This window comes from Symsagittifera roscoffensis, chromosome 2 (assembly GCF_963678635.1).
Source record: "Symsagittifera roscoffensis chromosome 2, txSymRosc1.1, whole genome shotgun sequence".
Taxonomy (NCBI): domain Eukaryota; kingdom Metazoa; phylum Xenacoelomorpha; order Acoela; family Convolutidae; genus Symsagittifera; species Symsagittifera roscoffensis.
The window spans coordinates 80102999-80175087 of NC_087063.1; the positions used below are offsets into that span (position 1 = coordinate 80102999).

Consider the following 72089-nt stretch of genomic DNA (forward strand, 5'->3'; position numbering starts at 1 on the left):
GACAACGCAGCGGATGATCTGGAAACGATAAATGAATCAAAACTATCGATGAGTTTGTTGCCACAGAAAGAAGTAGTGAGGACTTCAGGCAACAGACAGAACCATTGGCGAAAATTTGGTGCGTGAAGATGGAACATGACACGCATCAGCCCGACGAATTGAATAGTCATTTGAGTGTCATGAAGACGTACTTAAAGGCGAGATACAGATTCTCAGACCTACTAAGAGCACAAAGAAATGACCGCATGACGAGTAAGTTGAAAAGGTGGATCGAAAATGGAACATCAGACAAAGGTGACCTGGAGGAAGACAGTTACCGTATTCTGAGACAGTACTTTATGCAAAAAGAGGGAAGGTTTTATCTGAACAAGGACGGGATCGTGGCTTGTAAGAGAACAGAAGAAGACAAAGTCCTGTACAAATACAACGCGATGGTGTTGCCGCAACTCTATCAGACAGAATTTTTATTCAGGTCGCATGATCAGATGGGCCATCAGGGAAACGACAAAGTTTACCAGAGGATCCTCAAGCACTTTGAGTGTCCTGGGATGACAAAGGCATGCGAGAAGTGGGTAACAGCATGTCTGTCATGCCATTAGGTCAAGGATCCAAGGAAATTGCGATTTCCCTTGCAGTCGATTGAGTCATCTGAATTCAATGAGGGGGTGCAGATTGACCACCTGAAAATATTTATGACAGCCAGTGGCTATAATCAGGTCTTGGTCATGATAGACCACTTCACGAAGTATGCAGAGGCTGTGCCCTGCATAACTGCATCAGCAGAAGAGACGTGCGATCATCTAATCAATACGTGGATAGCAAAACATGGTTGTCCGATGACATTTCAATCAGAGAACGAAACAGTTGTCGTGGGAGAAATTACGAAAGAGCTCATGAGACGTTCACAGGTGGCTCAGGCTCTTTCCACGACATACCAACCCCAGACGAATGGCTTAGTGGAAAAGCAAAATCGGACGTTGGTGTCGATGCTGAGGGTATATTGTTACAGGTACATGGCCGATTGGGAATGATACCTTCCACAGGTAATGGGAGCTTACAGCTGCACGCAATACTCCACCACCGGAATTAGTCCAAACATGTTTACCGGACACGAGAAGTCTTTGCCCTGACTTTCTTTTACCCAGCAAATGCTGACATCCTCAGTAAGACGACTGAGTTTTATGAAAGATTAGAACAGAAACAAGCCAATCAGCGGAAATCAAGGAAAGGTTCTCGTTTCTGAACAAAGAAAGTTATGAGGCCTTTCCCTTGACGAGATAGTTGGATAAATCTGGACATCCGATTCCAGGACACTCTGAGTTACCGGTGAAAAAGGCAGCGGAAATAAAGATCTTATCGAAGAAGGACCCGGTGCCTTTGGATTTGTTGCTACATTTGAACCTGGTCCAACAGGAACTCTCTCGTATGAACATAAACAGCCTCTCATTGCTGGATAAAATGGTGCAGGTAACTCCACAAGTGATGCGGATGCTGGGTGAATTGTTGGAGAGAGAAGTGACTAAAGATGATCCCTAGTGGGCAGCAGCCATGGTATCGCTAACAATAAGTGAGAAAATAAAGATTAAGCCATCAAGACGACAACACAAGGAAAATGAAAGGGATTGTAGGAAAATAGTTCAGCAACTAGTGTCCTCGATACCCCAAAACGTCTTGACAAGTACATCATACAAACGGAAAAAAACAGTTGAAAGGGACATAGAAGAAAACCGTCACGGACATAGAAGAAAACCGATCAGTAAGGCGAAGAGGTTGAACAAAACCTGGGGCAAGAAAGTTTGTCCGGGGAGCAGCTCAATGATGGGAACAGGCGAGTTTATCAACAAGACCCGGGACAAGAAAGTTTGTCCGAGGAGCCAGGTGTAGAGAAAAATGTTCAAGGTGAGGAACAGGACCTGGAGGACAAAATTTTTTGTCTGAGGAGTTCAGATGGATGAGCAGAGCGCAAAAAATTGATCGCGAAGAAGAAACATGCTCAGTGACAGATTCCTCCGCTGAAGATGACTCGAGGAATTCAGGAATTGACGCTTACTCAGACAGGAACTCGAGCACAGGATTGGAATTGTCAGAGCTAGCGATCCACACGTTGGTAGTGGAGACTCGAGCAAGAGACCTGGACAGAGAGGTATATCACGACGCTGACAGTGATCGCTACCTGCTACGTAGAGAAACAGTCTTTGACAACGCAGCGGATGATCTGGAAACGATAAATGAATCGAAACGATCGATGAGTTTGTTGCCACAGAAAGAAGTAGTGAGGACTTCAGGCAACAGACAGAACCATTGGCGAAAATTTGGTGCGTGAAGATGGAACATGACACGCATCAGCCCGACGAATCGAATAGTCATTTGAGTGTCATGAAGACGTACTTGAAGGCGAGATACAGATTCTCAGACCTACTAAGAGCACAAAGAATTGACCGCATGACGAGTAAGTTGAGAAGGTGGATCGAAAATGGAACACCAGACAAAGGTGACCTAGAGGAAGACAGTTACCGTATTCTGAGACAGTACTTTATGCAAAAAGAGGGAAGGTTATATCTGAACAAGGACGGGATCGTGGCTTGTAAGAGAACAGAAGCAGACAAAGTCCTGTACAAATACAACGCGATGGTGTTGCCGCAACTCTATCAGACAGAACTTTTATTCAGGTCGCATGATCAGATGGGCCATCAGGGAAACGACAAAGTATACCAGAGGATCCTCAAGCACTTTGAGTGTCCTGGGATGACGAAGCCATGCGAGAAGTGGGTAACAGCATGTCTGTCATGCCATTAGGTCAAGGATCCAAGGAAATTGCGATTTCCCTTGCAGTCGATTGAGTCATCTGAATTCAACGAGGTGGTGCAGATTGACCACCTGAAAATATTTATGACAGCCAGTGGCTATAATCAGGTCTTGGTCATGATAGACCACTTCACGAAGCATGCAGAGGCCGTGCCCTGCATAACTGCATCAGCAGAAGAGACGTGCGATCATCTAATCAATACGTAGATAGCGAAACATGGTTGTCCGATGACGTTTCAATCAGAGAACGAAACAGCTGTCGTGGGAGAAATTACGAAAGAGCTCATGAGACGTTCACACTGGCTCAGGCTCTTTCCTCGACATACCAACCCCAGACGAATGGCTTAGTGGAAAAGCAAAATCGGACGTTGGTGTCGATGCTGAGGGTATATTGTTGCAGGTACATGGCCGATTGGGACAGATACCTTCCACAGGTAATGGGAGCTTACAACAGCACGCAATACACTACCACCGGAATTAGTCCACACATGATGTTTACCGGACACGAGAAGTCTTTGCCCTTACTTTCTTTTACCCAGAATATGAGGGGTAGAAAACATCACCACAGGTCTACGTAAGGGATGTGATTAGACGTCAACAAGAACTAAACGACTTGTGTAGACGGAACACTCAGCAGGCACAGGCAAGGCAGAGGAAAAGATTCGATGAAAAAGCAGCTGGTGTAAAAGCTTACTCGGTAGGAGACTACGTATGGGTATTTCAAAACGTTATACCACCAAAAGGAACAAAAAAGCCCCTAAAGAAATCGAGCGGACCCTTCATGATTACAGAAGTGCACCAGGAGGGACGTTTTTATAGACTGACAACCGGCCGAGCCGCTCACTGCGAAAACATTAAGCCACACAACCCGTCGACGGAAGACTGGTGTATACCTGCAGACATGGATGAAGGGGATTATCTGATGATAGACCCTGCCTGTGAGGTCAATGAGAAGGGCACCAGGGGAAAGAATGATGGGAATGAGGTCGTTGAGGAAGGATCAAGTGCACCACTGGACCTGGATTGCAACGAGGTGATTGAAGCGGATGAAGAAACCTTACCCTACGCGAAGAGGACTGGCAAGACCTTGAACAGATGGAGGTCCCCAAGAGTTTGGAACCAGATCTTCCGTTTAGGATACAGACTCGACAGAGTGACAGGACAAGACTAACGAAAAAATACAATCCTTTTGGAGATGACTTCGTAGTGGACAGTATAGATCTGAAGAAGATAGTGGAAGAATTGGTGGGTCAAGAAGAAATAACCGTGTCGCAAGACATCGACATAGTCGACGACCGCGACTAGGAGTGGATCGATGACCGGTCTAAAGCCGAGGTAGAATTCGATGACGAGCAACAGCAATCTTACGAACAAGAATTGACAAATCTGCGTGTCTTGGAATGGCTGAACGAAACGACGTTGGACCCGAAGGAGACCAGTGTCACGATTCAAGATGTAGACCGAGAGAGCATGCTATACTTAAAAACCGAAAGGGATTATCCTTCCTGCGCTGCCCAGGAAAGGCAATTATTCATTTCCGCCTCCAACCTCGTTTTAATAACCGGTATGCGATCGTTGGGGACGTCGATGGATATTTTTGTCCCGGGAGTGGGGGTAGGACGTACCCACACTGAAAAATTATTGATAAAAAAATTAAGAATAGCAAGAGAGACAGGTGATCTAGAAGCAGAAACAGGCGAGGACCTAGGGAGAGTATTTGAGTCATATTTTAACTTGCCAAATGAGTACTCAACTAGCATAATATTGGCAGATAGCGATTTTATACTTACAAATAGGACACGTGCGATAGCAATCACAGCGGTCATGAGTTTTAGGACAGCGTTAGCAGCGGATTTTAAGAGAGAATATAAAAACATCGAATTTTTTTGTGAGCAAAGACCAGGAATAGGAGGCGTAGCAGCCTTGCCTCCGCCGGCGACGCAGATGCCGGGAACGTATCTATGCTTCTTGGCGACGAGGGCGACGGGGAAGCAGCATGTCGACCCGGAAAACCTAGTCTTGTCCTTGACGAGACTGAGAGACTTCCTTGTGGAGAGGGAGGTGAAGAAACTCTCGCTTCCAGTATACGACCCGAACCGAGGACGAATGCAACCACGGGAGCTGTATGCACTGATACACGTAACCTTTTCTGATACAAACATACAAGTACACTTACATAAGAAATATAATTTGAGTATAGTCTGAGTTTAGGTTGCATGCAGGAAGGTGTCATACTAAGTGTGTTGTATGTGTTGTGTGTAATATGTTGTGTATTATGTGTTTTGTTATTAAGACCCCGGGTACGAGGGGATTAGTGGCCATGAATAGCCGAATTACGATCTTAGGAAGAGGTCCAAAGTTTGAACTGTCCATTCTTAGGTCGAATTCCAAAATTTTAGTTATAAACTGATTTTAATATATTTTAAGATCAAAAATTTTTATCTGACTGTTTTAAATAAAATTTTTTACGTTTTAGAGTAACGCTGACAAATGTGATATTCGTGACCTCTTTTTTGGATCCTGATTGATCATTTAACCATTCATAAAAATTTTATTGACACAAACTGATAATCAAACCGAATTAAGCGAGATGGACAACTTCGATTTGAACGAATTAATCTTACGAAATAATATTTGATCTAGTGGAGGCATATGTAGGACGGATGATAGATGCGATCTATCGTCGGCTGATGGATCGAGACTTCGCTCTGGAGGACCCAGAGGTAGTCATGTTGCTGGTCGCCTTAATAAACGTCTTAGGACATGATAACCGTGGGGACCGCCCCACGGAAGTCTTATGGATGGCCGCATATGTGGAGAAAGAGGAGTACTAGACTGCCCAAACATGAGGGTAATGAGGTGGAGAAACGGGGCTCTCTCAGGAAGTGACTTGGCGAATGAGCCTCGATTGGGAAGTTCCATGACCTAACAACCAGGTGAGATGCCTCTGCCAACCAAGCCTAGGCCTGCTCTGAGAAGAATGCACTAGGAGATGAACAGTTAGGCTGCCTCGTCTACTTCACAACTGAGAGCAGTTGTGCCACCAAAGAGGGCGAGAGTAGAAGAAGAAGTTCAGACGAACGAACCCAGGCAAGACCTCAACGGAACGATAGAAGAACTGGAGAAGACCAGAAGAGAGCTAGATCAAGTGCCGAAGACTATGCTCACTGTAGAAGAAGACAGGGATATGTGGAAGAAACTATTTGAAGATTGTACCAAGAAACAGGGGCAAGAAATAGAACGCTTGAGGCAGGAATATAAAAAAAGCGATTGGAACGGCTGGCGTTGACGACGGCAGTGGAAAAAAGTGATACATGCAAGGAATGTTTCTCGTGGGCAGTCTCCGATGGAGCTCCTGACGCCTCGCGAACTAAGTCAGACAACGGAGGTGCGACCCCCAAATACGACAGGGAAAGTAACAATCCCGGACGCAAGTGATACCCTAGGTAACCCAGTCGTTGAGCAGACAGCGCGGAAATTGATAGAAACAGCTGGACGATTGGTCGCTAATAGGAATGCGCCAGGTTCTGGGGGACTGCACACTATGGAAGAATAGACGACGCGGGCAGAGTGGAACTCTCCCGAGAAATGACAAAGAAAACGGGAATTGACAGTGTCACGTTACCAGCGAAGACATCTAGAGCCCCTGAGAGGAAAATAAGGGAAATGCCAATGAAGAAAGTGTCACGAGTGTTTGACGTGCAGAAGAGCAACCAGGTGAAGAATAACTTCACAAGAGTTCCGGATGCTGATCCGCGAGCCTGCTCTAATCGGTCGACCTGGAGTCCGGCGATAAACATGATACTGGGTGACAGTTTGGTGAGAGTTCTCCAAAACCTGAGGACATCTTGGATCACCACGGTGATGGCCTTCGGAGATGCGACGATAGCCCAGCTATTTCGAATGGTGGAGCTGATGAACCCAACATAATGATGCTAATAGGGACGAACAATGTATCTAGAGGCTCAGATGAGGAAGAGGCACAATGGGATTCGATGATGGTGTGCCTATTCACTACTCTCTGGCAGAAACTCAAATGCGCGGAACTGACCGTCTGCACCGTACCAATGAGCACAAAAATATTGACATCGACAGGAAGGAGGCATAATGCAGGAGTCATCAGGTGGAACAACATACTGAGAAATCTGGGGAGTCGGAATGCTGGACGGATGATCCTTATAGACATTGAACACGAGCTAAGAGCTATGGATCAGGCCAGACTAACCACAGATTGGATCCAGTTTGATAGCATCGAAGGACAAGCCTGGATGAACCGAGTCTTCCAGGAGCGACTGGATGAAATGGAAGTCGAGCTTTTTGACACGGGAGTGCTAAAGAAAGAAGAAACAACAAACGATTCGGCAATTTCATCCTTAGTGCCCCCTAACCTAGAAAAACGACGTCTGGCAGAAGACCCAGCCGTGACCTACAGGCCCCAAAGCTCTAGCGAGCCAGGGCAATGGACGGATGTACAGGACCGATTGGGAGAAGCGCCAGTAAGAAGAACCATTCATCCAGGGCGAAGGTTAGGACCTGTCAATCCGACTACGGAGACGACAAGCACCTCGAGATCAGAGACTAGATCAGAGACAACGAGTACCAGCCGAGAAGAGCGACGACCACACAGGAGCTCTTTGATGTGGTCGAGGCCCATATCTACTCAATCGCAGGCTTGGACTAGTTGATAGCAGCTGGCATAAACTTCAGCTCCACGACCGCCTCGAGATTTGTTGACTTAGAGGGACTGCCCTCAACAAATACAATGGGTCCAGAAAATGCAAACCCTTTACAGGATGTAAAACACAATCATGATGAAGGAAATTGAGAAGGAAGGCCCGGAAGATTCTTGACAACGAGAGCACCAATAGGCAACACGTGAAAATGTTCAAGCAACTACGAGCACCCCAATGTCACGTAAAAGATGAAGCGTACTCGAAACAAGTGAATCAAGAAGGCGATGTTCCGATATATGGTGGGTATGAAGACGATTAGAAAAGACGAGACCATCTTTGCAGCGTATTATAAAGCAGAAATGAGAAAAGCAAAGATCATGACAGTTGCGAACTCAGACTTCGTACATATTTCCAAGTCTCTGTTTTGGCCTGACATTATAATAATGGCAGCGGTCGCCTCGACCTAATGCAGTCGGTTTAAATGACCATAGGAGTACAAAGACAGACGGAAATGAACCCGATCACAATCGTATTTGGCGGTATAAACGACCATCTACACAGTAGGGGTTTCCTGAGCAGACTCAGAGATCCTACAACGGCAGAAGACGCAGTATGGCCAGCGATAAAGGATATCCCTTAGTCGATGGGTGAAGAAGTGGACACGCTGAAAGAAGGTGCCTTCTCCAAGATAACAACGAGAGCCGTGTTTGCACTGTCTTTGCACGTGGTTGCAGGAATTACCTGTGGTGTGGTCTGACATCTTGAATGCGATGCGAGGATTTAAGAACCATTCAGTACATTCAGAAGTACTGGGGTGGGAACTGTCCAACTTCAGCCGACAACTTCAACTGAAGCCAGGAATTGACGATAACCATCGAGTAATTGTAGCGATGTCTAACGACTTATGGTTCCGAGGAATGGAAAAAAAGAGGAAGGAGAAAAAAAGAAAAAAATTCCAAGGAGACGAGAGCTCACTTGGAAGTGATGGTGCTGAGAACGAAACCAGAGGCTAACAAGTGGCTGCACTTGACTCCTCGAATAGCCGCATTGGGCGCGGACGCTTTCGAGCGAGGCCCAGTGATGATCAGGAACATCCATGCCTACCTGGTGAAAGAGGTAAACCTGGCCAAAACTGCTGAAGAGAAGTCGGCCGAGTTCGTAAACAGAGTGCGCCAAGTTACCTAGAAGTTTTCTGGACTCCGAATGTAAAGGGAGAAGAAATCTTTGACCGGACTGACAGCATGCTGGAAGGGTTAGGAGCCGGATGGACCGCGTCCTTCTTGGCAAAAGTTTACCCATCGCTTTCTCGATACCTGATAAAAGAATTCCTCCAAACAGTCGGAGAAGTATCGATCGTTGAATTACTAGCCCTGTTCTTGACGTTTGGAGCACAAAACTTCGTGAGAGGACCAGCGATACTGCTCACCGAAGGAGTGCAAAATTTGTGACTAGATGGATTTCTAACGTTAATTGCGATAACACACGGAAACTTGGGAGGATTGATGAATCTGACATGCTACTCGGAGCAGATGAGGGAGAACGTGAGGAGATTCGACGTGAAGTGACCCACGGATTCCTGGACTAAGATAAGAGATCTGTGTGATGAGTGAGGACTTGTTATTCGCGAAACTATCATTGCCGGAGATGACCGTGATAAACTTTGATGATCACTTCCGTGACAGGATGGGAGAAGTGAATAGAAGGCACATCGAGGTATTCCCAAAGCTCTGGAATCTAATCTACGATAAACAAACGGTAAAACAAACGGCGAAGTCACAAGAAATCCTCGACTGACCGCAGCATACCACAGATTGAGAGAAGAAACGAAGGGCTGGGGTGACTACAAGAAACTGCCAGAAGACATCCTTGAATTCCCTTTGATCAGAAGGATGTTTCTCGGAGCAGACTCCGTAGTACAAACCCCTAGGTTGAGAGCCTTCGAAACTAATGAAAGGAGGGTAGCGAAATTCTCAGAGATGATGGAGCCGTGCTTCGTGGACAGAAACGCCTGGACGATTCGACGAGGAATGGGCGAAACTGGATCTAGCGCCTATGGTCATGAGAGGCAAGGCTGACTTACCAGAAGCCTCCCTAATCTTGACGAGTATAGAACCATAGTTAACAGTGGGCGGAACAGCACAGACTAGAACGATGCTAGCACCCTTCGGCTGTGAAGAAGTCAAGGTAGTTCATGGAGAGGAGGAAGATCAGTCAGCTGGCAGACTAGCTGTACCGAAATTTCCAGATGGAGCAGGGGAAGAAGAGCAAGGGCCCTCAACTTCAGGAAAAAATACAAGCCGAAACGATAGACAGGAAAAAATACGTCAATCGGAAGAGCCTATGCAACAGGATCCCAATCAGGCCGAGAAAGAGGACGATAAGGCTTCGACAGGAGGATTGTCAAGCCTGGACTTCAATTTCTTCAGCGAATTGAAAGCGGCACGGACACGTTGCAAGCGACGACTGAGCCGGCAGACGAAGGAACTTCCACGCTGAAACCCCCGTCGGTCTTCGTGGAAACGAATCGGAACTTGCCGGAGAGCAGCTCTCCGAGCAATTCTGAAAACACCGAAAAGAGACTCTTAATTGAATCACCAAGGAGAAGAAGAATAGAAGGCACTGCCAGAGTAACTTTCTTGGGAAAGTTGCCCGAAGAAGAGAGGGAAGTGCATCATAGAGACCACGAAAATAGGACAGGAGGCAGAATGGACAGAGTTGCCTTCATAGAAGAGGTCTGGACAGTAGTTCAGAGCTACGGGACCCAGTCTATTTTGAAAATAGGTATCAACAGAACACTAATGCGAAGGGAGAGTGTGAAGTTAGAGTGTGAACAGACCACATCGGGCGAGTGTGAAGGGAGACTGAGCGAGTTACTGATTGACTCGGCCACTGACGAAAGTGAGGCAAACTCTCCTAAAAAGATGACGCCCCAAGAAGACAAGGAAGAAGAAGTATTATATCTGTCAAGAACCCGAAAGGGAATGGTGCGATCAAAGATGGTGATTCACAGGATTAATGAAATGAAAATGAAACTTGGCAGCAAAATGACATTGAGGAAAGCTGGAAAAACAAAGATGGATTCCGAAATCTTGATAAAAACTGTCAACTTACCCAAAAGAAAACGCGTCGAAGAAGCCATGGACATGGGACTGGGTGATGATCGATTGCCTGGCACAGACAGAATGTTGACTGACTTAGCGATGGTGCCACCCATTCTCATGGCAGGACTAAAATCAACCAGTTACAAAACCAAGAGGGGTGACCGCACTCTGACTGAAGCAACGTTAGAAATGGAAATACTCAGCCAATGTGGAGAGAGTAAGCTACATGATTTCAAACCATCTCCCATGAATCATGGAAAGTGAAGCGTCGTAGGACAGCTAGTCCCACTGGAATATAACCGACTGACAGTGTCCGAAACTGTATCGATTGATGAACCCGCCGGTGGATGCATGGAGATGTTGGAATACAGAAACTCGACCAGAGGACACTTAATTGCTCTGAAAAACAAAAGTGCTACGGAGGGTTATCTAGAGACGATGATGCAAGGCACAACCCTGAAACAGAAGGCATAAGGGACTCTGGTATCGTCTGAAATGCACGCGGGAACGATTGAGCAGTTGGTGAGCCTACCATGGAGAGCAGTAGTGTTACGGTACTTCGAAGAAGAAATGAGAACCACTCGGAAGATACACACTCTGATAGCGGTACCCTATGTGAGAACAGAGTTACAGCTGAGGTTCGCTTGGTGCATGACTGGACTGACATGCGGTGAATATGATTCGGAAGAGAGAAAAAGATCGAAGGGAGAAAAGGCGTTCTTAATGACGAGTATGAGAGATCTGATAACCTAAGAAGGAGAAGAAGAAATCATACAGTTACGTATCCGGAATCGTAGGGATGGCGTAAATCATTTCATAAATGAAGACATACGCGATTGCTTCTTTGATTACGAGCAAGCAGTGTTGCTAAGATTCTGGACGTCAAAAATTGCAATGATGAGAAGCGCTGCTAATCAACAAACTAAGCTGGGACTTGTGTTGGAAGAAAAGATGACTGCACCTTCAGTGCAAAAATCTGACAACCGAGTGGAATTTGGATAGGGATTCTCGGACGAACTGCTAAGAACGAGACTAATGGTAGTGTGGGAACTGATGAAACCATCATGGTGTCCGAGTCCTAACGCCAATTCAATAATGCGTGCGACACAAGACGTGCAGAGGGAACTGAATTCAGACTGTAACTTGCGTGACTTGAACATCATTTACATTTTGATGATGACTGCCTCTGAGAGCAACGGAGAAGACAAAGTAGAGTTGCCTGGCTGGGGACCAGAGGACTGGGTAGCTGTCTATCGGAAGTCTGTAGACTGGAGGGTCACATCTGTGGAGGTCTGGATTGCGTGGAGACCCTGGAGAAACCACACAAGCAATTAACGATATTATTTGGTAACATCGTGATGAAAGCAAAAACGGAAACGGAATTGATTTCAGATTGCCATGGAGGAACCAAGGTGAATCTAGTGACTGCACTAGGATACTACAGCTTGTTTGGTTCTTTAGAGTCACTATTGAATCTAAAACAAAAACATGAGATGGTCACAAACATCAGTGTAGAGGTGTTTCCGGGAGTTTTGCAAACCGAGCAAAAGTATATTGAAAAGTGGAGAGAAGCAATCGAGGCGGAATTGAACATCCGGCACAGTGAAATCTATCGTAGACCGACGGGAGCGCGATATTTAGTAGGGTCAACTTTAGCTCCAATGTGCAAGAGCAGATACCCAGTGCATTTCGTAGCGGTGGATGTGAAAAGTACGAGAACGATCGTGGATCAAGCCTTATCAGTAAAAAATGCGTAAGACTAGCGAGAATGTCAGAAAAATTTTACGAATTACTCTGCAAAATATTCTCAGCAGTTCCAGAGAGAACCAAAGAAAAATTAGAATCAATACTGGGAAAGAAGATCATGGGATGCGCCAGTGGGAACTTCGGTGACTTTGAAAGACAGATGCAAAAAGGGTCAACAGTCACAGATTACAATGCAGTAGACGAGAATGATGAAATCCACCAAATGATGATGGAAGTGGAACCGCTACTGGAAGCTTCGGGAATGCGTGATTGGAGGAGCATCATGTCGACACAAAATGAGTTCCCCTGCCATTGCTTGCTACAAACCTGGTGTACAGCGGGCGTAATAATCTGGTGTTGATCTGGGACTGTGGAGAGCTGCTCTCCATGGGTTTACCAGATTCATCACAGCCCATAACGATAGTAATAGTGGGAGTTATGATGGCGATACGATGGCTGAAAGCTCATGTAAAAGAGATTAATAGACAAGAGACGCCTACAAAAGAACAATAGCAGGAATTGGATTGTCAAAAAAATTTAGATCTTTTTGAGACAACGTGCAAAATCTTGAACATTCCGATGGAAGTGAAAAAGATATGGGCCAGAAGATGACTGATGCCATGGTTCAGAGCCAACATGACTGCATGGTTGTACGAGGATGCCAAGAAGCATATGTCGAAGCACAGCAGAGTGTACAGTGCGTTTCAGCTGGACATTGGAGTAGGAGCTTTAAGGCGAGCTTTTTTAACTCATCGGAATGCAGTAACCATCGCAGTGAGGAGGACTTCTAGGACAAGTGAATGTGACGGGACAGAAAGAGAAGAGATGTTGAAGGAAGACTTGGAGAGAAACGTGACGTTGTGCTTCCACAACAGCTTCTGCCGAAACAGAGAAATTAACGTTAATCCTCTACCTTGTTGTAAACAGAGAGTAGAAGAGCAGAAATGTTGGAGGACTGCCTCCAACAGCGTCAGAATAGCTACCAACGTGTTGCAAGACACTGATAGTGAAAGTTTGGAGTCAATGTCGCAGGAGGAGTAGATGGAGTATTGACAAATGGTCGAAAAACAAGATGCAAAAAGAAGAAAAATTAGAAGAATTTAGACGTTTTTGAACTTCTAAACGACGAAAACAAAGAGTTAACAAGGAAAGAAACAAAGAAGCAACGAAAGAGAAGATGTTGTTTAGTGTGTGAGAAAAACTCAAACGAGAAACAAAGCAACTAAGTTTGCAATTGAAACTGAAGAGAACATATTTAGTTGAATTTTGAAGATAAAGAATTTGTTGCATTTATAAATTTACATTATGATTTTAGTTAGTGGCTTTAGAGACACTTACTTTTTATTTAGAGAGGCTTGAGTGGAGAGTATATTAAATACTCCAGCCTGCATGATTGTTTTTAATCAACTAAAATGACTGATCACTTTGTGGTGACATAAAATATTTGGGTAATCTTTTGAAGGGGGAGATTATTTCATTGTTCCTTCTAACCACCGAGTTCTTTAATTTTAATATTTAGGACCAATAACAACTAAATTTCCGAAGGTGAGAAGCATAGTAGGATAATTTTAGTTTGGTGGTTGGCAGGACTATCCGGCGTCTCAACAATTTTTAAACCTAGAAGACAAAGTTTTAAATCAGGACATAGACATTAGAAGTCAGAAAAAATAATTTATCTAAAATTAAATCCTCGAAAGTGCAGAATAGGAAAAGAATTTGCCAGGCTATATTAGTGTAGTATGATGCCATTTGTATTTTGCAGTGAGTCAATATGACGTGGATAAAAGTGATTTCATGCATTTTGTAAATTCTGTTCGATGGCACTGTACCATTTTGATGAAGACTACAGGACTCAATGAGGATATTTACCGGGCTGTCCGGTGAGTATGTGACATTCGACCAGAATGGACGAAATGCAATTTCGTATTCAAACTTTTATCGGAACATCTTAACGAGAGAATTGATAGTTTTCATGGATTAGTGACGTTAATTGAACGATAAGACTAGTCGTGAGGGGATAGTTTTGACAAACATGCTAATTTTTAGAATTTCGGTTTTGACGTGAACGACATATAACTTTTTTATATTTCGCACTAACTGAAACTGCGAAAACAGAACGACAGAAGTCTCAGCGAAAACAACAACAGCGGAAGTCGTGTGAAACTGATCGAGATTGAAGAAAGAATAGGATTGTCAGAAACCATTCTGAGTTGTAACGATTGTGCAGTTACAATCGTTACAAAGCAAATCACTAGAACCAGGAAGTGTGTTGGGACGACGTGTCCAGCCTTCCGGAAAGAAATAAGGACGTTATTTTTCCGGATTCCAGAATCCGGAAGGGTCTCGGGAGATAACTTAAACATTATTTGAACAAAATTTTAGCTTCCTAGAGATGTCCTGAATTATGTAGTAGTAGTAGTAGTAGTAGTAGTAGTAGTAGTAGTAGTAGTAGTAGTAGTAGTAGTAGTAGAACAGGGTTTAGGGTTGTTATCCCATGGGTTTGCACCCAAAATGTAGTTTTAGTGTTAATGAGTTCTGAGTTTTCCATTTGGGTTACAGTTTTTCCACATGGATACATTATTCGCCATGTGCAGCTGTCCATTTCTGAGTATCTTTTGAAGATATTACAATAAATTTCCCCTATGTCAGATTTCTGTATATCAGTTAACTATTTTGAGGTATGTCGAATTATGACATTGAAAAGTGCTGGGCATCTTATGAAGAAGTCTGAGTTGGTTTTCTTAAGGCGAGTTTTTGATATTTGATATTCGTTTCTTATCTTTTGTCTCGTTGAGTTTTTGGTGTTTTTGGCATATTGGTTAATGTCAATTTCGTAGTTATTGCAAACTATAGAAACGAACAGAAGGAGGTCGTGCATTTAAATGTACAGCGACAGCGGTAGCATTCTTAATTTTTGTAGTCTACACTTATATGGGATATGTGAGTTAAGCATCCATTTGGTCGCCGTTCGCTAAACCTTTTCAATTGCTCGGAGGTTTGATTTCGAGTAGTGCAATACTGACGAGCCATAAACTACAATTGGGACTACATATATCGTGTAGGCATTTAGCTTAGAAGTTATAGGACAGTTTTTAGAGAGTTTACGCTTTAGTGAGTAAAAAGCCGATAGCGACTTCTGACAACGCTTAGACGCATTTACATTCCATGAGAGAGTGGGTGTTACTAAAATTCCTAGATCCTTTTGTTCAGTTTCGATTTTTAGGATTTTTCCTTTAATTTGACCTTCCAGCTCGTTTTTGAAATTAACGAGAGTACATTTTCCGGTATTTAGACGCATTTGGTTTTTACTACACCAATTTTCAATTGTCGTAGTGGCATAGTTCTTTTCTGTGTGAGTTGTTGCTATAACCATAAAGTCATCAGCATATCCAAAAGAGTCAACTAGATTCAAGTTATTTGGTAAGTCGTTTATATATAGTATGAAAAAAAAAATGGTCCCAATAGAGAACCTTGAGGGACACCACTTGTTACGTAACATATCTTAGACTTTGCTTTGTTTATTCGCACATACTGTTTTCGAAGAAATAAGTAAGAGGCTAGTAGTTGAATTGCTTTTCCTCCAAAACCATAACACTTCAATTTATGCATTAAATGTTGATGCGGAACGCATTCAAAAGCTCATTCAAAATATAGATAGAGCGCTGTTATATTTTTGGTCGTTTGGTCATCATAATTTAGGTATACTTGATGTAAGTAAGCAACGAGTTGGGTAATTGCAGAAAGTTTTTTTACGAAAACGATATTGAGAGTTATGAAGATGATGTCGCACTCTTTCATAAATGTAGTCAAATAAAGCCTTTTCGAAAATTTTTGAGATGCAGAATAGTAAACTTATCGGTCTGTATCTTTTAATATCGCATTTGTTCGCATCTTTGAAGATTGGGACAACTTTACTTAATTTCCACGTTTCTGGGAATATACCTCTATTCAAAAAAGTTTGAAAAATTAGGAGGACTGATTTTGATACTGTTTTCGCTAAGTTTGTGTAGACAAGATTTCCCAAATTATCTGGACCGGTTGCTTTATTGATACCTAGTTCGAGCATTATTTTTTCATTGCAGTTTTTATTCAGCTCGATGTGGTTGTATTTTGCTTTTTCAAAGATACTTACTTCGGTTATTTGTTCCGCTTTTGTAAATACACATCAGAAGAATTGATTAAACGCATCGCATTTTTCTTTGTCTGTCTCAAGTTCTCTGCCGTCAAGTTTCATTATCGAAGGTAATCTAGGTGCTCTTCTTATGCTTTGCAAATACTTCTGAATTGTACTAAATTTTTCTTGGTGCATAAATCTCTAATTCGTAGTTTTTCAGATCTTTATCAGCAGATTTTTTTTTTCTTCTAATTTTTTTTTCTAGTTTTAGATAGAAGTTCTGGTTTCGGACAGGATTGCTGTTTCCGAAGTAAAACTTCTTTGCGCTCAATAAGGTGGGAGGTTGGGGATGTGATCCAAGGGGGGAGTGTGGCTCTATGTTCTGTTACTCTAGGTATATTTTCTTTCAGAATTCTCCAAAGCCAGGTGTACCATTGATCAAGTAAAAAATCGCAGTTACTAAAGCAAAATGGTGTGAAGGGATTATTGATTATGGATTATTGTTTATCGAATGCATATTTTACTTTGTCATCACTTCTTGTTTCATTCAGTCTTTGGTTCAGACTGATTTCTGTTGTAAAGGCATTGTGATCACTCAGGTTCTTATTTTCTATTGAATACATTTTATAAACATTTTCATCAATGAATGAGTTAATGATTAAGGAGGGGTTGGTGACTAGGAAAACATCTAAGCTTTTTGCTTTTTCCGGTGCCAATATTTGTTCAAAATTGAAATCAATTAAGGTTTCAAGGATTAGATCTTCCTCGGGTTCATCTGATGCCATTGCGTTCCAGTCAATTTTCGAAAAATTTATATCTCCAGTTATCATTATTTTTTCTTAATTCAAGTCTTTTACAGTTGCACTAATTTTGGTTAGAAAATCAACAATAGAAAAGGCTGTTGGTCTATGTGGGCTATCTTTTGGTGGGCAATAAACACAGCAAATGAGAGAGGTTATATTTTCGAAATCAATTATTCTCAATGTAACTTGTTCAATATTTGAGTTTATCGGTACATGTTGATGTTTAGAGTTGTTTCTGATGGCAATTAAGACACCGCCATGTTTCGTCTGGTAATTTTTGGATGGTCGATCACATCTGTATAGTTCGAATTCTGGTATGAAAAGAGTTTCGGATCTTACGTAATCAGTCAGCCATGTTTCAGTTAGGCATAAAATATCATGTTTATTTGAAAGACAGATTGCATTTGCTAAACAAGTTCGCCGTGACATTTCTATTAATTTTCTTACATTAAAAATGAGTATTGTTGATACCAGTTTTTGTTTTTGGGTTAGACAGGCTGAATCGTCATCGGGTTTTACCTCTACCCAGCCGTTTTCAGTTTTTTAAATTAACTTTAGACTTCTTAGTCGCAGTTGTGTGCTCTCGAATTTTCAGGATTGAGTGAGATCACGTCTTGTTTTAAGCATGTTGTTTTCGATTTCCTGTTCATCAGGTGTTAGCTCTTTGCTTATGAATACTTTGTGTTCGTAGCCTTTGACCTTGTATAGAGAAAGAAGGAACCTTCGTTTCTCCCATGGCGCAGAGACTCTTAGAACTAACGGACGATTTTTCTATCCGCGTATTTTCCGAGTGTTCTCAGATGATTTATTGGGCGCTTGACGTCCATCACGTCAAGAAGATGAATCACTTTTTGCATATCTTCGTCTGCTCTGACCTGGCGTCTGTGGCCTCTGACTGGGGTATGCCTCTTATGCGCATGCCATCGTATTCTTTTTGGGATACTTTCCCGTTTTTGGGTGTAGATTTTTTCGCTTCTAGCGCAACTTGTTTTTGTTGCACTTCTGATTTGATTTTAATCATCGCTTACTTGAGTTCCTTGATGCCTTCCTCGATTGTTTGTATTTTTTGAGTGCTTTTATTCGCATGTTTAGTATTAAAAATTGCATCCTTCTGGTTATTTCCCACACATCTGTTACATAACAGAAGAACATTCTTGTTCAGTTGTTTCAATACGTTTATGGCATTTTCTTCCAAGTCTGTACTGTTCGTAGTCATGTGCATACTTTCGCCACATGGCACACAGTTATATACTGCGTCTATTTTGTTAATGGTTTTGAGTATGTTTTGCATCTTTTGTTATTTTCCATTTTAGAACTCATTTATTTGGGGCTGTTCGAATGGGTTTTTTTGGGGATATGTATTGTTGTGATTTACTATCGTGCTACCAGCTGGCAGCGGTATTTAGATGAGAAGTCATCTCTCGCCGTGGAACCCGTTAGGAGTTCCGAGAGCTTGAGATGACTTAAAGATTGAATTGATGACTTAAAGATTGACTTAAAAGTAAAATTGATACCATCCAAATTCGTTTTCAGATTATGAGAAGCTAGGAGTTGAGGGAAAGGGTTGATCCATCTTCGATGGAGATGATGATTTTTATCTACTGAACAAAAACAATAGTAATATAGTAAATAAGTAATGGCCCTGATTTTAGGAGTGATCGCGTGGTCTGGGGATACTGAGACCCAGCCTTGAGCTCACTGTTTTGCATATAATTAAGTTAATCAGAGCGTTCTGATCGAAGCCGGAAACAGTAACGTTTTTTTTGTCGACCCGATGTTAGAAAGACCACCAAAAGAACTGGCTTTGGCAGAGACGGTGAAAAGCATGTGGAGCTGTGATTAGACGCTAGCCAGTCGTTTTTGAACCTATTTTTTTCCGTCGGTATGTACTTCCGGGCGAATGTTACAAAACCCAAAACCAGTTGAAGAACAAGATTTTAAGCCACAACGAATAAAAATAAAAAGATTTTTTTGATTAAAAGTAAATTTTAAACAACGAGTAAAATTTAAAATTTACTTTGTATCAAAAATCTTTTTATTTTTACTCGTTGTGGCTTAAAATCTTGTTCTTTCACTGGTTTTTGGTTTAGCGTATCTTGCAATGCACGGCAGCGTGCCATTACAGCGTGGCGTTACTTGCATCAGTTTCCTGGACGTTGAGTTGTCTCGATAAGATGCTGTCTTCCATGAATGCCGATTATTTTGAGTTATTCAAATGTTTTGTCATTTAAGGTTCTCACTTCTGATTACAATAAAATTATTGTGTTTCGTAAGCTATCGGCTTTTGATTTTTACTTATTTCGCATATATGAATTGTTCTTATTTCTATCTCTCTCAGGTTACTTGTGTAGTATATCCCCATTATTGTTGATTTTTATCTGTTAGCCAAGTTTTGATTGACAAATCTGGTTTTGTTTTGGTTTCCCTGTATTTGGTAAAAAAAAGAATAGTCTTGTTTTAAGATAACGATTCTTTTTAGTGCTTCTCTTTTTCCCCGGGATTATGACACCTGCGAGGTGGGGTATTCACAAGTACCAAAATGATAAATCAGTTCCATTTGTACCATCAATTGCGTTAGTACCAAAATTATTCAATTTGCCTAAGACTATTAAGCCGACTACTTTAAGCTCTTGGTTTAAGGTCGCCGGTGGGCGCGCGTCGCCGCTTCGCGGCGATAACCGGCTCTAATTTTCGTATAGAGTCCTACCCTCTGTTGGCAAGCTCGCAACACGTTGGCGCGAATGCGGCGGTCACTATTCTGCTGTTTAGTTTTCTTCTGTTTGAACAGTAGAAAATTAATGTAATAATTCGTTGGCTCATAATTCGACCAATTAGAAATCGAGTTGAATAATTTTGGTACAAATGGGACCGATTTTTCATTTTGGTACAAATGACCGTTGGTACAGATGGGACGTCACCACCTGCGAAAGCAAGTGTCTTGTAATAGGGATTTAAACTTCGTTTTTCCCGTGAACAACTTCTCTGACATCTCAAAATGATTTTGAAATTACGTAATTGATTAACCTTAGCAACAGCGAGACTGCTTCCCACTTGGCAATCACGGTTTTCTGAATAAGCTAAGTCCGGGTTTCAAGTCCCGTTCAGACCTTGTTTTTTTTAGTATGTATGAAATTATAAGGTTTGCGGGAAAATTTGGATTGTCGGCCTTTGTTTTGTCTGCTTATGTAATGTCGACTTAGTTGGCAAAGTGTGGATTATTTTTGAGTGGCCAGCAAGTGTCGTATATTCAAGTTTTTCTTCTCTTTTTTTCTTTTTACTTATTATTTTTTTTTGATATAATCAGAAGGTCGTAAGTATCATTTTAACCGAGGCTTCAGTCAGGAGTCCCTTCATCACATCATCCAGTCAAACTCTTCGGAATTTTCTAGATAAGGAAATGATAATGATAAAAAGGAGATGATTAAGGTTGATGTGTTTAAAATTAAACTCGATACGGGTTACGTTTCTTCAATAAGAACACGCAACTCGTTTTCAGATGGTTTTTTTTTTCAGCTGGTTTTTGGGCGTATTACATTCAAGTGTTTCGGGCGTTTACTGTAAATAAAAAAATTGATAGCACTGACTTCGGATACATTTCTATTAAATTCGCTATTTTTCACTACTATGTTTCTATTTGTTTTTGCTTAAAAGCTTCATTCGGCCTTAATGTTTTTGGCTTATGTTTTATCGTCTTAGTATCTTAGTTTGTGTCGTTTCAAGAGCAAAGAATGATTGGTTAAAAAAATTAGTTGGTTTGTTTGCAAAAGCTTAAAGTTTTAAAACTTAATTACTCGTTTTTGTCATGATTTTTGGTAACATTTTTTGTCAACATTTTTTAACTGAAATTTTTGATAATTTTCGATTTAATGAGCGGCTTATAGCGGCAGTTTTTGGTTCAATGAGCGTATTGTCGGCTTCGTGCCTGCTCGTTGAAAAAGTAGACTTATTTAGTGCTGTTTGGCGTGCTTCTTGACTATTTTCCTCTTTTTTTTTCAATTTCCAAATAGAATTTTGTGTTTTCCGTCTCATTTTCGTTTAGCCAGCTTGCAATGCTGTGCTTATCTTGTATCGCAAATGAGGCGAAGCTTTGCTTCTCCGTGTTGTTTGTTTCTGTGTTGAGAAATTTAATAGCTTGTAGTATCTCCCCTTTATTGGTGACTGGTGTTCAGAAAATGGACTGGCATAGCGTAGTTTTGAAGAAACTAAACGGAGGAGGTCGGGGTTTGCATACAATTCTTATAATTTTTCAAAGCCTATTTATTGTTCCGACCTTTTAAAATGGGGAGAGGAACTTTGTAATCGGGTGTGTTTTAGTTTTTTTTGTTTTCTACGCAAAATCAGGTTCCAGAAATAATCATCGGAATAGGTCGAGTGATATATCATATTAAGCCCTTTCAATCGTGATTCGAAATTTTAAATTTTTTTCTCAGTGTCGAGAAAAACCGGTTCGAGGTTTTTAATTTTGGTCTAGTTTCGAGCTAAAAAGGTGATGGTATGTTGGCTTAGAACAGTTTATTTAGGCTTAATTTAAGCCGTGAAACTTAGTGTTACTCAAGTAAAGGTAATTTTTGGAGTTTCTTAGCGCAATTTTGGAAATCAGAAATTTGAAAGTTCAAAAAAATTTGGAAACAAATTCGAAAAAAATTTGAATTTTTTTTCGGAAATTTTTTTTTTTAAATTTTTTTGTTTTTCTAGTAATTTTTTTCAAAAACTGTTTTCCTATTGACCTATTTTAATATGGCTCTCAAATAGCCTAAGTTCTATTTTTTTTCGTTCAGATCTTTTAGAAGAAGAAGAAGGAACACTTCAATTACTGCATGAAAGTCTAAGCATCAATGCAGTAAAGTGTAATAGAGATTAGTTCAAATAGAATAGTATATAGTGAAATTAAATAGACAAATAATTAAAGCCCGAAAAAATTACTGCTGGAATAAAACATCAGATTAAGACTTAACAAGTATTTTAGAAATGTGCAAAAGTTGAAATGAATTCTATCTTAAAAACATCGATAAAATAAACTGGTTTTTAAAAAAAAAACGGAACTCACGCCATATATTTATGTGGGTACAAACTGGATTAGATTGAATTTCACTAGTGTTGAACTCATTCATTTTTTTCTTAAACGTTGAAGTAAAAGTTGGGCATCTTGCTGAAGAGCATAGGATAATAATTTTAACAGCTTTGAAATTATGTTTTGTGCGTCTGCATGTTGATATAATTGAAACCATGGAAGAACGGATAGAGTTTGGCAAAACTTCACTTTTCGGTAATTATTTTTATTGAATGCATGTTCTTTTCACATTTTCTGTTTGTCAAATAAGTGAAGCAAAATGATGTTTTGTAGGTCGTATCAGAGCAAAATTCATTTCCGTGCGGTTAAAATCAATTAGATAATCAATATTGGTTTTTGCCGAAGCACTGGCTCGTGTTTCATCACTTGGACAAAAAAACCTCCAATCCATATGAAATGATGATGGATTCCAACTTTCTCTCTTATTTGTTCAATTATTTTATTTTATAATCAACCATTAAAAGTATTTAGTTAGAGACAGAAAGTTCATTATCAATGTTCCAAGTAAGATGTTCAAGAAACTCAATAAAATTCGCTCTGCCTTAGTTATAACATAAGTTTATTAACATTCTTTCCTTACTGGCACGGTTAAAATTTGATTTGCATTCAATCCACAGACGCATATTTTTCGATATTAAACAAGTTTAAATCGTCTATCAATTTTGGGGACAATTTAACTGGTATATAATAAAATGTCACCACTTTTTTCCATCACCGTCATATTTCTGTCATATCTAAACATAACATGTGTATGAGGTTCAAGATTCCATAAGTTGACATCATCTTCTTTCTTAATCCACGCTTCTGAAATCCCCAAAACGTTTTTTTTTCACCTATGTAGCACAAAATTTTCCGACCAGTCGTGCACAGTAACCGGTTCTTAAGCCACGCTTCTGAAATCCCCTAAACTGTTTTTTTTCACCTATCTAGCACAAAATTTTCCGACCAGTCGTGCACATTAATCGGCTATCCTATTTTGTGTTTTCTTGCTTTTCAAAGCTCCCTCTGGCCATTTTTTGGTTGTTGTTGCGAAGTGCACCATTTGCTCTGAGTGAAGTTATAAGTATTAGGTATATGTGCTATGTTGTGAGTGTAATCTGGGAGTGTAGGATTGCTTGATTTCAGTTGCATGATAGTACTAGAACTCGACACGATAGCTTCAAAAGTGGCGTTTGACTTATATGATTGCCATCGGATGGCAAGCTTGTCAAATCCCAAAATGATTTCAAATATGGGATCTGAAAATGTTAACACAGACTTCGCAAACAGTCTTCAGTTTCACAACATTTTACATCCGCACTTAAATTCAAATACAATTGCGGCACCTAACTCACTTCGAAACCACATTCAAGTTCCGTATTCAAATCAGAGCAACATTAAACAAGAGGCGCATGGACAAAATCATGCACAAGCAGATCCTTACCAGAAAAACTTTTCAGCCGAAAAAGAGCTTTCCTATACCTGCGATAAAGTAATGACTTCTGAGATAATGCTCAATTTCTTACAGCACAAGACTTATAACAGTGTTTCTGTGAATGCTCCACGAGTTGCTCAGAAATCTTACGGAAGTGAAAAGCGGTTTCTTTGTCCGCCCCCTGCTATAGTGTATGACCTAAAGGAGTACTCGAGGATTCGAAACAAAGAAAGAACTGACTCTGAAAACACAGAAGAGCAATCAGATGGCAATAAAATTTTAGGAGCAGTATTCATAAAGCAGTTACCTCAAAATACGATACCAGTTCAATCTACTTCTCTGGCTGATGGGCAGACTCTTAAGAACCTGTATGTCTCAGATTCAGACCATGTGAAAGATTTCAAAGTGCAGTTAAAATTGGTCTATAACCAAATACACGATCTTGGATCATACTTCAGTACCGATATAAAAGTCATTTCGAAGCCATCAAAAAAGAAACAAACTCAAAAGTCTAATGATCTATGCATTGAATCTGGATCTAAAATAGCACTTTTCAACAGATTAAGATCGCAGAATGTGAACACACGATACTTGGTGGCTGACCAGCAACAAATGAACGTGAAAGCGAGTTCCAAAATGTGGGGAATTTTCTATATTCATCTGGTAGATGATGAAGAAGACGAGGGCGATGAATTCTGCAGTCTACCGGGCAATATCCAGTACGGATCTCACGTCAAGCTAGTGTGTGCTGAAAACGGAATGGCGCTTCCCAGATTGGTGATCCGCAAAGTTGATAAACAAAGCGCGTTTTTGGATTGCGTAGAAGTTGTATCACAGCTACACAAGTGTGCATTTAGTTTTGCTACTAATTTCTACCTCAGTTTAAGTCATGATCAGATAATAAGAAGCGAAGCTACCAAAACGGGCGATCAGTATATTGACCTGCTTACAGACAATGCAATTTGGACAATCATAAGTGCAGATTCGAACGAAGTTCGGTTCCACGAAGCCTTAGGACCAACGCCGTATCCGATTTCTCCTGCGCCTCAGATTCATGATTGGGAGATTGCCAGATGTGGCCTTGCTAATGACGACGATGACAGTTATAGACTGATTCTGAAAGGCGAAAGCTTTCATCACCAGATGTCAATTTGGTTCAACTCTGTGCCTTCTAGAAGTGTCTTGGTTTCGGCGAATCATATCGAGTGCATCATCCCTCCGATATCAGACTTCACATCCAATAATAACTTTGTGGACGGCAAATATCTAACGGTAGAGATTTTCATAGTGAGAAATGATGGCGTGATTTTTCACACCGGAAAAAGTTTCACGTACAATCCGTCGGACCATTGCTACGCAGACGGAGTTCTTCACCCTTTGCCTTTCAAGACTTTCGACAACGATGACTGAACTCAAAACTAGTATTTAGAAACTTAATACTTTAAATTGCAATCTATTTATTTTGCTATCACTCGAAGCTACTTTCAAAACAAATGGATTATTTTCAATATGTGTCATTTTGCAGATTACGTATCAAATGGCTTAATTTCAAAATTGCATAAAAAATGAAGATGCTTCCAAATGGCGTAAATTTTATGCATTAAATGCAAGTATAAGTTTTTTGAAAGAAACTTTGTTACTAAGATCTTAAAAAGGCTGTAATTGTCAATTCAGTTGTTGACTGAAAAATAATCTGACAAATGGCTTTCAGAATTCAACTTTAAATTATATTTTCTGTGTTGAAAAGTTTCTTGTGATCAATTTTTCTAGCAAAAATGCCAGCCAATATTTATTTGTATACAGTTCCAGACTCTGTTTCAAGTTTTCTATCTATTATTGCCATTTGGGAAAAATTTCATGTTAGGCCATCTTTGGGAGTTATGCCATCTGTGAAGCCACTTTGTTTGTATGAGATCTATATTGCAGTTACTGTTTTAATCGACTGCTAAGGAAAAAATGAAAAGACTTTTTTGCTTATACTGATTTCATATGAAGTTTATCATAAGATGAGTCATTGTTCTCCGTCGCATCTTCGCTACATCAATTGATTTCCGAGTTAGTTCAGATTCAAAGTTTCTTCTATAATTATTCTTTGAGATCTAGACTATGGCTAGCCCTCGAAATCTTTAATATTTAAATTCGTAGGTTAACGCATCAGATATTTTATACATTTCGTAGTTTGATGTCTTAATTTATTGCAAATCTATTTGAGCAATTGATTTGATCGACTTAAAGCTACAACGCCTTTGAGTTTCATTGAAGTATCCTTCGTTGCATTGATTTGTGACCTTAATATTTGCAGAGATAAATTTAGCCTTTCAGTATTTCTTTTCACGAACTTCAATGGGGGCCCCGTCTTTGTATATGGTAATGTTTCCCACCTCAAATACCCAAATTGTTTATTCAGTTTAGTACCTGAAAGTTACTGAGAAAATGAGATCAAATGTGTGATTGTTTAACTATGTTTCTACAAAATTTAAATCCGGAAAAGTTTGATCTACGAAAAAAAATATCATGCGTTTAGAAATTCAGAAAGTTTTTCAGCAAAACTCAGAAAATATCAATTTATTTAAAATTAATAAATGATATTATCATATTGCTCTTCTGGTGTTGCTATCAAAATTAAATTATCAAGAATTTTTTTGGTGAAAAAAAGCGGTATACAGCATTGAAATAACCTTAACCGTTGAAATGAGCAAGTCTACTGCGACCTCTGATCACATTCTACGACCTTAAAATTTGCTGTCAGAATGGTCGAATTGTTGTGTAAATTGGCTTCTGGCTCATTATTTTCATTCTAACACTGCTACGCTTTTGCACATGTATTTGACGAATGTATTCACAAAAAACAAAGAAAGGAAAATCATTGAGCGTTTTCCGACCTGTAAAAGACAGAAACTTTGTCTTCTTTTTTACTTTTTTCCTCGCCAAATCAGGTACATCCGGGTATTTGAAACGACTTAAAGTTATTTCGACTCCAAAAAGACTTTTCAATGTGGAGAAAAATCTGTGGTATGTTATGCCTAATTACACTAGCCAGCGTAGTGTATTAGTTCGATCCTTCTTTCAGCCAACAAGCTAATTCGTGAATAAAAATGTGCTCGGCTGTTTTTCCTAACCCCCCCCCCCCCCACCTCCCACGAGCATCAATTTTATGGTGTATTGATTGGTTAATTGGTCTTATAAGGTTAATTAATGGTCTTATTAATCTGTCTGTGTGTCACTTTGAATAGCAATCGAATTTTGTTCACATCAGTTTGTACTGGGGAATTTTGCAGGTGGGGAAAAGAAGACCCAATTGCTCATTTGTGGGCACTATCGAGTCTGGTAAAAGGTCCATAAAATAACTTTTTTTTTGGTAAAAGGTCGGTCCCCGTCTACACGGTACTATTTTTAGCTTGCCAATTGTTTTCAGAGGCTAAAATGGCTGAATCGAATTGTATGACGTGTGAACAAACTCTTCCGAACATAAAACTGTATCGTTGCCAGACTTGTACAGAAAAACAAGACGAAGCTTCTAACCTCGAATTTCTCTGTGAAGGGTGCTTATTTCCTCACATTCGAAAAGAACATTTGGTACTAGATTCAAAAGGAGACGAACCACTGATTTGTTCCAAACACAATATGATATGCTTAGAGTTTTGCAAAGATTGTGATACTCCGTTTTGTTGCAAATGTTTTGGAAATCACGTCAACCACGAAGTTCAATGCTTGGACACAAAACTTTCGGATATCAAAAAAAAGATGTTCGAATTACTAACAGATTTAGAGATGAAGGAGAAGCCTCTGAGAAGTAAACAGAAAGCTTTATCGGAAACTGTCTGCAAGAATGACGCAGATGCAAAATTGGTGTGCGATTTTATTCGAAGTGAGTGTAAAAAATTGGAAGAAGGTCTTGTGATGGATGTGGAAAAGCATGCAAAGGTGAAAGTTGAGCATGAAAAAACTGTTTTCAAATCGTGTGAAGAAATATGTAACATGCAGGCGTGCATACGGAATGCGCTGAGTCAATCGAATCCGAAACTTATCCAAAATTACCCATCTGCTTACAACAAGATCAAAATGTACGAGCTTGATTATAATAACACTATGCTGGTTGAAGAGCAAGCTATTTCTTTTCCTCTACAAGAGATGTTAAGTCTGAAATTTGAGGAGCTAAGAAAAAGCGTGAAAAATGTGATGAGAACTGTTCAAAAAAATGAAACAGATGATATTGTTGTGGCAATGAACGGTTTTGTTTATCGTGTTTGCAGTACTGATTCTGGTGAAATTGAAGTTTCTAGTTTCATGGCAAGCGAGCAATCTAAACGCGTAAAAGGGCAAAAAAATTCTGTCCACTTTAAAACTCACCGCACATTTAAGACGAGCCAAAATGGTACTTTGACTAACATTTTTCCGATAGAAGACAATTTGGTTGTACTCTTCAGTGACGAAACAGCAAAACTTTTCTGTAGTGATTCTTCTCTGGTAAGCCCTGTTAGATACCCAGATTGCAAACATTTTCTATGGCCATACTCGAATGATGAGCTGGAGACTATAATAGACTGGTGCTTTTGGAATCCTCAAAAAAATCGAGTTTGCTTTTCGCACGAAGAAGACTTGGGTTTCAACTGCACAGAGATGCCAAAAGTTCGTATGAGCAGTAGTTGCTGGTATATTTTGTGCTTCATTGAGGAGACTGAAAAACGGGTTGTTCACGTGGACTTGGATGAAGACTCAATAATCGAAATCGGACAAGAAGTGCACAAGTTGCCTTCCATTGATTCTATTTCGTGTCCTGGTTTCAATGAGATTATGTTTTGGTCAGTTTTCTCGAAATCGTTATCTATGTTACGGAGGGAGCAGGGCGAAACCGTGTTTTATCTGCTCCGCCAAGTTTCTTGGCATAATGAATTGGATTTATTTAAATGCTCATGGTCACTCCCAGTGGAAGGTAAACGCAAGATCGAATACTCTTTTTTGCCCGCAATTAAAGAACTGAATGGAGAAAATAAACTAACCGAGCAGAAGTATGTTTTTGCTGCCTGGGATCAATATAGACCGGGTCTTCAAAAACTGATTGATGAAACGACTCAGCCTCCTAATACTAAACCTTAAAATATGGTTCTGCTCTGAGCTCACGCTGCTATAGTGATATGAGTTGCTTTTTTTTACGTACAAAAATTCTATATATGGTTGATGTACTTAAATTCAAGCTTTCAGATGACATTTTTATCAGTTGTATCAGTTTCGATGCCCAGTGAATTATGCACAAAGGGACTAAATTTCTGAGCTCAAAATCTTTTATTTAAATTAAAAGAGTGAGCTTCTACGTTTTGAACTAAGTGAAATCATCATTTGAACTGTGATTACAGAATTGTAGCAAAAGAAAAAATCCTTGTTGTCCTTCTTTCACAAATGTTTCGATCGCTTCTGTTTGAAGTGTGTCAAACGTCAAACGTGTTTTCGTGATTTCAGTTTCTAATGAGGAAAACATTGATCGCGGTTGGAATTTAAATACTTCCAATTTTTCGGAGAATAGGAAATATGAAACTTTTTCTTCTCTAGTATAACCCATATCAAGTGTTTTTGTATCGCAAATGGCGCAATGCTGCGTGTAGCCTCTGTTTACAATGTTGAAAATTACTTTAAAAGTCCGTGCTGCGGTAGCTACGACTTTTCAAAAAGCTTCTGAAATTAATGAACGCCTTTTTCTAATTTTCCTGGAGTTACACGTAATTGCGATTGAAGAGTTTTAGCTGAAACTTGTTTTTTTTTGGTTTATTGAACAGTCTCTGCTCAAAAAATGTATGCTTCTCATTTTGCTAGCCAGTCATAAAAAGACATGTGCAAGAATATCTTTAGAATCCTTGAGCGGGAAATATTGTTAGAATCCTTGACAAAAGGCTATCCTATGTCGTGAGAGTCTTTGAACAGAGGTCGGTCATGGTCAAACACTTGAGCATTCGTGATATAGAGGTTTATAGATGGGACTTGAAATGCCGAGAATAATTTATCTGAGATGCAATAAGTTTGTTCGAGTTTTTTGGTGTCCATTTTTTTTGGACTGCTGTATTTTCGTGTTTTTTTTATATCTGTTAAATTAAGTCAAATGTCAATTCGGAAGTTTCAGGGCAGTCATTTTTTGCGCATGGTTCGCATTTTTTCTTTTGTAAACCTATTCATTTTTTGGCTTCTTGCTATAACTTGTTAAGGTTTGTTGGTTTTTGCGGCTCATTTTCAACCTTTTGTCTGACCACCAGAACTTCTAAGTTTTCGATTTTTGCCTCAGTATAACCCGTTTTAGTTATTCAAATTTATTAACAATACAGCTCAACATTTTGATTTTACGTTTTGTTCTTGTAAAGATGTCAAAAATGAATATAACCTAAAAATTTTGCGACTTTATGGTTCCCGTTTCTTCTTTTTTGGATATTTTCCGGTTGGTTTTTTTCCTAATTGAGAGGTTTTAATTCTCAGTCAAGTGGACGATAAGTTTTTAATTTGAATTTTTTTTTGTTTTATCTCAATTTGTGGCTTCATTGTTTCGTCCGAAAGTCTGTCGGTTGATTTTGCTTTTTCAATTCTTCCTTTCTGCTGAGAAGTTAACTGTAATTTATGACGAATGCAGATTGATTTTTCAAAAAAAATCTATATCTTTTTCAGCTGGCGTTTCACTTGGCACATTTTTATGAAGTCCCTATGTTAAAACGCCAATTTATATTGTTACATTGAAAATGTTTTCTGAAGTCAACGTTTTCAAATATTGTTTACGTTTGCTGAAGTACTTCCTTTTCCATGTGAACAACTGAACGAAAATTTCCAAGGTAATTCACCCAGACATGCAACGTCTACCGTTTTTAGCACACATCTGCTTGAGCGCGTATGCTTTAACTCATGTAACTTCATGCAAAGTTTATGCTAAGTTTTTCGTTTATGCAGTGTTTCTCGTTTTTCGTTTTTAAAATAGCCAGAAAAGCAGCCCCATGTTGGCGTACTGACAGATTGTTCCATGGGTTGCGAATCTGGTTTGCGAATCAGATTTATCAAACAACGCTTCACAAAATTAGATTCATTATAATTTCACAAACGTTGAAATTTTCGACACTAGGGTGGGCTGATTGAAGTTTTTCTAGAGGTTTCAGATGTGGCCTTCAATCACGACTGCGTGAATGTTTTTAGTTTGTGAGATATTTCGTTTTTTTGTTTTAAAAAAACTTAGATTGAAAAAATAATCACTTAGTTTTTAAACATATGGTGTTATGTTATCAGGCCATTCCCGGAGATCGCAACTATGGCCTCTAATCGTGGCTGCTCAAAATTTTTTGGTATCCGAGCTGTAACGATTTTAATGCTTTTCGAAAACTTCCATTGATTTTTTAAAAATAAAGTTCCATTTGATTTACATTAATGCAGTATCAAATTCTCTATCAAATTTTTGATGGCAGAAAATATTATACGTACGGGACCAATGAAAATGGTAAGCTAAGGTGAATAACTCAAACAAGAATATACTATTGATTACAAAAAATAAACTATTCAATTGTCACGTTCGACAATCTGTTTGAAGCACTGTAGATGCGAATCACACGCAAGGTTACTTTATGCAGTTAGATTTGCAAAGTAAGGTTTTCTGTAGGATTTAAAATATATTTTTACTCTTCATTTTGGTTTTTTTGGGATTTCAAAGTTTGAAGTGCTTCAATTTTGTTGTTGCTTAATCGCTTGTTTGGTGACGAATTGAATAGTTTTTCTACTAGAGTTTTCGCTCAAGTTTAGCATACTCCGAGTTTTATGTTAGATTTGGAACCGTTTTTGTTTTTACACTTCAAATTTCTGATGAAATGTTTGGCTCAGATATTTTTTGAGCATGACTTCATTGTAAATTGCCATTTCATTCAGTTATTTCAATCGCAGCAAATCAACTCTTAATTTGTTTATTGCCTTTTTCTGCTTTTCTATTTGTTTTTATTGTTCAAGTTTTTTTTGGCTTACATGGTTTCAGCTGATGTTATATCCGTGTACTTGCTTCATAATGCGTTTTGGAAAGGTCAATTTTCAATATTTTCAGCGCTCAAATTTTTTTCGACTTAACGGACAACCCAATCACTTTATGCTAAGTTGATTTTCTTTTCAGTATTTATTTAACAATGGTAATTGTGTTTCTCTGCCTCCTTCCTCAAGTTGAACCGCAATCCAAACAAAAGTAAAAAAATTTATTCGATTTTTTTTTAAATTTGTTTTTGATTCAGTGGTTTTTGTCCTACTTTTTTCGGCTAGCTGCCTTGCTATTTTTGTTTTTTGTTGAAAGTGGCGCGAAGATCCTCTTCGCCTCAGTGGATTTCTGAGTTTTTTCTTAAATCATAAATAATTTTATTATGGCAGTGATGTGAGTTCCTTCTTCTCCACAAGTTTTAAATCTCTAATGTTCATGGCAATGACAAGTCGCTGTACTAGCGAAGAAATTACGTTGATACGATAGTCTAATTAGCAAAACAAAATGAGTATTTGAAGCTGATTTTTTTTTGTTTCCGCGATGATAACTGACCGAGTAATTAATAATCCACAAAAAAACTTGAATGATTTTTAGGGTCCGAATTGGATATTAGTTTTTTGAACTTTCCCTAATTGGGTTAGTTTTTTTAAAAAAGGAGGGGTCAACCTTAAATTTTTTCTTGCAAATCAAAGAGATGAATTTTTTCTTAAAATTCAAAAACATTTAAACACACTTCGATTTCCTTGTTCAAGGATGTTTTTCAACTTTCTGCTCATGGGTTTTTGAGTTTCCTTAGTGCATGGATTTTTTTTCCGATTTTCTGTTAACTATTTTCTTTGGCTGCACTTGCGATATCAAATGTCTTGCAATAGGGGAGCAGAAATTTTCCTTAAAAATTGTACAAATTTTGTAATAAATTGAGTGTTGTTTGTCATGCAATCGCTCACTGTATTACATCTGCCCAATTAGAAGTTATGGTGAAGCACCGAGGCGGAAGTGGTTCGGTTATCTAGTTTCATCCACATCTCTACCTTCTCTACACACTTTGCCGATTGTTATTTTTTCTACTTGTTTTAATTTAGAATATCGAGCTGTTTGCCTTTGCTATCGGCAAAGTTTTTAAGCTAATTCACTGGCACTATTAGGATAAAAAGATGTCGTTAAAACTTCTGCAATTAGATTTTTTGTCCGCAGAATTCGTTAGTTCGCTTTATTCGCATGTCATATTCCTGCTTGATTTTTTTTTGCGCGTTTACCATAGAGGTCACGCGCATGAGAAGGCAAAGGTCGTATTTCAGTCCGGTCAGAAACCTACTTTTTTGGAAATGGAAAATTTATCAGTTGAAAATTTCAGTCAACGATCTTAAAATCGAGTCTGCTTATTTTATGTCCGATTAAATTCCACAGCATGGATTTTTCTTCTATATGAAATTGTAATTACGGGTAAATGAGTTCCAATAACTTTTGCCCGAAGTCTTTTGAAAAGTCTTGAGAATTATCTGTAAAAATATCGTTTGAAATTTTTGTTTCTTGCTTTTCGTTTAAAATTTAGCCCCAGAAGTCAATGATTAGACCAAAATGTCTTGAACTCTTTGAATTTATGTTTTTTTTTCTGATTACAGAGTTTTGACAAAAGATCTCATTTTTTTCCTGGCACAAATGTTTCCATGGTTTGTTTTTTACCTTGCGATAAGTAAGTGTTTTGCAACTGGGTACTAGACTTTTTTTCGTTAATAACTTTGGTCACGATGTACATTACGAAGCAAGTTCGAAATGATAAATTTACACAAAAGCATCTTGTGTTTTGCCTACGTAGGTCTATAGCTTGCTATTTTTTTGAATGATTTTTTTTACTAAAAACGATTCGGCTGTTTTTCAGCTTATTAAGTGTCGGCTTTAACTCTGGTGGCTTATTTATTCAATGTTTTTTTTTTGTTTCCCGTGAATTTTTGATATTGATTCAACTCTGACAAGATATGTTTAAAATTTTCAACTCACTTCATCGATCTTCTTTGAAAAAGGTTAGAAAAAATTGGACAATTTTTTTCCGATTTTATTGAATTTTCACTAAAACTTTGTTCGGATATTTTTCTCGATACCTCTTTAGTGGCCTGCTGTTCTTATAATTTTTTTGGCGAAGGATACTGAAGTCCTGAGTTTATTTGCAGTTTTCTTGGTATAATTTTCAATCAGTTTTTTTTTTGGTGGTTTCTAGCCTGTATCATTTTGGAGAACGATAATTTTTCTAAGGAAGTGACTCGTTTTTATGAGGCCTTTAGTGCTATCAGATCACTAATTAACTTTTCATTTTTCGCGCATAATTTTCAAGTTACTTAGTTCAAAATAACAATTTTTTTTCGCTGTTTGTTTCTAGTACACTTTATGTTTTCCTCATGTTGTGTGTAGTATTTTTTTCCTTCGTTGCAATCCAATTGTAAGCAAGTTAGTGCAATTTAGATGTGTTGTTTTAATATCTATCAAAACTTTTTGAAAGCGAAAAAAAATTAATTAGACTACAGTTTTTTGCCAGCATTTTTCTTTTTGATATATATATTTTTTCATCTTAGTTTGTTTGCACTTAGTTCAGATCAACTTTTCGTCTTGATTTCTAGTGATGTCTTGGATATTTGGTTGCTATTCGACTCAAATTCATGGCACATCGAATTGTTGACAAAAAATTCAAAGTTTCTCAACTTTTTATGCTTTCAAAAATCCCACGTTTGGTTTTTTGCCCATTTATCCCTATTTTGTCTGCATGGTTACCGCTTGGTAATTTTTCATGCTATTTTAATGGTCGCGGTTGTTTTTTGTCATCGGTTTTCATCAAAATGAGTTTCAGTTTGAGACAAACATGAAATTTCGGGTGTTTTTTGGCGTGTTTCAGTTTTTTTTATGATTCGGTGGCTTTCTGTATCGCAAAAGGTGCGAAACTCAGCTAAAAACTTCGCCTCTATGTTGAAGCTCAACTTCACTTTTGATTTTGTTGTTGATTTTGTAAAAGAGTGTTAATGATTTCAGAGTATACTAAAGAATTGGCTTAGTGAGGTTTTTGTTGAACTAATAAAACGTTTTGAAATTTTATCTTTTCTGCCAAAATTACACATAGGTTTTGTTTTGTATTACAAAACGTACGAAATACACTTAAAATTGCTTTTACGAATCCGCGCTGCGTTTTTTGAATTTTCATAAAGCAGAAAACTTCATAAAGTTTTTTTTTTCTAATAGTCCTTCTTCACCTTATTGAGCTTTAAAGTTTAGATAGAAATTTCTTTTTATAATGGATAATGTACGGGAGATTTTTTGGCCCAAATTTTTGAAAATTTTTTTCTCATTCTACTACTGGCAGTCAAAAAGCAACTACTGAGACTGTGTGTTAAGCAAAAGCGTTGCAAAGGGCTATCTTTCATTCACAATCCTTGATCAGAAGTTAATCATAATCGAATAATTGCGCGTTCGAGGCTACCGCAGTGCAAAACCATTCGTGCTAAAGTGGTAGGGGGTTTTGAGAAACTGATTATGCTTTTTTTCTCAAGAAAGGTTTCAATTTTGATGCTATAATATTGTTTTAGTCTTTATGATGCTAAAACTGTTGGGATTACTTTAAATTTTTTGAGAACTTGCTCATTTCGGCTGTGACTATAAGCTATGTAACTTTTTGCTTTATGTTTTTACTGGAATAGACCTATCTGGGGGAAATGAAATTGATCAAATTCAGTAAAAAAAAAGTGAAAATAAAAAATTTATAACCTATTTTTTAAAGTCTAAGGGTTTTGCTTTGGTTTGGCCCATTTTAATTTTTCAAAGTCTACTATCAACACAGCTTAGTAATTTGTATGCAAGATTTGGTCTTGCATAAATAACAGATTTTTTAAAGAAATATCAGCAGAGAGTTCCCGCATTTTGTTTATGGCTTAATGGCGATCGTTTAATAAAAGTCGATGATCGTAGTTCAGACTCTTTTATAATAGGTCGTGATGATTTTTTTTCCAGTTTTTTGTTTCAGGAAAAGTCTATTCAGGCTCAAATGTACTTTTTCGCGGTTGGCTTTTCATTTATTTCTAAATTCAAATCATTTCCTTTGTTCAAATGAAGGCAAACCCCACGATCAAACAGCGAAAGTGTAAAGGTCAGGAAAAAACATGATCGACTTCAAAATTGATCAGAAATGGAATTTATTAATCAGATTTCCCAGCGCATAATTTTCAAGTTACTTAGTTCAAAATAACAATTTTTTTTCGCTGTTTGTTTCTAGTACACTTTGTTTTCCTCATGTTGTGTGTAGTATTTTTTTCCTTCGTTGCAATCCAATTGTAAGCAAGTTAGTGCAATTTAGATGTGTTGTTTTAATATCTATCAAAACTTTTTGAAAGCGAAAAAAAATTAAATAGACTACAGTTTTTTGCCAGCATTTTTCTTTTTGATATATATATTTTTTTCATCTTAGTTTGTTTGCACTTAGTTCAGATCAACTTTTCGTCTTGATTTCTAGTGATGTCCTGGATATTTGGTAGCTATTCGACTCAAATTCATGGCACATCAAATTGCTGACAAAAAATTCAAAGTTTCTCAACTTTTTATGCTTTCAAAAATCCCACGTTTGGTTTTTTGCCCATTTATCCCTATTTTGTCTGCATGGTTACCGCTTGGTAATTTTTCATGCTATTTTAATGGTCGCGGTTGTTTTTTGTCGTCGGTTTTCATCAAAATGAGTTTCAGTTTGAGACAAACATGAAATTTCGGGTGTTTTTTGGCGTGTTTCAGTTTTTTATGATTCGGTGGCTTTCTGTATCGCAAAAGGTGCGAAACTCAGCTAAAAACTTCGCCTCTATGTTGAAGCTCAACTTCACTTTTGATTTTGTTGTTGATTTTGTAAAAGAGTGTTAATGATTTCAGAGTATACTAAAGAATTGGCTTAGTGAGGTTTTTGTTGAACTAATAAAACGTTTTGAAATTTTATCTTTTCTGCCAAAATTACACATAGGTTTTGTTTTGTATTACAAAACGTACGAAATACACTTAAAATTGCTTTTACGAATCCGCGCTGCGTTTTTTGAATTTTCATAAAGCAGAAAACTTCATAAAGTTTTTTTTTCTAATAGTCCTTCTTCACCTTATTGAGCTTTAAAGTTTAGATAGAAATTTCTTTTTATAATGGATAATGTACGGGAGATTTTTTGGCCCAAATTTTTGAAAATTTTTTTCTCATTCTACTACTGGCAGTCAAAAAGCAACTACTGAGACTGTGTGTTAAGCAAAAGCGTTGCAAAGGGCTATCTTTCATTCACAATCCTTGATCAGAAGTTAATCATAATCGAATAATTGCGCGTTCGAGGCTACCGCAGTGCAAAACCATTCGTGCTAAAGTGGAAGGGGATTTTGAGAAACTGATTATGCTTTTTTTCTCAAGAAAGGTTTCAGTTTTGATGCTATAATATTGTTTTAGTCTTTATGATGCTAAAACTGTTGGGATTACTTTAAATTTTTTGAGAACTTGCTCATTTCGGCTGTGACTATAAGCTATGTAACTTTTTGCTTTATGTTTTTACTGGAATAGACCTATCTGGGGGAAATGAAATTGATCAAATTCAGTAAAAAAAAATGAAAATAAAAAATTTATAACCTATTTTTTAAAGTCTAAGGGTTTTGCTTTGGTTTGGCCCATTTTAATTTTTCAAAGTCTACTATCAACACAGCTTAGTAATTTGTATGCAAGATTTGTTCTTGCATAAATAACAGATTTTTTAAAGAAATATCAGCAGAGAGTTCCCGCATTTTGTTTATGGCTTAATGGCGTTCGTTTAATAAAAGTCGATGATCGTAGTTCAGACTCTATTATAATAGGTCGTGATGATTTTTTTCCAGTTTTTTGTTTCAGGAAAAGTCTATTCAGGCTCAAATGTACTTTTTCGCGGTTGGCTTTTCATTTATTTCTAAGTTCAAATCATTTCCTTTGTTCAAATGAAGGCAAACCCCACGATCAAACAGCGAAAGTGTAAAGGTCAGGAAAAAACATGATCGACTTCAAAATTGATCAGAAATGGAATTTATTAATCAGATTTCCCAGCATAGAAAAATTTTATTTATTGATCCAGTTTTCTCAAATTGGGTTGAATATTATAAAAAAAATGCCAATCGTAAATTGATCTGAAAATTCAAAAAGCCTTGAAATTTGAAAAGTTTTCAAAAAAAAGTGTTTTTTTTTTGTTTATTTGCATTCCTTGACTCTTTTCCAACTGTCTGTGGCTGTATTTTTTCGTCTCTTCTACCGTTTGATTTTTCTGTGAATATTGTCTTTAAATCATTTGAGTGGTTTCTTCGTAGTTCAGATTGTTCCGATAACCTTAAAGAATGCCAGTAAATGTCAAGTTTGGTATCAATGAAACCATTTTCTGCCATTATTCGGATTCTAAAAGTTTTAACTACAAATTTTTATAGCAGTCTGTGACCTCGTCATTTTCTTTACTACAATTTTAACCATTGTTACCACTCATTATAGCGTTGTCTCTTTCAATGGAGTCAATCCTAGAAAAAAAGAGGAATTTGGACAAGAAAATTTAGTTTTTTTTTTCGTTGTTTTTTAAGAAATTTTCTAAGTTTTTAAATGTTTTTTAATTTAGTCTCTTATTTCGGCGTGGTCGGAACATTCTGTGCTACTTGCTACTTGCTCAGTAATCATTATTTTTGTCAATTTTATTTATGGTGGCTGCTTAAAGTTTCATGTGAGTCTCAAATCATGAACAATTCTGTTCTGCGGTTTTTTTGGAAAGGATATTCTGATTAGAAATGAAATACAAGAAACAAATTTGAATAAAATTTATCCAATTTACTGCAAATTGAGAGAGGACAGACAAAGGGCTTCAAAAATGCCCACTATGAGTATGCCCTTCAAAAGATAAACGCGTTAATGGTAAACGTGTTTATCTTTTCAAGGGCATACTCATAGTGGGCATTTTTGACGCCCTTTGTCTGTCCTCTCTAAATTTGCAGTAAATTCAATATATTTTATTCAAATTTGTTTCTTGAATTGTATTGAAACGTAATTGATTTTGATTACAGATTTAGAGGAATAAATTTTTCTTCTTCTTAAATACGAAAAATTATAACCGATTATAGATGTGCTATTTGCATAGCAAACACTAGTTAGCAAGACAAGATTTGGATTCTTGGTCTACCAAAAGAACCATCTCGTTCTCAGAGCCTTTCTTTATGACGTGCTTAAGTTTTCAACGTAGTCATCAACATTAACCGGTTCGCACCTACATGGTTAGACATTTTGAGGATTTATGATAAATGTGCGGTTGGTTTTAACTCATTCATTAAAATGATTATGTATAAATGGGATATTACAGATATTATTGAATTGGATCTTGAATCTTTAACTCATTCTTTCAAATTTTTCAACTGTTTAAAAATGATTATGGAAAATGGGATATTAGAGAAAGTCTAGAAATGAATCATGATTTGGAAGTAGATCGTATCGAAGTGGAAGTAATTAGTGTAGAAGTGAATCATGATTTTCAGACACTGCGTTTACACCGTCATATAGCGCGATTTAGCGGTTTTTTTTGCTATTTTTTTGAAGTAATCACTTTCTCAAATCTTGTTGGCTTTCGAGGTGTGTTTTGTTTTTATTTTTTATTTTCAACAACTCAAATAAAGAACTAATAAAACTTGAAATTAACTCTCAACCATATGGAGAGGTGCTATAGGGTTGCAATTCTGCCCTTTAAATATTGACTGCTCAAATTGTTTTGATTTTCGATATGGCGTTTGAAAACTTAGATTGGAAAAAAAGCAGCCAAACTTGAATTTTTCAACACTATAGTGGGGCGCTGTCAAAGTACACTCAGAGGTTGCAAATCTGGCGTCCAAGTATGACTGCTCAAATTTTTTCCAAAAAACTTAGATAGAAAAAACTAACCAAACTTGAAATTCTAAACCTCATAGTGGGGCGCTGTCATTACTCATAAGATGCAAATCTGACGTCCAAGTATGACTGCTCAAATCTTTCTGGTTTTCGAGATATCGCATTTTTTTGTATTAAAAAAAATTCAAAAAGCTTAAATTTATAAAAATTAAACGATTTTGAAATTGTCAACCTTATAGTAGGGTGCTGTCAGGGTAGACTCAAGGGTTGCAGTTTCTCCAAATTTGACTGCGCAAACTTTTTAAGTTTCCGAGATGTGGCTTTTCTTAAAATAACAGAATTTTATTTTAAAAATATTGCAAAAATATTTTAAAACATTGTCTTTTTTTCAATTAATTTTTCATATATTTGATGAAAACAGTTTTTTGGAGGTATGGCCGTTTTGTGAAAAATATCCAAAAAATTGACTTCAGAAATAGTTCAGTTAATGAAATAGAAGACCCTGATAGATGGACTCAGTTCACATTTACGGTTGCATCAATTTTTGTTGTTTTTGTATAATTTTTAGGAAGTTATATTTACGTTTTATAATCTATTTGAAGCGCCGTAGGTCTGAGTCAAGTGCTAGTGCTATTATATTTGAAGTAATCACTTCTACTCTTTCATTCAGTCGCGTTTTTGGAATGAATTGAGATAGCATAAAGTGAATCATGATTTCTGGCACTGCGGTGACACCGTCATGCAGCGCGTTTCAGCGGCTCAATGCTATTTTATTTGATGTAATCACCTTTTAATCTTTCATCCAGTCGCGTTTTTTGGCATAAACTGAGACAAAAAGCTTGAAGATGGCTAATTTTAATTATCGTCAAAGTACCAATGACGGCGACCGCTCACTCATGCTTACTTTATTGGCCCAATGGTTACCCGAAATTTGTTCGAACTGGCGTCATTTTTATTTGTATCCGCTAAAAAATGAGCTGAATCAGCAATCAACTGTTAATGGCTGTTGCATCACGCCATCTCCGACTGTTGCTGACGTAACACCTCGCAGTATAAATAGACAAAACTTTCGAACATTTGCCACTTCAAATTAATTGTTCGACTTGAAACTGCTCTGAAATCTCATAAGTCTGCGACAAAAAAAAAACAGAAAACGTACCAAAATGAGCAAAAGCTCTATTTTTCGGAAACTTCTGAAAATATTTCTGATTCAGAGTTTGCTGTGGCTCGTGAAGGGAGAGAAATTTGTCTTTCCATTTGGCAATGGAACTTCGGATACAGATTTGCTTTCGGCTGAAAATGACTGGGAATGGACCTATGAGGGTATGGGACAGGGTATGGGACCTGGATATTGGCATACCGGTGACAATGGCAATTTGTTCTGCTCTTTTGATTTGAAATTAAGTAGGGAGATACGGTTCGGTTCCCAGACTTACGACACGATTTTCGCATGCGCTTCCGGATACATATACTTCGGACCACGGTATCCCGACCCGTTCTTCCCGCACGCAACCTCATCCGACTTGAACGAAAAGGCACGAATGATTCCTTTCATGCACGAAGTACGAATGGACTGGGACGAAAACCGCTACGACAACCATTTGTTTTTCCGAGAGCTGAGTAGTGGAGATCTGCAAATCATGGCGGGAATTGTAACGGAACACGCTGATCTCAAAAAGAGATTTGAGCCGGACTGGGGTTTCGTTGTCACCTGGGACGAAATTGAAGACCAATGCAACAGTTTTGCTGGTGCCAGGAATAGTTTCCAGGCCGCAGTTGCGTGTGATGGAGCCAAAACGGATAAAAACGTCGAGGACGATGATTGCTACGTGATGTATGACTTCTACAGGACTGAAGATGTTGATAGGAGTGAATGCAACTGGGGCATGTTTTGGTTTGCAGATGGAGAGAACTTCGCGCGAAGTGGCTTCAAAGATGGGCAGAGTAAGTATTGTGTTTGATTGGACATTTGCAGCCAAACGTGTAGCAACAACAAATTTATCGAAAGGTTCAATTTAATTTGGCTATTTAGTTTAAATAATTAACTATATGTTTCTTTTCAGATGTTCTGCTGGAACTTCCGCTCTCAGGAACAATTGAAGTGCGAAACCTGTTTGCGATTTCAAACATCGATGTCCCGGGAGTCTGGCTGTTCAAGATTGGTCAGAATGGCAGGGATCCCGCGGTGTCCTCAGTGAACCCTTTCGACATCGCCAACCTCTTGATCCGAGAAGTTTGTCACGGGGAGGTGTCGCCGAAAAGGATTTCGAATCGAGGCAATGGTACCTTTGTGACGATACCTTCTTGCAGCTTGCCGGCGCACGACAAAGTCGAGCTGATTTTCAGAGGAACGTTTGAGAAGGTAATGAATGCCACGTATGTGGGGGAATCAGTCACGTCGAAGTTTCCAACAGGGTGGGAAGTTAATGAACAGATCCAGGTGTTCTTAAGAGTGGACGACAAGACTCTACTGGGTTCCAAAACTCTGTTTCTCTACTCTCCGATACAAACTTTGAGGGCGAATGACAGTTTGAGAGTTTCTGCCAGCCCGAGTGGCTCTTCAATTGTGGTCAACCTGCAAATTGACAGCTCTTTCAGCGAAGACACAGACTTGATGATTGTTCGGACATCTGATGCAGGTTAAATTTTTCATTAATCATTAAAATTTTTCCTCAGAATTAGTTAAATAATAATTGTTTAATTTCTTATTTCTGGGTCATATCTGAGGTTTTCTGTTGAATGGGGTGTCCTTTAGGAGAGAGTGGGTTTGAACTTGAGACTCAGTCAACTGTTTGGCCATCGGGATCTACAACTCTGGGCCATACCATCAACAGCGCCGGAATCTTCACTTTCTTCACACTGGTTTCCCAAAATGGAACTAGTTAGTTAACTCATTGCTATTTTGTCAATTAATTTGTGCACATTTTTTTGTATGATAAATTTGTTCCTTATGTTCTTTTTTGTTTCGGAAAAAACTACTGTAGAATAGACTCATCTGTTACAGCTGTGTATAATTCACTCATCGTAGCTGGGTCATCATCTCAAAGCTGTTCTGAATGGGACCAGGAACAATCAGCCCGAGATGTGTCACGATGTCTGGTGGATGTCGGACGATGGTACGGATGTCCCCAGCGAACTTGGTCTTGGTGGCGTCTGGGAAACTGGACTGACGCCGACTTCGCCCACGAGGAAGTGCGACTGGGTATCTCCGGTTGGCAATACGACATCTGCTGTAACGATCGTAACCCGTCAGTCCGCGACTACCTGGATGCCATTGGGTACTGCAGCAACCTCACTTGCGAGTTCAACCCGGGCGCGAACCTTTGCATCAGATCACCAAAAGTGTCATGCTATGACGGCGTGTCGAGAGACCTTCATTCGGTCTCAAACCAATGCTGTTACAACTCTACCGGAGACTTGATTCTTCCGGGAGAAAGTGGAGCCGGAAGTCTGGACTACCAGGTCAACTCAATTCCAAACATGGCCAGTCATTTGTGGTCTGAACTTGACCCATATGAGAAATGCTGTATAGATACTAACAACTGTGATTTGTACTATAAACACAGACCAACTGTCATCGGTTCTTACTGGCCTCGGAACATTCTGATCGGTCGGGGAGATCCGGACATCCAAACTGTGGATGGTCTAAGCTACCCCTTCATGGGTCTAGGTGTTTTCACTATGTTGAAGAGTGACCTCAGAGTTCCGACTACTTTTCAAGTCAGTACTCGGCGGGTCGGAAACGGAACAGTTTTTTCGGGCTTCGTTATTACCCACAATGATAATAAACTCGAGTGCGCAATTTATGAAAATGCGACGTTCGAATCGGCCGTTAATGGCGAGAAACTGGATTTCGGGGATGTTGTGAAGGAATACACGTTGAGTAACATTTCAGTGAAGGAAAGCGATGACTTGAAAACGTTCACCTTTGAGTTTGTTCAAACCGGTTTGGTAGTCAGGGTGGTGATAAGTCAAGATTTCCTGAATCTGATGATCTCTGTTCCTCCAACTTTCAAGCACAAAATCAATGGGCTCATGGGATACTATGACGGTAACACGACTAATGACTTCACTGCTGCAAGTTAGTCGTCGGAAATAAGTTTTTTCCTAATATCTGGATGGAGTTTCAAGTTGTTTTGATTTGAAAAATATATATATCTCGATAGAGCTTAAGTTAATTATAGTTTTTTCCAATGAATTGATTGGTTATTGTAAAGGTCCTCAAAACAACTTAAATAATGATGATTTTTTAAAAGATCTTAAATCCATTATAGTAATTTTGCCAGCGCCAAATTAGAAGTGTTTTGTTTTGCTCAGATGGAACAGTGTATGCGAACGACACCGACCACGCCACTCTGCACTATGGGTTTGGGGAGTCTTACAGAGTGGCGAAGGACGACTGGCTGTTCGCGTCACCGGAAATAATCGGAATGGTAGAGTCGGACATCGCAAACGGAGAGCCATTCACCCCAGTGTACGAGGCCACGTTCGAAAGCGAAGAGCAACGGCAGGCTGTCATGGAGGTCCGCAGTTGTTAAGATTGATTTAAAAACTGGTTTTGTATTTTAATTCATTTGAACTTCAAAAGAGTTTCGAGTGCATATCAATTTTATGGATTTTGTATCATGATATGTAGCTTCCCTATTTATGCAATTCAATTCGACCGGTGTGTTTGTGTGCAAAAGCGTCTTTTAAGAGTACAAACTACTGTAAATCGTTTTAGTTTGAAGAATCTGAGCTCGATTGTAATTTTTTTCTTGAAACATTTAATTTTTCAGGCGTGCAAGAACGACAATGCGTGTATTCTGGACGTGGCGCTGACAGGCAACATGAGTTTCGCTGTCGTGTTCGCCGAACTGGAGTCGGAAATTGAGGAGGCGTCGCAAGCGAGCGAACTGTTCCGAGAGAGCGAACCCGAATGGGCGAATTGGGAGGAGGAGGCGCTGGAGGAGTGGGGGCACTCGGGTGGGGAGAAAATAGTGGGCAAATTGTCAATGGTCATCATGGCATTATTTGCAACCCTTTGCTTGGCCATTCATTGAATGCACGGCACTACATGACTGCATTAGAAGCGAAATTAATAAAAATCATCGATTGAGCTGGATGGAATTGAACTCATAATAAGTGATTGAGACAATTTGACTGTAATATCGTGAATCTTTGCCACAGTTGAATACTTAAGAAACAAAGGTGTCAATATCAGTTGTTTTTCGATGAATCTATCAAACATTATTACTCAAAGTGTTTTTGCAGTATATACTTTCAAAAGGTAAATATTCATAATTTGTATATAGTAAAAATAAAAAGCTTAGTTGCAACATTGATCTTATCAGCTTGAGTTAAACAGCTAAGTCAGATACAAATCATAGACAAGGTCTTTGTTCCGAACTTTGTAGAAAGAGTGAAATATTTGTGCTCGTTGTGGTTTTTTCTTCAGACATCAGTCGACAAATTTTTTAACTAGCTAATTTTGAACGGAATTGTTCAAATTTTTTTATCTGAAAGGCAATGACTCCCTGAATTCTATTTTAAAAAGGCATTTCCCATGTGATCATAAAGCTGCGGGAGTTGGGAAGTTAAAGCTCTATATAAATCACGCCAATAATGTCAGCGGTGATGTAATCCGGCTCATAAATAATTCCACATTTAGCTGAAACAAGCTATTTGGACTTGTTATTTCGCTCCTAGACGATAATTACATTGCTTGTTGATTTCAATTAGTTTGTTGGCGTGCATTGAAAAACATTCTGAAAACAAGTTCTTTTGTTTTTAGCACTCTCAAAGAGTAGGAAAGTAACTATGGCGTAGGGTAAGAATTTCAAGCCAATTCTGACTTCCTCAAGAAAATTTTTTGTCGGGTCAAGTGTGCTATCATATTAAAGCCCTTTTTGACGTGAATTCAAATCTAAGTAAATCGAAAAATTCCACTTGGTGTCAAGAAAAACTTTGTCAAGATATGAAAGTCTGATTATTGTCGGTTTTCAGACTGATACTGTCGAAAAATAATACGAGGCTGGTCTGAACCCAACAAGAATTTTAACATAATTTTTTAACTAAAATTTTGATGTCAGTTTAGCAAAATTGTTTCCCTTTTTGCAGTTTATTAAATCAAATGCATTCGCTCTTTAAAAAAGTAATAAAAAAATTTATTTTGACGTGAATTCGAATCTAAGTAAACGAAAAATTCCACTTGGTGTCAAGAAAAACTTTGTCAAGATATGAAAGTCTGATTATTGTCGATTTTCAGATTGATTGTCGAAAAATAATACGAGGCTGGTCTGAGCTCAACAAGAATTTTGACATATTTTTTTAACTAAAATTTTGATGTCAGTTTAGCAAAATTGTTTCACTTTTTTGCAGTTTATTAAATCAAATGCATTCGCTCTTTAAAAAAATATTTAAAAAATTATTTTAATTTTGAATTCATTTTTGATCCAGAATTTAATAATTGAATTGTTTTCATCTTGTTTTTTTTTCTCAAGTCAGAGTCGTCGAAATCTTGCGATAATCGACCATCAATCGGCTATCCATGCCTTTTTTGAAAGTTTCTGTAATTTTGAAGTGTTTAAAATTTTATAAAAAATATTCCTAAGTTTTTAGAGCTGTAAAGGGGTCGCCTTCATACAAGAAGTTTTGTTTGGGTTATATGTGAAACGAGTTGAATACAAGTATGCAAAGGTACAAGAGTTGTAAAGATAGTTGTTAGCGTTCGTTTTCGTTATTCTCCGCGAAGACAGCTGTAAAAAAGGCATTAAATAGCAAGAGTCGGAAATTGAGGAGGCGTCGCAAGCGAGCGAACTGTTCGGAGACCGAACCCGAATGGGCGAATTGGGAGGAGGAGGCGCTGGAGGAGTGGGGGCACTCCGGTGGGGAGAAAATAGTGGGCAAATTGTCAATGGTCATCATGGCATTATTTGCAACCCTTTGCTTGGCCATTCATTGAATGCACGGCACTGCATGACTGCATTAGAAGCGAAATTAATAAAAATCATCGATTGAGCTGGATGGAATTGAACTCATAATAAGTGATTGAGACAATTTGACTGTAATATCGTGAATCTTTGCCACAGTTGATTACTTAAGAAACAAAGGTGTCAATATCAGTTGTTTTTCAATGAATCTATCGAACATTATTACTCAGTGTTTTTGCTGTATATACTTTCAAAATGTAAATATTCATAATTTGTATATAGTAAAAATAAAAAGCTTAGTTGCAACATTGATCTTATCAGCTTGAGTTAAACAGCTAAGTCAGATACAAATCCTAGACAAGGTCTTTGTTCCGAACTTTGTAGAAAGAGTTGAATATTTGTGCTCGTTGTGGTTTTTTCTTTAGACATAAGTCGACAAATTTTTTAACTAGCTAATTTTGAACGGAATTGTTTAATCCAGAATTTAATATCCATTTTTTGATCCAGAATTTAATAATTGAATTGTTTTCATCTTGTTTTTTTTCTCAAGTCAGAGTCGTCGAAATCTTGCGATATTTGACTAGCAATCGGCTATCCTTGCATTTTTTGATATTTCTGTAATTTTGAAGTGTTTAAAATTTTATAAAAAATATTTCTAAGTTTTTAGAGCTGTAAAGGGGTCGCCTTCATACAAGAAGTTTTGTTTGGGTTATATGTGAAACGATTTGAATACAAGTATGCAAAGAGACAAGAGTTGTAAAGATAGTTGTTAGCGTTCGTTTTCGTTATTCTCCGCGACGACAGCTGTAAAAAAGCCATTAAATAGCAAAAAAAAATGGATTTGACAAAAAAGTTGAAACATTTGAAATAATGGTTGTGGTTGGAACATTTTAAAGCTAAATCGACACTTTTTGCTCTGATCAATGAAAAAAAGGAAGGATTTTTTTTTCGGGTGTTGTTTAATGTCTTTGTGTAGAGTCACGAACGTACTGAATACTGTAGGTGATTGTGTGTGCTTTTTATACGTGAAAAGTTCCTAAAGTTAGTCAGGCTAAATTTAGATTTTTCGCGATTTGTCTTTTGATTTTTTCTAAGTTCAGTTTTTTTCCTTTTTAAATGGAAAGCCAACTCTACTATCAAACAGCTAAAGCGCAAATTTCACGAAAAACCTGATCGACTTCTAGTTTTGATAGTGGAATTTATCTTTCAGATTTCTCAGCGGAAAAAATTAACTATTGATCCAGTTTTGTCAAATTAAGCTAATTGTATCAAAAAGAGTTAAACAAAAATTGTTCGATAAGCTCAACGATATATCTATGTTTTTTGAATTTCGAGTTTTGGATGTTTTCAAAAAGTTATGTCATTATTTTATGTTTCATTGCGTTTATGACTCTTTTCCAGCTGTCTGCTGGCATTGTTTTGCTGTCCAGGCCAAATTGGATGCCACATGTATCATGGGAGTTGAACATAAACATAGGTGGTAAAAATCAGTGTGCAAAAAAATAAGAACAAAAAACTTAAGAAAATTTTTTCATTCAAGGTTTTTTTTTCGTTTTCAAGTTTCATTGAATTTTTTTGTTGGTCATTCGTTTTTAAAAAATATGTAATTGTCGGTTGTCAGGAAAAAAAAATTTCTTACGTTTTTATAAATATGATTGGAACATTCTTTTATTATCTTTGTTCTTTTTGCATTCAGTGCGTGAATATCAACGGGTACTATTGCACACGCTTAAGTGACGAGAAATCAATGATTAAGTGACGAGCACTCAATTGAATTATTCTTATTAAAGCAAGTTTCAGTTTTGCACTAGACAAATAATATAAATCAAAGCTTAATTTTCATACATTTGCTTATGCGCTGCGATCAGTGTTTTGCTTAAGCCCTTTCAAGTTAAGAAATTTCATTTGCTTGTTGACAGCTTGAAGTTTTTAGCTAAACTTTTTTATTTCTCAGAAAAATTTCAGTTTAAACGGTTTGTAATTTTTCCAATCTTCTCAATTAAAACAAAAAATTTGCCTTAGAATTTTGTACTGCGAATTCTAATTGCTGCTGCTTTTTGTTTTTCGAAAAGTCAACTAACTTCATCAACTTAACACTCTCCCCCTTTCTTGAAAGAAGGATCGTTAGAGAGATCTTTTTTGTTTTCTATTTCTGAGAAAATTGTGTTAGGTGGTACATATCTATTTTCAAATTTTTAAGCAACAAAATATCCTGAGATCTCAATTTTGGTTTGAAAATATCGCTAAAAATCATGATCTGGGGTCTATTAATCAGATAGAGATTAAACTTAGATGAATTCGACTGCAATGAAAAAGTTACTATTGACAGATATCCCTAAACAGGCCGAGTTGAAGTTCTTCTGAGAACAGAATTAAAATTGCTTAGCGCTGTTTAAAACACTCGATTCTGACTTGAGGCGTCACTCGACAGGCTAAACGCCTCTGACGTTCTCCCTAGTGATATTTGTGCATATAGTTGGAAAAAATACTGCTCCTTCAAGGGCAAAGCCCTGAATGTTCCCAATACCCTTTAATTGGTCTCGAATAACTTTCGGTAAAGTGAATATTGGCAATAGTTTGAGTTTTGGACTGAAAATATCAAATTTAAGTGTTGCATTTTGATTCGTGTACGGAAGTAATAAACTAATTAGCCACCTCAATTCAATTTCGAACGATTTTGTAGTACGGGATAACAAATAAGCAGGTAGGCCGTACTCATGTCAGGTTGGTATATTGGCGTGCACACCCGGAAGGCCGCATGTAGATTAAGAGAGGAATCCCCCGAGAGAACACAGTTTTGTTAAATTGGTCTGAATAAAAAACAACTCGAGCATATATATTACTATTTTTCTTCAAAAGTCGGAACGACTACTTTAATATTTTTCCGACGTTCGAAGAAAGTGACAGATTATTTTTGCTCGGGGTACAGACAAATTTTGACTTTTTAACTAGCCATTTTTGGCGGAGTTTTTTTTTCTATATCAATTGAAAAGTATTGCCTTGACCTCAAACTTAGAAATATATTTCACTTGTGATCTTTTTTTAAAAAAAATAATGAAGGTCTAAAGGTTGCCATTTTGGCCAACTTGGGACAATTAACGCGCGATATATTTCGCGCTATTAACGCTTAAGCGGAGATTTAGTCCCTCTTAGAAAGTGTTCCTAATTCGTTGAAGGAAGCTTATTTGCCATAATTGGTTTGTTGCTAGGAGCGAAATATACCCTTTTGAACTGTATATGACGTGGGAGTATTTCATTTTTTTTAAACCCATCAATTTTTATAAAGCGTACACTGCTTCATAGACCTCAAAATGCAGTCGGAACATTCAGCGCTTAGCGCTGATACGACCAGTCTTGTATTCAATCTAATACCTAGCTAAAATCTTTCCCTGTAAATCCTTTTGGTGGGAAGGATATTAGCCTGGTCCTAGTTTTTTCTAAGATACGGAACCAAGCTGTATCCGCATTTATGAACTTTTTAGCAAAAAAACTTTAAGATATGCATTGCTAGTTTTCATTGCGTTTACTGTTTTCTGAAACTTTTTTGTTTTGACTCTTGAGCCTTCATTTTTTTTGATCACACCGACCCATGATCGAGTGATCACATCAAACTTCGATTAGTAAACACAATCATCAATCATTCTTCCTACCGCCAACAAGTGACATACTTCATCTAAAGTAATCTCAATTTGCGTGTCGTTTTGAAATCTTGCGCAAAAGGTGGCCAAAATGCTGTAATATCTCGATACTTTCTTGGTCGTAGGCAAATATCAAGTGATGTAGTTCGAATTGATCTGATAACGACCAACTATTTCACAAAGAAACAAGCGTTATCAAATCGTAATCTGTCGTGTTATGGACCTTATGTATCTAAGATAATTCAGTGAGCTTGATTATATTTGGTATCAAATTATAATCAGTGAAATTAGCTCAAAGTTAAAAGAGAAATTTCCAGTTAACAATTAGTATTGCAATCTGACCAAAAATGCGAGATGTATTCGGTTTTGAAAATCAAAGCAAGTTATATAACACTTTCAGACCGGAATATCCGAAACCACTGGTGGATTACGTAATTTTGAGTGTTACGTCAACCCACCCTCCTGGGCTGTGCGTGGATGCCTGCAAAGGTAGCTGCCATATTTGGGCGTTTTTTGAACAAATTCTCAATTTTATTTTACTTATAATAAGAATTTGATCAAAATCTCTTTCGACGGACCGGCGCGTTTTAAGCTGAAAAATCAGCACAACTCTAATTTTCAAAGCCATCTTTTTCTATCAATATCAAAATATTACCTCAAAATTACCTTGATAAGTGAAACATCGATTTTAAAAACAACCAGTTCCGAATTATATTTCGTTTATAAAGAAATTAAATACACTAAATCTTTTTAAGCTAGTTTCAAAAAAATACCTCAAGTTCAATAAATAACTTGAATGTTTAAATAATGCCCATCAATTAAGTTAATTTCAGGTGCTCTGGACTCGTGTGTGGTGGATGTGGCCTGTGGCACTGGGTTGTTCACGCGGCAGATTGCCCCCTACTTCGACAAGGTGGTCGGATTAGACCAGAGTGCGGCGCAGCTGCAGTTGGCCATCGAGTGTCCCGATTTGTACGAGAACATTTCATATCTCAAGTGAGTTCAGCTTATTGTAGAGATTAAAATATATCCTCAATTAGTAATAAATTTTGAATGTTTTGTTCACATTAATAAATATATATCCCCAATTAATTATCATTATCTTTTTTGTACATGTTTTCTCTCACTTACAGCCCAAGCATTCATTGATATAGTCGTTTTTGTTGTTTCACAAGTGTATTAAGAACCAAACCTTCGACGCATAGGTTGTTGCTGTTTTTTCTTTTCAAAAGTACTCGATAAACAACGTTCCTTAAAACGTTCCTGGTGGTTTCTTTCGTTGTTTATGAAGCAACGGTTTAGTTTTAAAGAACGTTGATTATCGAGTATTTTTGAACAGAAAAAACAGCAACAACTTATGCGTCGAAGGTTTTGTTCACAATCCACTTTGTGAAACAACAAAGAGTCATGAAAGTTTTTTTGTGAAAACTATAAAAGGACTATATTAATGAATGCTTGAGCTGTAACTGAGACTAACTTGTACAAAAAATATATTGATAACTAATTAATTGATGAAGTTGCAAAAGCCTTTTTTTACATTTTGCAATTGATGAATGAATGTAGAAGAAATGGGGTCTTGTTAATTCTGTGAGGATGCCTTTGTGTCACCTATTTTGTAAAACGGTTGCCTTTATAATGCATCATCAAATAATAGACCAATTTCCGTTACGAACGTTTTTTACATTTGCGAAGCAAGTGTATCAGTACGAACCTTATTTTTTTTTCAACCTAAGTCGCAAATAAAAATGCTACTTTTGGTGGCACTTTGAACGATAGGCTGCTGTAGCAGTGTAATGTCATATTTGCTTTAACATTTGATTTGTAGAAAGTTAACTCAGTTGATGCATTTTTTTCATCAAATGAACCGAAAAATCATATTTGTTTCAAACAGCAGTACAATGATAAAACGCTCAATTTCAGAAATTTTCCAACTTAATGTACCTCGCAATTTTTTTGAAATGCATACTTTATACAAAATTTAGCTTCATGCCTTCCAATTTATTACATGCAAAATAGTGTCTTTTTGGATTTGGTGTCCCTTTTGCTGCACCGAATTAGCCACGGATGCTTAAATTCCCCAAAAACAAGCCACTAATAACGAAGTTACATGTTCTAAAACTGCCAATTCGAAGTGGTTGGTGCGTTAAACAAAATTGCAGTGTCGCAGATTCGGATCCTATACGTAGCCGAGTTTTTTCGAGGATTATTTCTATTTTTTTCTTGTTTCACTTGATAGAGCTGTCTTTTGGTCGTGTTCTCGCAAGTGTATGCGAAACGGAGCTTCGTCTCTGCGTCTAAGTTCTATGAGCGATAACTACATGAGAATATAATGAAGTTTTTGCGAAAAAAGTGCCTGTTGTTATAAAATTGTTATCACAGTTTGGATTTCCGCTAGGAACAAAAATCAGCTTTCAGATTATACAGATTTTAATCATCGCATTTCCTCAGAGAAGAGTTAAAGACTCACTAATTTTTGTATTTGACTTCAAAGATAAACTATAAGTAACATAGGAGTTGTTTGTCTCTGGACGATGATACAATAATGTTTGCACCGGAAAGAGCATCCAAGCTTAAAATGTCTACCCGGTTTGAGCTCACATTGAAAATTAGCGATAAAATAAACAGTGATCGCTATCGACGAACTATCGGTGTTCATTGCCACAATAGCAAGTTTTATCGATAAATTATTGCTAAACTGGCTAATTTTCAGCGATGAAACAGCGATAAAAAATCTATCAAAATGAGCAAAAATAGTGACCTACCGGGGTCGAGACCGCATCCATCAGCTCTGTAGACACATATGCTACCTCTGCGCTATCAAGCCTTACATACACTTCTTAAGTTAAAGGGCGTATCAACGAAGACTCTCATTTGAAAGCTACAAGAATGAGTTACAAATTTCTAAGTTTTAGCGATGATTTTCTACGGAATCATTACCGAAATAGCGCTGAAATATCGCAGGTTTAGCTATGCAAAAAACTCAAGATTATACATGAATCAGCGCTGGAAAATAGCGATCACTAGGATACTACAGAAAAAGCGATAATTAAGGGTGGGTCTTCAACCCGGGTATCATTCGAACTTTCGTCAAAGTTTAAATTTAACTGATAAAAAATAACTCTGTTCCTTGTAAACAAAACCGAATTAATTGTTTGTATCCTTGCAATTTCGCACGTGAGTTTGTAACAAATTTTTTGTTGTGAAATTTTATCAAAATTGTGTATAGGTATATTTATAATGTGTATGTGTTTAAATATAATATTCCGGTGGAATGATTGACTTACAGCTTCATTTGTAAAATGTTTTGCTTATCTGTTGAGTAGACCTATGATTAATTGAAAATATGAGCTAAAAAATCTCGAGGTATGTTTCAGTTACGACGCGTATGATCTAACCGGTGCTCTAGACAAACTGGAAATCAAGAGCAGTGACGTCACACTAGTAACAATTGCACAAGGCTTCCATTGGCTCGATTTCGACAAATTCGTCAGCATGCTAACTGAGAATCTTCCTTCCAATACAATCTTCGCTCCTATTGGCTATAGTCGGCCTCACGTTATGAATAAAGAGTTCCTATTGGACGAAAGTTTAAAAGAATGTCTATGCAATCCAGATATCGTGCTAAGTGAATATGATGAAAAGTTTACCACTTACGAAAAGATGATTAACAGCTTGTTTGAATTTTTGCTTCCATATTTCGACTTTAATCGAAGGGTTCTGGAAAAATTTTACCAAGATCTCCCTTTCGAAGATTACTTTGAAAGTCGAGAGTTCAAAATGTTCCCAGAAATCTTAGAAACGGACTGGTATCGATTCCAACAATTTATTTTCTCCATCAGCGCCTACAGAATTTGTCTCGAGAAAAACGAAGACGAAATAGCTGCTGGAACGTTTGACGATCCGTTGGTAAAACTGCTGAGGTTCGTTTTGGAAACGGAAGGAAAACTGGATCTGACAAACAGTTCTGATTTCACCTCTGCAGAAGACGCAGAAGTCCTCAAAACTATCAAATTTGACATTCTCTGGAACTTCTTTGTACACATTTTGAGCAATTAATTTGTCTGATATTTGAACCATGAATACTAATAGGGAAACATTTGGCCTCAATTAAAAAATAAATATTTTGCAAACGATAGTAATTATTTGAATTCACTGTTATTCATCTTTTTCAGAATTGTCAATTACCGCGGTAATTTTTCACGTAAATACTCGCGGTTTTTTTGTGTTTTTACTAATAAAAATAGAGATGGTGCAATTGAATTTAGAACAGTGTTTGAGCCGGTTTTTTTTGCCGCTTACGTGTTATTGAACGAAATATATCGTGCGCTATTTGTCCCAAATTGGCTGAAATTGCTATTTTCAAACTCCATAGCTTGATCAAAGGTGAAACTTTTTTTTAAAAATTGTGAGCTCAGGACATCAGTACATTTCAGTTTGCTTAGAAAAAATCTACCAAAAATGGCTAGATGAACATTCGCAGTTTTTTACTGAAAAAAAAACTATCCCTAGCGCAAATGTTCTTTGAAAGTCAGCAGTATTTGATTTAATCTTGAATAGCAAATTAAGAACGAAAATTTCATAAAGAACGAAGAATAAAAGTCTTTCTTTCGGTTAATTTTTAACAGTCACTCTAAAACAAAGTGTAACACAAGCATTTTTAGTGCAAGTTCAGTTCTATAACTTCGCGATTAATTCATGAATTTATTGCCACGAATTGTTTTCACTAGTGGAGGGCAATTGATGAATTTTCTAAACCGATTAATTGATTATTATTCAAATTAACCAATATTTTTCATTATAAGCAGATTGCCAATATAACCCATATATTGACAACAGAAAACGGCAAATCTGGTTGCTATTGTTGCATATATCGTTTTCCATTTTCAAATCCGTGTAAAGATGTTTTAGCGCTGCAAAACGCCCAGCCAGTTCGAAAATATACACCCACCTAGTACAACATAACGCCCACCCCTTTGGTAGTTTTTTATTAAGTTTTTCAAAGGGCGACGTAATTGTGTTCTTGATACTAAGTAATTTATTGAATATTTTGAGGCCTCAAATTAAACACGTTTTGTGATTCGATGCAGGTACCTTATCTCAGGTACCTGTCAGCCTGCCTCATTCACTGTATATACAGTCAGTTGAAAACTACCTTGCTCTTTTTAAAATCGCTTTCACTGAAATTCACACTGCACTCTGATGTGGACTCTTTACTTTAACTTCAAATTTCCAGATATCAAAACTGGTTGCTCTCAACGAGTCTGATGCTTCTGGCTTCAAAACACTCATGACCGTCTTCACCAGTGGACCATCTAAAGAAAAAGTCACCACCCTCAACCAGTGCATCCACTCTTGACCCTGACAACCCGGGGTCATCAACACAAGAGACGCCCAAACCTGGACATACAAGGCTCGTAGAAATATTAGCTCCTTTAGCCGCTATAAAAGATAAAATATTTCGTCATTTAGTTCTATAACTCCGCTTTCTGATCGACATCCACATTCACTATCCAACATTGATGTTAGCATCTACAACTTCAGCTCACTAAACGCTGCTTGTGTGGCTATTCAAAGCTGTGACAAACAAGGGCACAGAAGAAAAGCTAAATCTTCGATCCCAGCACCTAAAATGAAACCAGTTCCTGATAAATTTTGGTAACGTGCAATCAAAGTCAGTGCTAAACCAGCTGTCAGTCTCAAAATTATCAATCATCCCTTGAACATTGTTTTGGAATATTATTCTGGAAAGAATTGTTTTCTGAGTCAAGACCTCCAACTAATTCACCATCTAAGCCGATGAGTCAACGGACATCTCAAGAATGGAGCAGATCTCAACAAATATCTGATACTGGGATGCCACTGCGATCTAAGAAGAGTTTTTTGGTTCGGCGGACACAGTAGAAAAAATGAAAAATGCTTAAGCTGAAATTGTCCTGGTAAACATATCAGAAATTGAACTTGCAAAAGCCCATCTGCTTGGCCAGAACTACGACTGAGCTGCAAAATTGTCTGCGAATCGAGGTGCAATCCCGGTCATCATCAAGGAACATTACTCTGCTGCCAATTACGTGCACTGTTCTGAATACTGCCTCAACCTGACTCCAGTCACGTCAGCGAAATTTCTACCGATAGGCTGTGCCTGTGCCCAGATTTCCCATATCATCTCATTTTGATGCGGTCTGATGCTTTCTGTGAGAACATAGTGAATTTGCAGCCCAAATTTAGCAAGAGTGCAAACCCAAAGATGTTTGACACTCTATGGGTTGAACGATACAATGCTATTTTGTTTTCTAATCAGCTCAAGCCTTCAATTGAAGACACAAAAGAATACATCAATTATTTGCCTCTGGAAAGTTATGCATTCGGCTGCTGTCGTTATCTGGCTAGCATGATGCTGTCAGAGTTCCTGATTGCCCTGATACTTACTTGGAAAGATTAAAGCTACCAGTTTTGCTCTTGATGAACCTTCGCTAGAAATGCCTCAGTCAAAAGATCTCATTTTGAACTTTTGTCTACTCTTTCAACAATGGTACGATGGTACATTTTGTGGCCACTACAAAATAGTCCATTTTGGATGCTGCAAAACTGCTGTTCAAATTCAGGACCGAAGAGGAAGAATTCCTATAGTTTCCTCAAGGAACGCTTCATTGGAGGAGCTTCTTTAGCTGTTCAAGTGTGCAAGCAGCTGCCCCTTTTAATAATTTGGAAGAATTCCGAAGGAGGAAGACTTTGATGATCTGGTCCAATTATACCACGAACACTTCCTTCCAGCTGGTGAGTTCCCCGGCAATTTTGAAGTTAAGAAAAACACGATGCGCTTGCCCCTGTGCAACGATATGCTAGAGAATTTCTTAGCTGCCCCCAAATTGTGTCACAAAGCCACAGTGACAAAAGATTTTGCTTCGCTTCAGATTGGTGGAACCGTTCCCGTGAAAGTAAGCTATGCTGAGTGCTGTTTTGTGCCATTTGACCAGAATGAGTTGCAATTTCAAGTGTTAATTCGACCAGAATTTGTGGAAATTAAAAGTGTTATCTAAAAAGAGAGCTATAAAATCAAGACTGGAAACGTACGAAGAAATGATTTTTAATTTTTCAATTAGAAATAAAGACACGTAAAAACTCATGTTTTTCGCGACATTTTAAAACCGCAAAAACCAGAAGCGCGATTTTTGCTCATCGGAAAAAGACGACAGTAACAATCTAAATGAGGAAAGTCACATTTTTGTCGTTGAATAACAGCGGAAGAAAAGATGCCACCGAGGTGTAACGCTTGGGCTGTCAAAATCCTTACCGCGCGTGTTTAACCAATCGGGAAGGTTGAGAACGAGAGCAGCAACCCTTTTTTGTGATCAAGAAGTCGCTTCTTCAACAAAGATCAAGAAAACGGAAGGTTCTAGGTTAGAGTGGAAAATGTTAGAGTGGAAAACTGTGTTGTAACATCTCTTACCTCTCTGGATATGCCCTGAATATTGTTTAAATAACAAAAATATTTATTTTCAGGTTATGAGGAGCTAGGACCGAGGAAAAGATTGATCCATTTCCGGTGGATCTGGTAGATTTTTCTTCAACTGAACAAAACCAATAAAAAAAACGATAATAATGAAATAGCCCTGTTTTTTTTTTTGGAGTGACTTCGAGGTCTGAGTATGCTTAGATCCAGCCATGAGCTCACTGATTTTGCGTGTAAGTAGTTAAATTGCATACCTAGGCCGATAACCTTTTAACGGTAACACTTTCGTTGACCCGATCTTACGAAAGACCATTTCGAATTGTCTCTGGTAAATGCTGTTGAAAGCACGTAAAGCTTTATCTTGACCTTAGCCAATCGTTATAGGATTTGACTTTAGTTCTCGTCGTTATGTATTTTTCGGGCGAATATAACTTTTTTCGAGCATGAAAGTTTGAAATTTCACATCAGCTCCAAATGAGGGTGGATCTACTTTCAATTTTGGAAAAACCTAGATCCGCCCGCGAGTAATCTAATTTGTTTTGTTTTGTTTTCGGTTACTGGTATAATTCAGTACAAAAAATGCTTAACTATATTGTCAGCATATTGGAGGTAGTTTCCTTTAATTTTCGAGAGCCCTTAATTCAACTCCACAAGTAGTTACACAGTCACGCGCAGTTTTCTTTCTCTTTTTTATTTTGGTCACTGCTTTATTAGGCTCCATAATTGAGGGTTGCTGTTGAAAAATAGTCCTACCCGTACTCAGTGAAAAGAGAAAAACACCGATTATATTATTGTAATTGTACTTTTAGCAAAATTATAATTAATTATAAGCGCCATTTTTAGATGTTTAAACGATTTATAATCCATTATAATGATAACGTTTTTGGTGAAGTTTTAATAAATTTTAATCAAATATGTCAAGCTTTTAATAAAACGACCCCATGAGTTGCAAAATTTTATTGTCTTTATAAAAGAGGTTCATCTTTTATGATTTTGTTTTTTTCCGGCAATTTGATTTGTCTCCAGTCTTTCAATTTTGAATCACTTTTGTAATTAACGGAAACAACAGTAATAATTTATAGTTTGCCGATGATAAAAAATTTAAGTGTCAGAAATGGAAAAATACGACATGATACGCGGAGAAGTTGAAAGCGGATTGAAACCAACTATTTCGTCAAGATAAAAGTATGAAAACTGTGGCCAAAAAAAATTCGAATTGCTGGTACCGTGCAAATTATTTTTAAGATTTTTCGAAAGTTTTCAGCTTAAATTAACTGCTATTTAGTATCATATGATTGCATTCTACGTCTCTTTGAAAACAATGAAGGCTTTTCATGAAACATTAAAAGAAATTTTTCAACGTTTATTGTTCTGATCATTGAAAATTGGGAGGATAATTGTGTTCGGGTGTGTCAAGTACTACAAATAAGCAGTTGAGTGATATATAATATTAGAACTTTTTCAGTCGTGATTTGAACGACAATTAAAAGTTTCCAAACAACATCTCACTGTCGAGAAAAAACGGTTTTTAAGTTTTGATTTTTCGCCTATTATCGAGCGAGCAAAGCGATCGAGAAACGTTCGTTTTATATTAGAATTATCAGTTTAGGCTGAGAAATACTTGACTTTACTACTACGAAAGCTAGTTCTGGAAGCTTTATTTAGTAATTCTTTGGCAGAAAAAAAAATCGAAAATTCATCGAAAATGTTTTTTTTAAAACTAATTGCAATCGTTTATGCCAAAGTCACTAGGTGTCACATGATGGTTCTATTATCTGACGAACATTTACAAAAACCAGTAACCTGAAAAATAAACAATAATTTTTTTTTGAGATTGTGGTCGGAACATTCTGTGCTACTTGCACAGCAACCGGCTACCCTTGTTTATAATTGAATTTTTCAAAACAATTGATGTAATTAAACATATTTTCTCTTTATTTCAGATGATTGATGAAAATTAACTGAATCAATTGATTTTTCTTGGCGTTTTCAAATTGTGTAGCATGATTTTTGCAAATTTTTGAGAAAAATATTTAATTAAATTTTTTGAATGTTCAACACAAACTAAAAGCAAGCACAAATAGTTAATATTCTTTTTCAATAACTATGGGACATTGCAAAGGGAAACAAAAATAGCCGGTTACTGTGCAAGTAGCACAGAATGTTCTGATCATAGTCTTTAAAACACATCCATAAATTTTTTTTTCAAATTCGTGTCATTATTTCTGGGCGGTGTGATAAAGAGACCCGATACAAAATCTAGATATTAGACCTTAGAAAAACAAAAAAAGAGAAACATAGTAAAATAGGCAAATCGGACAACAGTTTGTGAAGAAAAATGACAAAAAATATTGTTTTTGAAGAAAGTTTTTGTGTTTTTGAAGTTATGTTTACAAAAATGGCGTAAAAAATAACCAAATATACTTATTTACACGAAAGAAACTGAAATTGAGCATAAATAAACTATTGAAAACGGCTCAAAATTTACTCGCCCACATTTAGACAAAATATCAATAATTGCAAACCGGTTATTCTCGAGACTGGAAAATTGTTAACCATGTTCGAACCACAATTGAAAGGGCTTTAATATGATATACCACTCATCCCAGTCCGATGAATATTTATGGTACCTGATTTTTCATGGAAAATTCATAGAAAAAGGAAAACAAACTAAAACACATCCGAATGCAAAGTTCCTCGCCATTTTCAATGGTCGGGACAATAACTATCTTTCGTGTCAACCACCAGGGCTTCGACCCCCTGCCGACCCAAAGGTTCCCCCCTTTTTTGAGATATCCATTTTTGGCTGACTGATTCTAAAATTTTTCTAAAGACGCCTTGGGTGCCAAAGTATACTAATTTTGAGGTGGGAGCGCGTGCCGAAAAAACACGATTTTGTGGTCAAAATTTTCAAAAAAGTGCCTGAAAACGACTTTTTTGGCCCTATTTTAGAAAAAATTTGCCTGCTGCGCCGAAAGATTGGTCAAAATAGGGTCTTTATAGTCTTTATAGTGATTTAATTGAGCCCAGAAAATCAAAATGGTCGGCCTAAAAAAAGATCGACAAACTTTTTAAGTTTATTTGAAAATCCGCGCCCACCCCTTCGAGAAAATCCTAGGTCCGCCCTTGATCTCAAGTACATTACATGGCTGAAGTTCTTAATCGAATTAATGTTTTTTTTCGATGAAATCTCAAATTTTTATGGATTCATTACGCCATTATTCTCGCCAAATCTTTCAAAACTTCGTTTTTAAATTATCTACTCTTTCGTTTTTTGTCTTCTAGGACAAAATTACGCCTTTTCAAAATGACGCCTTATTCACTCGAAATTATGCTTTCCTTACTAAAGAGCTTAGAAATTGATCAATCGAGTAGAAAGTAGAGTTGGTGATATAGGTCAGAGTGCTTTAGATAAACGAGCGATATCAAACTAATTTGATTGGAGTCAACTAACAGATCTCAAACCGATAAATTTTCTGACCTGATTTCAACTTTTAAAGGTATTGATAGCTGGCGTCTCAAATTGATTTTAATAATCGGAGTCGTTAGTTTACCATAAGTACGTTGCACTCTATAGTTGCGTCGAAAAAGTTTAGTAAAAATGATTTTATTCTTGGTTTTGCTTTTGTCTATCTTATTAGTTCCTAGATCCCAAACCGTGTCCGTGTTACCACTTTTAGTTCAACAGGTGAGCTAAGTATCAGTGTAATTTTTGATAAAACAAAAGATGTCCAAGCTATGAATTTTTGGAAAGTTACTAAATGAGTACCAAGGGTACAGCAAGCTGCCCTACCCACAATCAATGCATAAATTTAGTAAAATTTTACAAAAATTTTATATCTAGTTAAAATGGCCAAGATCTGCTCAAAATGGCCAAAATTTAAAATAAGTTTTAGTTTTTCTAAATTTTACATTCTGGAAGAAAATAACAATGACTAAAAAATGTCTTCCAAGTTTTAGTTTTTTCTGAATTTTACATTCTGGAAAAAAATAACGATGACTAAAAAATTTCTTCTAAGTTTTAGTTTTTTCTAAATTTTACATTCTGGAAGAAAATAACAATGACTAAAAATGTCTTCTAAGTTTTAGTTTTTTCTAAATTTTACATTCTGGAAGTAAATAACAATGACTAAAAATGTCTTCCAAGTTTTAGTTTTTTTTCTAAAAGTTACACACTGGAAGTAAAAAACAATGACTAAATTAGTCTAAAAACAGCTCTAAAAGTTGACCAGGGCGGAAAAACAGTTTAGGTTGTCTTTTTTTTGTTTGTGTCATAACGCTTCATCAAATTTTCGACCCCTATCTTCCAAAAGGATTTTTTAGCGATGGTTGAATCGAAGTGTTAGTCTTTGACTCTTACTCAACTTAGTTTGAAGCGCGCCAGAATGAAGCACATTTTGTCAAGACCTTTTAAAAAGCGTTCTAGAAATTTTTTTGGCTTTTTGTCCAATAAAAATTTGTCTCGTTCATACTTGCTGAAAATTTTTGAAAACCTGGTCTTTTTAACTCCAGGAGAGCTCTCAAACCCAATGTAGCCGCTCTTGAAAACGAGAAAACCCTAGTTCCCCCCTACCATTTTAGGACCATTTATCCCCAAGGAAAGGGCCATCATACGAGCTGTTAAGGTCATCACTATTGAGAAAACCAATGTTGTGCCCCTGCTTAAGAACTATATACATTTTTTGGTTATTTTTCTGGACTGGGTAATGTTGCCTCACCCTCAAGCAACTAGAACGGATCGTGGTGGGCCTAGTAAGACTTACATCATTCTGATCTTCCTGTAGAGGTACATGTGTTTTTCTAATACCGGCTATTTGAACCTATTTGTTCCGATCAATAAAAATGGGAGGAGCTTTATCTTCGGGCGTGTTTTTTTTTCTTTGTTTGTTTTCCAAGCTAAATCAGGTACCACAAATGATTACCGCGATCAGTCAAGTGATATATAGTTTTAAAACGCTTTCAGCCGGGATTGGAACGATATTAAAACATGAAAAATTTTCAAAAAGTTGTCCCAGTAGTAAGAAAAGAAGAGTTTTAATATAATTTTGAGCAAGTATAAGACTTATTTTCTCAAATATAGTACTTTTTAAGAAATTCATTTTTGGGCAATCGGCCCCAAAATTTTTCTAAAAGCGCCTTTGGCGCCAATATATACTAATTTTGAGGGGGAGCGCACGCCAAAAAAAAAGGAATTTTTTCGTCAAAATTTTCCAAAAAGTGCCCAAAAACGGCTTTTTGACCTGTTTTTTCAAAAATTTGCCTGCGGCGGTGAAATTTTGCCCAAAACAGCGTCTTTTTACTGCTTTACGAGAGCTCGGAAAATTAATTTGGTGGACCAAAAAAAGGAAAAATTTTTTGAAAATTTTTTGAAAATCCGCTCACCCTCGAGAAAATCCTAGATCCGCCCCTGTTTTTGTTGTAGTTTTTCATGAATATGGTCGGAACCACTTTGTACTTGCTTGCACAGCAATCGGCTATCCTCGTTCTTAGTTAACCATAAAGCTTTTGCTTGATCCGCTTCCACGGAAAAAATATTATTTATTTCGTAAATTTACTGTACAAAGTTCATTATGCTTGTCTTTTTCACCACTGAAGAACTTCTTCTTAAGCTTGGGTTTTTTGTTAAGATAAAGAAGGACCACTGTTAGCCAGATAAATCTTTGAATGATTTTAAGAAGTCCAATTATTCGTTCAACGAAGTTTTTCAGCCATCGAAAAGTATTTTTCATAGTAGCAATATTGTTACGGAGAATTATGATGCGGGGCGTTTTCGGAATGCACGTTAAACAACATTAATGGCTATAGCACTTTTTTCAAGGTTTGCAGACACGGCGATAGATCCCCAGTGACATGTTTTCCCAACAACCAAAACAAAGACTTCTGGCTCCAGGGCCCTGGATATTTGACCCCCAAAGGAGAGAAGCAGCTCTACGACAATGGAAAAGCTTTCAGATCCGACTGGTACCCTGGATTGTTGAGTGATGTCGTCCTACCAAGGTCTCTTTTCCTGTCTCAAATTATTTATTTATCAATGACGATTTGATTGGTGAAATCTGTTTGATCATCGCCCTTCAGTTTTACATAATTCAAATACACTCAATTTTTTGGTAAAAATTGTTATTTTTTTTTTATAAATAATAATAATAATCATAATAAATTGTTTGCGTTATCGGTTCCATTCGCTGTAGAGTTTACTACATTTACAACCAAATGAAATCTCATTGCGAGGAGAACGCCGTGGAGTTTTGCAGCCCGTTTTCAGGCGCCTCTTTTTTTAAGCTTTTAATTGGTTTTGTGAACTAAAGAAACCCACCAAATATCAGAGAAATCTTGCTGTGTTAGCAAAAAAAAGTTCAGATTTTGATTAAAATCTGTGCATCTCGGTTTCGATGTTAGCAAAAGTATTTCGTTTCAAAAAACATAAGCATAGATTGTATCTACCGGAGCAAAAGAAAAAACAGTTTCAACTACAATCAAAACAATCTTTAAAGGTTGTTTTGGTTGTAATTGAAACTGTTTTTCTTCCTGTTCGGGCTCTCGGTAAAATTGAAGTTCGTTTTACAGTGAGTCGTATGTGGTGAGTTCTCACTTCGACAGATGTCTCATGAGTGCGAACTCATTCATGGCTGGCCTCTACCCTCCGACCGATGAGTTCCTATTTGAGAAGGGACTCAATTGGCAGGCATATCCGACTCACATGATATCAGCGGATATCGACTACGTATGTTGCACATTTTTCCACATAGTTCGACCGATGCTGAAAAAAATTAATTACGCCCGCTTTTGGAGCATTTGTTTGTATTAACCTAAATATATACCAGCATAGAAAAGATCATGAAAATATTTGCAATGGGGGAGGTGGGTTTGGGATGTTTTTTCTATATTGAAAAAGATTTTTCACACAGCCAGAAAAATACCTTCTGATTTTGCCGCCCTGATTTCTTGGTTTAGTTTTGAGCAAATATCTTAAAGCTTGACTCAGTTTTTTTTGGAGATATGGACGGGTTTTTCATAATGGGTATTTCGAGCTCAGGTTGTCTCTTTTTCTTTTTCCTTTCCACCTGAAAAAATTCACAAGTAATTTTATTGTTCAAATTTTCTGACTGTTATAAAAATTGGCATGCAGACTGATTGAGCCACGACAAACAAATTTGGTCTTCATACTTAAAGTTGCAAAACTCCTCGTTACACCATAAAACTGATGCTTATGCGATGAAAAAGAGGCCACTGGTTTTCTTATAACGCGTGAAATAACGTCGACATAAGTGCATCAATGTGTTTAGTATCTCAGTGGGACTACATGTCCGGCCCAATTGAGGGAACTTGAGCGAATACTGTCTTCGCCTGTCTACAAACAGTTCGAGACAGAAAACCAAGAATTCATCAACACCACGTGCCGGCTGGCTGGCTATCATGATGATCGCGACTGGAATGCATTTGCTCTGCAGGTCATCAATGACAACCTCATTTGTGATGTAAGTTTTGCGTAGGTTTGATAACGATTCGAGAGCAACTAGAAAAACTTCAAACCAAAAAAGCGCGTAGCCAAGCTATGGCTCGTTTTTCTTCTTACATTCTAAAACTTTTGGTCGGCCAAAATTTGAAATTTTGTTGTTATAAATTCCAGAAACTTTTTTTGCTCAATTGTAGAACATATTTGATATCACCCATCAGAAACTGTTATGGATTTCATGAATTAAACAAAAACACGAAGAGGGCTTGATTTCCTTGCTAGTGTTTATCTAGCAAGTTTAACAGGCCCTTTTCGTGTTTTTGTTTAACTTATGAAATCCTTAACAGTTTCTGATGGGTGGTATCAAATATGTTCTACAATTGAGCAAAAATAGTTTCTAGCTTTTATAACAACAAAATTTCAAGTGTCCTGCCCAAATTTTTTAGAATGTAAGAAGAAAACGAACCATAGTTTAGCTATGCGCGTTTTTGGTTTGAATTTTTTTCTAGTTGTTCTCGAATCGGCATCAAATCTACACAAAAGCTCACTAGTACAACGGAATCGAATCCGAATTAGTTCTAGGAATTTTATCAAAATATTTTCATGCGAAATCTTGATTTTTTTCACTTTCTTTACTGGGAAAAACAGTTCGCCCAAACGGTTATAATTTTCTTAATGAGCATAAACTTCTGTTCTGTAAAATTCCTATTTAAATAAGTATAACGTTTACTTTGAACAAACTTTTTTTCAGATCAGGCGAGAGCGATTTATGTGAGCGTCTGTAAATATACTTGTTTAAACGTAATTTTAAAAAATTTGTCTAACAAATATATTTTTTCTCAGAGAAAGTTCAACTTCGAATGCAAAGTTTCCTTGTGGTACGGGAGAAAAGTGCTGGAGCTTTAAAACCAGTTTATATAGTACCACAAAGAGTATATAGGCCACATGTCTGCTCTTTGCGATGTTACTACTTAAGTTAAAATTTTCCGAAAAGATCCTATTAATGTATATTTTAGAGGTCAAAAACCTACAATATAATATTTTTGTCCACCTAAATGACTTTTTCGGTGATTGACTTTTGCTATGTTCTAGGCGGCTCATGAACTTCCCCTACCCGAGTGGGCCACTGAAAGTGTCCTAACTGAGATGAAGAACATAGTCAACATGCAGAACAGTATTCTTTTCTCAGACCCAGCAGGCACATTTCTATTCACGGGAGGCGGTTAGTACAATTATTAAGTCGGGTAACTGATGAATTGATACCGGGTTAACCTTCCGCCACACCGAAAATGCGTATCATATTCATGCGTATCATCATTTTATACATTTTTTTTCACATATGGAAAAAATGTTCATCATACAAACTTTCAAATTTTTCAAAAACTGATGGAAAAAATTTTGAACTAGTTTTTGCGAATACTTAGTTTTGGTCAACACGGGATTTTGTTATTGATTCTTAAACTCTCGAATAAAGCTTGTTATTCAAAAAGAATCTGTATTGGTTTCACCAGGAAAAGAAATTTCGACCATCAGGGTTAACTGTTCACGCTTTTTCCAAACCTAGCAAGATATTTGTAGCGCGTATCGAGTCGGCCAAATATTACCGTCTCAAAGCAAGTTTTTGCTTTGAAAATGCCACTGAGTTGAAATGTAACCATTAAAGTTTGTTTTAGGTCCTCTTTTGGGATTGATGGTGGAAAACATGCAGAAAAAGATGAACGGAACTCTCACCCAGAAATTAATATACTACTCGGCTGTAAGAGCTGTCCATACTTTTAAGTACAAACTATTGTAATAATTCGAACGCTGAAATTTTGAAATAAGATAAGAGGATCATTTTACCCTCTAAGTATTTGATACAGGCTGTTCATTTCTTCGAGGGAAAAACCGATGCTGTGCTCCTGATTTTCTAATCAGTGATATATAGCATATAACCAGGTGACCGAATAAGCAATTTCAGATTTTTAGAAACATATAATATCCTGCACTCAGTAAAAAGAGAAAAAAAATCGGTTATTTTATTATAATAATCGTACTTTTAGCAAAATATAATAAATTATAAGCGCCGAATTTTGATGATTAAACGATTTATACTCCATTATAATGATAACAACTTTGGTGACATTTTAATAAATTATAATCAATAGTCAATCAAAACCAAACAAAAACGAAACGAATTGAAGCAAAACCAGCTACCACAAATAATCATTGGACATGGTTGAAAGATACTTCATTTTAAAGCACTTTCAGTCGTGATTCCAATAAAATTAAATTTTCAAAGTTTTTTGCCAGTGTTGCGAAAAACCGTTATGAAGTTTTTAGTTTTTCATCCTAATTCGATCGAATAAAGCAAGCGATCAAGCTTACAACAGCTTTGTTAGGAAAAATTTAAAATTTAAGATCTAGAAATTGAATTGTAAGCAAGTAAAGTTAACTTTTTGAGTTCTGTAGCTCCATTCTGGGAACCAAAAATTCGACAGTTTTCTGCCAAAAATCTGAAAATTTTTTTGTGAAATCTTTTGATTGTTTTCTATTTAGGTTTTCTAGTCAATTTTCTAAAAAAAATGTTTTTTAGTTTTTTTGCCTGTACTACTATGAATGTCAAATTAACTTAAATATTGTTTTACATCAGTGTTTTTTATCACCCCACGCAGAAAAACTAATTTAAAAAAAAGCTTTGCGTTGTAGTTTTAAAGCGTTTTAAAGCGTTTTAAAGACCATGGTAGTAACATTCTGTGCCACTTGCAAAGTAATCGGCTATCCTTGTTCAGAAATCAAACTCGTTTGATAAGCATTTTTCCATAGTTTCCAACTTTTTTTAAAATTTTTGCTATTTGTTTGTTTAGTTTGTCCGAAAACACAAAACCATTGCTTTTGTAACACAAAAAAAACTCATTGATTGAAAGGAATAGATCTCACTCAGATAAGTAATAATTGTATGATAAATATTTTATAGTTCACTCAAAATTATAAAAAAAACCTTAATTTTTGAATATGGCTAGAAAGTTTATATTCAATAACTTTACTTGTCAAAAATTAAAAATATCAGATTTGGATTTGCAAAAAAGCTTTTTTGGCAAATTTAATTGTTTTATTTTGAAAAATCCAGCTTCAACTACGTTATAGACAAAATACCAAATTTTGCCTACAATTTTTTTCCATTTAAATTTTGTGAAGCGAAAAATTTTACGACTAAAAACTGAGAAATATAAATAAAGAAAATTGTCTTTGCATTAATTTAAAAACTGCTTGTCATCTGGCTAAAAAACCAAAGAAATAATTTAAATTAGAGTTACATCGGATTTCGTTTTTGAAAAAAAAATTAACTTCGCTCTTGTTTTTTTAGAAAAGTGCAACCATACGGAAATTTCATTGGAAGGAAATTTTTTTGGTTGTCAATATGTTTCAACTTTAAATTTCTAGGACTCTATGTATCTCCTTGATACAGAACGAAGTCATACTCTTGGAGCAACAACTGCTGAAAATTGATCGTGTTCATTTGATTTTTAAACGTTAAATATATCAAAATTTTGAAAAAACATCAGGTATAAAGCTAAATCTTGCCCAATCTGCTCAAAAATCTGAAAAAAAAATTTGAATCAAAAAATTGCTCAAAAGGAAACACTAGCGTTACAAATAACATAAGTGACAGATTCCACTATTCCTTTAAAAACTAAAGCGCTAGTTGGAGACCAAGTGGCACCAAAATTTAATTGATATAAACAAACTGAATGCATGTTATAACCTTTTTTTAACAGAAATGAGGGTTACTGGTTATAGTGAATTAAGAATGATGAAGTTTTTATTGCAACAAATGAAGCTCTCTTATTCAATTTTTCAAAAGAATTTTTAAATAGCATGGATAGCCAAAGTGCAGACCAAATTGACTTAGTTGTTCAAGTTTTCTTTTTTGTTAAAAACAACTGTGAAAGTAAACCCTGAAATTTTGCAATAATACAAGCATAACTCGAGCTAATTTGTTTCATTTTTTCAAAGTTTTGTCAAATTTGTCGTGAAAATTTGCTTTCTCAATTTTTCAATCCTACGTACTGGGAGTTTTGGCGATAAATTGCATCGATACTGAAACCTAACTGGACTAGTTGAATATAGTTTACCGAATCAGGGAAAAACAAGTTTTCAGTGTGCTCTTGAGTAATTTTTTTAAAGACTTTTGATTTCTTGAGAAAAAACTCAAATTAAATTTTCTCGTTTTCAAAAGTTTTATTTTTAAGAGAGGCCTGCAAAACTAATATTTTTGACAGTTCGAGCGAAAAAATTTAATCATTTTTTTAAAGACTTTTCATTTCTTGAGAAAAAACTCAAATTAAATTTTCTCGTTTTCAAAAGTTTTATTTTTAAGAGAGGCCTGCAAAACTAATATTTTTGACAGTTCGAGCGAAAAAATTTAATCAATCAGAAAATACATCCAAAACTACCTTTTTTGTTCCGACTTTCGATACGAAAGTAACGGAATATTTGTGCTCGGGGTGGGTTTTTCTTTTCTTTCGACAAATTTCGACTTTTTAACTAGCCATTTTTGACGAAATTTTTTTATATCATTCGAAAAGTAGTGTTGTCCTGAGCTCAAATTGGAAAAGATATTTCACCTGTGATCATTTTTCGTAAAGTTATGGGGGTTTAAAGATTGCCATTTCGGTCAATTTGGGACAATTAACGCGCGATATATTTCGCGCTATTAACGCGTAAGCGGAGAGTTAATCCGTCTTAGAAATCGTTCCAAATTGGTTAAAAGAAGCTTTTTTGCCATAATTGGTTTGTTACAAGGAGCAAAATCTATCCTTTTGTACTTTATATGGCATTTGGGATGATGATTTTTATAAAAAAATTTTAAATTTTAGAATTTTTTTTTTCATTTTGTTTTATTTCATTGAATTTTTTAATGTTATTACTGCTCCTTAAACCTTAAAGGGCAGTCGGAACATTCAGGGCTTCGCCCTGATACGAGCAATCTTGTTGTTCCGACTTTCGATACGAAAGTAACGGAATATTTGTGCTCGGGATGGGTTTTTTTTTCTTCAGACAAATTTCGACTTTTTAACTGGCCATTTTTGGCCATCATTCAAAAGTATTGTTGTCTTGAGCTTAAATTTGAAACGATTTTTCACCTTTGATCGTTTTTCGTAAAGTTATGAGGGTTTAAAGATTGCCATTTTGGCCATTTTGAACAATTTGGGACAATTAACGCGCGATATAATTCGCGCCATTAACGCGTAAGCGGAGATTTAATCCGTCTTAGAAATCGTTCCAAATTGGTTGAACGAAGCTTATTTGCCATAATTGATTTGGTACAAGGAACGAAATCTATCTTTTTGTACTTTATATGGCGTGTGGGGGGATGATTTTCACAAAAAATTTCAAATTTTAGAAAAAAAAATTTATTTTATATCATTTAATTTTTTTTATGTGATCACTACTGCTCAATAAACCTTAAAAGCCAGTCGGAACATTCAGGGCTTCGCCCTGATACGAGCAGTCTTGTTTCTATTTGGAAAAGTTTTGAGTTGGATTGTTGTATGTTATTAGATGTCCATTTTGTTCTTTGGTTTACTTTCCACATATTTGTATTTCAAAATTGAATTAAACTTTGAGCATTTGAATAATTAGAGATATGTTTGCATGGTGAACAATCTTTGCATGAAAACAAGCCAATGAAATTACGGATTCTGTAAATTTGTCTGTTTCTGGAGCGATTTTGAGCGGTACCGCGACAAAGATGATTTTGGCCTGTTGCGGAATCCGCTTAAAGTTCACAAAATGAACAGTTTGACCACGTAATGTAGAAAAAATTAAAGTTCAATATCACAATCTGTGACTCAGAATCCTAACAAAATTTCTCATCGAATTTTCTCTGGTTCATCGGTAAATTTTTGTTGAAATTTTAGCATGACTCCACAATACTGTCATTTCTTGGAAATCTGGAACAAGAGGTGGGCCCTAACCCGCCCTATGGATCATGTGGAGTACTGGAGTTGTATGAAGACAATAACAATAAGTGAGTATAAGCAATTGGAAAACTTTTGTAAAAACTGCTTATGAGTCTTAGGTCCCAACCAAAAAATTTGTAGACGGGGTTATGTAATAGCTACCGCGCTTTCTTTAACCAATCACTTTTTCGTTAATTCAGTCCTAAATTAATTACAATGGTTTTGCATCTCATTTTAGATAACTTTTGTAGTTTTTTTTTGCAGATGAACCCTATCTTTTATAAAAAAGTTTGCTGTCTGGGCTCATATTTTCTTCATATGAATCTTCTCGGAAATTTTGCTCGAAACATTTTTTGATCCACCTAAAACGGCCCATGGATTATTGACCTATAATGCATGTCGACAAAACTATCGAAGATTTTTTTGACGCCCTACATCCGTCTCTGACTGAAACAAAACCAAACTAAAATATTTGTGTTATTCAGATACTTCGTTCAGCTTTCGTTTCGCAACAGCACACTTGGAATGATGAACGAGGCACGAATGATGCCGAATTGCGATGACGTCATGTGCGATTATGCAACATTCTCCGACATGGTGGCAGACAAAGTCAACATGGACCCAAAGGCAGCTTGTAATAGTTTTTAGAAACTGTATTTTTATAACAGAATTTTCATAACTGAATTTTCATAACAAAAATTGAATTGTATAATAGTTTAAATTCCTTTCTGGTGCAGCTAAAAATGCACATCTTTGAGTGTCTTATACATAGATTACGGGATCTGCTTATTTATATATGATTTGTTTTGGGAGACCAAATGTGTCGTTATGGACTTAAATTTGAAATTGCGAAGCCCTGAATGTTCAGAGTGCAACTCTGCAACTTCTAAAAAAAATTTGAGATTCCTTTTTGGCTTTTTTTTACTTCCCCCCCCCCCTCACATTTCAAATTTTCAGTTTTCCTAGTTGTTGTTTTTTTTCTCTAAACATTATGGTTTAATGTGTGATTATGCAACGTAAAGTATGAATAAGAAAACGTCCACAGTAGTTGACTTGTTGACCATGCCAATTTTCATTGCTTTTTGACAACGTTAAAATAGTTTTTCAAACTTGAAATTCGAAT

General features: G+C 37.0%; 4 protein-coding genes across 5 annotated transcripts in view; all 4 read left to right on the forward strand.

The window, feature by feature from the left end:
- The first annotated feature begins 23425 nt into the window (after nt 1–23425).
- On the forward strand, nt 23426–25145 carry LOC134840605 (recombining binding protein suppressor of hairless-like). Its single transcript, XM_063856532.1, has one exon. The coding sequence runs from the start codon at nt 23443–23445 to the stop codon at nt 25135–25137; it is 1695 nt and encodes a 564-aa protein (XP_063712602.1). The 5' UTR covers nt 23426–23442; the 3' UTR covers nt 25138–25145.
- A 15762-nt stretch (nt 25146–40907) lies between these two features.
- LOC134840606 (uncharacterized) lies at nt 40908–44839 on the forward strand. The gene is made up of 6 exons (XM_063856533.1): nt 40908–41513; nt 41633–42208; nt 42325–42450; nt 42574–43650; nt 43887–44092; nt 44348–44839. The coding sequence occupies exons 1-6, from the start codon at nt 41111–41113 to the stop codon at nt 44609–44611; spliced, it is 2652 nt and encodes an 883-aa protein (XP_063712603.1). The 5' UTR covers nt 40908–41110; the 3' UTR covers nt 44612–44839.
- A 5406-nt stretch (nt 44840–50245) lies between these two features.
- On the forward strand, nt 50246–54284 carry LOC134839573 (uncharacterized). Its single transcript, XM_063855165.1, has 3 exons — nt 50246–50607; nt 50952–51114; nt 53493–54284. The coding sequence occupies exons 1-3, from the start codon at nt 50466–50468 to the stop codon at nt 54172–54174; spliced, it is 987 nt and encodes a 328-aa protein (XP_063711235.1). The 5' UTR covers nt 50246–50465; the 3' UTR covers nt 54175–54284.
- A 6734-nt stretch (nt 54285–61018) lies between these two features.
- Nucleotides 61019–72089, forward strand: part of LOC134839360 (testicular acid phosphatase homolog) — a 73901-nt gene continuing 62830 nt past the window's right edge. Inside the window, exons 1-8 of one of the 2 annotated variants that reach the window (XM_063854880.1) lie at nt 61019–61256; nt 63387–63565; nt 64133–64289; nt 64852–65043; nt 66114–66243; nt 66695–66777; nt 70925–71034; nt 71452–71789. In XM_063854880.1, coding sequence (XP_063710950.1) covers nt 61170–61256; nt 63387–63565; nt 64133–64289; nt 64852–65043; nt 66114–66243; nt 66695–66777; nt 70925–71034; nt 71452–71614 — 1101 coding nt within the window. In that variant the 5' untranslated portion in view covers nt 61019–61169 and the 3' untranslated portion in view covers nt 71615–71789. Of the gene's footprint in view, nt 61257–63386; nt 63566–64132; nt 64290–64851; nt 65044–66113; nt 66244–66694; nt 66778–70924; nt 71035–71451; nt 71790–72089 lie in introns of those variants that run through there. The other variant, XM_063854881.1, reaches the window with a different exon arrangement.

Bases quoted from the DNA above. Each gene is read 5' to 3' on its own strand.
- LOC134840605 (XM_063856532.1), top strand. From the start codon at position 23,443: ATGATAGTACTAGAACTCGACACGATAGCTTCAAAAGTGGCGTTTGAC.
- LOC134840606 (XM_063856533.1), top strand. From the start codon at position 41,111: ATGATTCCTTTCATGCACGAAGTACGAATGGACTGGGACGAAAACCGC. The intron at 41,514-41,632 runs GTAAGTATTGTG...GTTTCTTTTCAG, and splicing joins TGGCTTCAAAGATGGGCAGA to ATGTTCTGCTGGAACTTCCG. The intron at 43,651-43,886 runs GTTAGTCGTCGG...TGTTTTGCTCAG, and splicing joins TAATGACTTCACTGCTGCAA to ATGGAACAGTGTATGCGAAC.
- LOC134839573 (XM_063855165.1), top strand. From the start codon at position 50,466: ATGCGAGATGTATTCGGTTTTGAAAATCAAAGCAAGTTATATAACACT. The intron at 50,608-50,951 runs GTAGCTGCCATA...AGTTAATTTCAG, and splicing joins GTGCGTGGATGCCTGCAAAG to GTGCTCTGGACTCGTGTGTG. The intron at 51,115-53,492 runs GTGAGTTCAGCT...GGTATGTTTCAG, and splicing joins GAGAACATTTCATATCTCAA to TTACGACGCGTATGATCTAA.